Source organism: Gossypium hirsutum, chromosome D09 (assembly GCF_007990345.1).
Source record: "Gossypium hirsutum isolate 1008001.06 chromosome D09, Gossypium_hirsutum_v2.1, whole genome shotgun sequence".
In the NCBI taxonomy this organism is placed as follows: Eukaryota; Viridiplantae; Streptophyta; class Magnoliopsida; order Malvales; family Malvaceae; genus Gossypium; species Gossypium hirsutum.
In genome coordinates, this window is record NC_053445.1 from 50,340,167 (window position 1) to 50,412,255 (window position 72,089).

General features: G+C 31.3%; 6 protein-coding genes and 1 non-coding gene across 8 annotated transcripts; 5 read left to right on the forward strand and 2 right to left on the reverse strand.

The window, feature by feature from the left end:
• The first annotated feature begins 7,121 nt into the window (after positions 1-7,121).
• Positions 7,122-7,912, forward strand: LOC121220784 (ubiquinone biosynthesis monooxygenase COQ6, mitochondrial). The gene is made up of 2 exons (XM_041100253.1): positions 7,122-7,734; positions 7,818-7,912. The coding sequence occupies exons 1-2, from the start codon at positions 7,122-7,124 to the stop codon at positions 7,910-7,912; spliced, it is 708 nt and encodes a 235-aa protein (XP_040956187.1).
• An 877-nt stretch (positions 7,913-8,789) lies between these two features.
• Positions 8,790-15,459, reverse strand: LOC107892443 (uncharacterized protein sll0005). The gene is made up of 13 exons (XR_005918311.1): positions 15,117-15,459; positions 14,210-14,359; positions 13,748-13,918; positions 13,407-13,550; positions 12,725-12,830; positions 12,437-12,585; positions 12,183-12,308; positions 11,855-11,998; positions 11,037-11,124; positions 10,425-10,797; positions 9,702-10,024; positions 9,255-9,483; positions 8,790-9,133 (listed from the first exon to the last, which is right to left on the reverse strand). It is a non-coding gene; the product is annotated as an uncharacterized protein sll0005 (transcript).
• A 5,757-nt stretch (positions 15,460-21,216) lies between these two features.
• LOC107942322 (vesicle-associated membrane protein 721) lies at positions 21,217-24,231 on the reverse strand. The gene is made up of 5 exons (XM_041101255.1): positions 23,843-24,231; positions 22,331-22,472; positions 22,128-22,248; positions 21,878-21,940; positions 21,217-21,677 (listed from the first exon to the last, which is right to left on the reverse strand). The coding sequence occupies exons 1-5, from the start codon at positions 24,030-24,032 to the stop codon at positions 21,534-21,536; spliced, it is 660 nt and encodes a 219-aa protein (XP_040957189.1). The 5' UTR covers positions 24,033-24,231; the 3' UTR covers positions 21,217-21,533.
• A 1,113-nt stretch (positions 24,232-25,344) lies between these two features.
• LOC121220991 (cellulose synthase-like protein D1) lies at positions 25,345-28,875 on the forward strand. The gene is made up of 3 exons (XM_041101254.1): positions 25,345-26,775; positions 26,859-27,234; positions 27,377-28,875. Exons 1-3 carry the CDS (start codon positions 25,483-25,485, stop codon positions 28,726-28,728), a joined length of 3,021 nt encoding a protein of 1,006 aa, XP_040957188.1. The 5' UTR covers positions 25,345-25,482; the 3' UTR covers positions 28,729-28,875.
• A 23,011-nt stretch (positions 28,876-51,886) lies between these two features.
• Positions 51,887-53,310, forward strand: LOC107892827 (putative F-box protein PP2-B12). Of its 2 annotated transcripts, none has more exons than XM_016817867.2 (3): positions 51,887-52,304; positions 52,408-52,526; positions 52,614-53,310. In XM_016817867.2, exons 1-3 carry the CDS (start codon positions 52,041-52,043, stop codon positions 53,119-53,121), a joined length of 891 nt encoding a protein of 296 aa, XP_016673356.1. In that variant the 5' UTR covers positions 51,887-52,040; the 3' UTR covers positions 53,122-53,310. The 2 variants fall into 2 exon arrangements, with proteins under 2 accessions (XP_016673356.1, XP_016673357.1); XM_016817868.2 differs by having other exon boundaries at positions 51,888-52,304; positions 52,713-53,305.
• Positions 53,311-56,499: 3,189 nt separating this feature from the next.
• On the forward strand, positions 56,500-57,939 carry LOC121220992 (putative F-box protein PP2-B12). Its single transcript, XM_041101256.1, has 3 exons — positions 56,500-56,843; positions 57,123-57,253; positions 57,365-57,939. Exons 1-3 carry the CDS (start codon positions 56,592-56,594, stop codon positions 57,798-57,800), a joined length of 819 nt encoding a protein of 272 aa, XP_040957190.1. The 5' UTR covers positions 56,500-56,591; the 3' UTR covers positions 57,801-57,939.
• Positions 57,940-69,031: 11,092 nt separating this feature from the next.
• Positions 69,032-71,223, forward strand: LOC107890574 (putative F-box protein PP2-B12). The gene is made up of 2 exons (XM_041101257.1): positions 69,032-69,540; positions 70,662-71,223. Exons 1-2 carry the CDS (start codon positions 69,275-69,277, stop codon positions 70,936-70,938), a joined length of 543 nt encoding a protein of 180 aa, XP_040957191.1. The 5' UTR covers positions 69,032-69,274; the 3' UTR covers positions 70,939-71,223.
• The last annotated feature ends 866 nt before the right edge of the window (positions 71,224-72,089 follow it).

The window sequence follows — 72,089 nt, forward strand, 5'->3', positions numbered from 1 at the left end:
CCATGATGCTTTTTTTCCTTTTTTGCTGTAGAGGGTGTGCATTTTGCCATGATTCTGGTAATGACCAAGTTTTCAATTAACTTTGCCTTTTGGGTCCTACACGTTAAAGATCTGCAAATCCATGATATGTCAGTGTACCATTACCTTTCTGGAGTGTCAACAGTCCAGGTTTTTATAAAGTTTTGGATTTAAATTTGTTGATGAAAAAAAAAACACATAGGAGAGCTTGTAATTCCCGTTAGGAGATGACTTAGTTTGACTTTAGATTTAGTTAAAGCCCAATATGACTAATAGACATAGGAAAATTTTGAGCAAATTTATTTCACATGCATTTGCTCAGATTATGAAGAATTTATTGATTGATTGGATTTTTTATGCATAAGGAGTTTTGAATGATTTATCTTTTTTTGGTAGGTAGTGATTCTCTCGTATATTTTTAACACATTCTCATTATTTTCATTATGAAAGTGCATAAAATTTTAATACACATATTTTGAATTAAAAAATGAATATCGAAATGATATAGCATTCTTTAAGAATAATATCTCTTACTAATCCGCATATATGTTAATAACTTGAATACAAAGTTTTTAATGAATAATGAACACAGCACTAAAAGAAAAGGAAGAATATATATTCACCCAGTTGTGCAAATTATGACATATTGGTTTGTTGTCTTTGAGGGTAGGCATAAGGGAACACTCAATTTAACAACCCCACAACCACCCCCCCCCAAAAAAAAAAACTAGAGGTGGGTGGGGACCTCTTCTTTTCCCCATGCTTCGATTTTGACATTGATTGCACATGAAGGCTTTGTTATGTGGGCATAATTAAGCATCAAACTCATTTCTTTCATGCATTCCTCCTTATAACAATTAACAATCATTTGGGTCATGTTAACTCCAACGCGTCATACATACATTATTATATGAACTATTAATTGATATACACTGAGATGTGGAGAATTGGACTTCGATTCATTTGGCTAACATGATAGGCACTAACGTGCAAGATTCATGTATGTATATGTATACAATTTTTCTATCCAACATTATATCTAAGATCATTGCGAAGATCATGTTGAGGAGGACTTTTTACCTACAAGGGAATGTTGCTTATTGAATGACACAAACGCAAGACCTCCTAACCCCTTCCAGCTCCCCTCATCTGACACACTTCAATAGAACATGTCAGAATATTGAAATGGTGATTACTCCATATTACAAGCAAAGTGAAATTTATTGTAAACAAGTTGGGATTCATCACACAAGTATCTTAAATAACAGGCCTTTTACCTTGGCTCAAACTCTCGAAATGTGCAATATCTTTTCCATGAGTCTGGCCAACTTATTTCCTCCTTCAGTCTTATTAACTCACCCTCGTCCATATTATCATTGCTGCTGCTGTAGTTGTTTTCTTCAGATTACTCTTGGAGTTGGGTTTGGTTCATGTGGGAGACATTAGTTCCCCAGCATTGCTGATTTGTCGATGGCTTACTGTATTCATATGATTGTTATTATACCAGCTGCTTCTTCCATGACCATCTTTAATGTTCTTTCCCAACTAGTCTCTTCTTGATGTTGCTACTGCGCTGCTTCTATTGGCTATAATTCTTCTTCTTTGCTACTCGGATTCCTCCCTGCGAGCGGCACATAGCCAGGAGTGCAAGCCCTAATCCCAACAAAGCTTGTGTATATATTTGCTTCTTACTTGTTGATCACCATGAAAACCTAAACCCTAAATGTTAGCCGGCCCGAGCGAGCTTATACATATACATATGTATTTGCTTCTTTCTTATTGATCATACCATGAGACCATGAAAAGTGGTTGGTTTTATGTCTCTTTGATCTAAGAATGCCAAATAAGAATGGTGAGGAACAACTTAAGCTATAAATATAGAAGGCATACATATGATGTATTAGTGTAACTTTGCTTTACATAGAAGATAGTGGGATAGGAATAACAAGATGTGGCCGATTTTTTTTTTTATTTTTAATTTAATATTTTTTTCTTTGGTAGGTGTAGAGAATGTGATTGTGGAGATTTAACTCTAGACCTTAATGTTAATATAGAGCCTAAACTACTTTGAATTTTGAATGATTATAGAGTTAAGTTTTCTTATAAAATATTTTTCACAAAATTATTCATTACTCATTTTCTTTTACCTTTGAATTTATAAGTAAATTCATTAATCATTCATTCATTTTACACATTCAAAATATATTGATAGTTAAACATAATAATTAAATAATTTTCTATCCATTTAAGTTTTTGATAGGGTTAAATTATAAGGTTTAAATTTAAATTATTTTCGTATTCAGGTCTGAATTTTTTTTTGTTGAAGTTAACTCTTGCACTTGGAAATTATTCCCTCACATTGGATTCAATTTTTTTGTCCAAGTTAGTTCTTAAACTTGACAATTGTTCCTGCATTAGGGTTTTTTTTTTCAAGTTGGTCTCTGATATTTCATTGAAAACGTTAAAGTTCCTGCCCAGTATAAAAGCAATTAACAAGTTCAGAACGCAATATAAAAACAATTGCTAATTAAAAGATAGACCAAAAAATTAAACCCAATGTAATAATATTACCAAATTTAGATCCTTTAATCTTTTTGAAATAATCGATTACACAATTTTATTGAAAGAAAAACAGGTGCAATTATGTTATGATATAACAGCTCTCCCACTTGTTTTCTTTTGCTTTTTGCCATCAGCACTCATTAGTGAGGAAAATGGGGTGAGAGAGAAAAAAAGAAGAAAGAAAGATAGGAGTGGTCATCACCCCACACCCAACCTTTTGACTGTTTGTGTGGGGTGGAATATGTATCATTGTTTCGTTGTAGTTTAAGTTTGAGATAGGCATCTAATCTTTCATTCTATATATATATATTATATGCTTTCTCGTTTTGTTTTTTTGCTTTATTCATGGCACGAGAGCCTGCAATCAATAAGTAGTAAAGAGATAAAATAATAATAGTTTTAAGAACATTATTATAGAAGAACAAAAAAAAAAGCAGCAAGGACATGATATTAATGGGTTTGTTTACAATCACTCTATTCGTTCTTCTATAGAGTTTAGGCTTAGGAAATTGCAACACCAAAGCATCGCCCACGAAGCAATAGTTTAGTGAGAGATGGTAGGATTAGGAGGTTTGATTGATGTGTTTATAACTCTTTTATTTTTAATTATTTATTTGTTATAAAAGGTTGTTTGAATACATCCACGATGTAAATTTTGCATTTTTATATATATATTAATAATAATAGTAAGGTGAATTGATTAGGTAATTAGAGTTTTTTTATTAAAATAAGTTATTAATTTTTTTTATATTTTTCTTAATTATTTATTATACTAAATTATCTCCTATCAATTTTTAGAGGGGCAAGTAAACACCCCTCACAAAAGGATTTTGGCTAAAGATAGAATAGAAATCTACCCCTTTCTATCGTATTAACGTCCGAATTCCTCCATTCACCAATAATCACTTACACATTTTCATTTTGGTATAATAATTGATTGGGTGATGTAATCAAACAAATGAAGTTTTAAAATTTTTAAATTAGAAGGATAAATTTCACATAATTAAAGCATCATGTGATGAACTTTGTTGATAAACGTAATAATAATTAACTTTTTTAAGCATACTGACAAAAGGTATGATTATATTATAAACAATTATTAACGTTTTCTCAAGTTCTCATGATAAGTTTCGCACGACTAAAAGTATTGTATAATAAACTTTGCCAACAAGTGCTCATGGTAACCACAAACTTTTTCAAACATACCTTGACAAAAGGTATGATTATTATTAAAAAAATTGATGTTTCCCCCTGTAGGGATAAACATTGCTTAGCATACTTTGTTGGGAACAACTCACAATTAGTCTTACTAGTAGTAGCAGTTTACGGTCGAACTTGGTCTTTTTAAGCACACTCTAGCAAAATGCAATCAATATATTAAAAATTTATCAACATTTTATCAAGTTTCATAAGGATAAATATTACACAAATTAATAGCTCTCTAAGTATTGAGCATACACCTTCTCAAGTGTAGCTAAATATTGAGCTTACACCTTCTTAAGTATAACTTTCTAAATTTTGAGTTTACACATTCTCAAGTATAAAAATTTAGTTTACATCTTATATATAACTTTTACGTTTCAAACTTATACCTTCTCAAGTACAACTCACTAAATTATAAACTTTCACTATATTAGTACAACTACCTTCCAGACACTTGATGTTTTGAGCTCGCATTTCTTCAAGTACAACTTCCTATCAAACACTTAGCGCAAACTCCTCAATCATGCATTGCCAGGAACATTGAACCTTCAGAACATAAAACCTCTCTACATCAAATTTTCATATAAAAACTTTTTAGCTTTTAAGCAACAAACATTTTTAGACACATATCACATTCTTATCTATTTAGCCACTTTTATGAAGTTAAAACATCGAAATGTAATGTTAAGTGAAACTCCTAGCCACCGTACAACTCTCAATCCAATCGAGTGAATCATCTTAAAACATATCTTTTTTGGTAGTCAAAAACTCCGAACATCTTTTACAACATAAAAGTTAAATAAATAAATAATAAAACATTTCACAGACAACTCAAGTTCTTAATAAGGTAAAAAGATCACAACTAAAGCTCCTAGACCGGCCCAGGAAAATCGGAACGGTCGGCCCGTTAGACAGTAACGAATTGTTGGGTCTAGAGCTGGCTTTTTAACACTTTCCACATCGTACTTGGAGAGGGAGATTTGAGCTAAGCAGCGAGTCGGGAGGGAGACAGAGTCGAGTCGACTCGAGTGAAGCTACTCGCTGTTTCAATCAACTTTCAAATCTTTTGAAGCCAAACTAATCCATCAGGTCGGTTCTTGAATCATCATTTTCAAATCCGTGTTAATGATTGTGTTTACTTTTTGTTGATTGCTTAGAAAAGTAAGGAAAATAAATGGAAGAGAAAGGATAAATGAATGACTAATTTTGGTCTGACTTTGAAAAAAAATACAAAATCTGCAATTTAATTCAGTATAAAGACTTTCTTTTTCTTGCATGTCCTAAAGGAGATAGATTTTTGTATCATTTAAAAAAGAAAAAGATCTACAAGTTCAAGCAGCATTTCAACAATGATAAGGTGCGAATCCTTTCTGGACTTTCTTTTGTAAATTAGATATTTTTCGGTGCTTATTTAGCTTTATGAAGGATTATCTGCTGTAATCAATAGGATTTTTGCAACAAAAGCTGGTCAAATGTTTATAGATTGAGAATCTTGGAGGCACTTTTAATGATCTGCCCACTATATCTAGGCCAAAATGCGGAAAGCCTGAAAAATATTTTTTTTATGTTTAATTATTTTGCTTCCTGTGTTTCTGGTTTTTAATTATGTTTTACTGTTTTTTTGATTTAAATATAGCTAATTGTTCTTTTATGGTTCTTTTAGGTTTTTTCCTCCTTTTAATTTGTTTTATAATTAGTTATATAATTGGTGTAAAATATTGGATAAGTTTTTTTTTTTTAACATGTTAGGAGAATGAAGCTAGAACAATATGACATTGCAATTGTTGAGGTGGCATGGTTGGCCTGGCCCTCGCCTTGTTCCTTAGGTAGCTAAATTATTTTGTAATTTCGCCCGTCTTCTTATTTATGCAATTTATATTGTCTATAGATATGGTTCATCAATTTTGCAAATGTGTAGCATTCATCCATAGGCATCACGATTGTGATAACACATAGATGCTAGTGACACTTATAAACATGTATAATTACAACTTGTAATCTTACGAGCATTTATTGAATGATGAAATGTTTTAGTTTTTGTACTATCATGTTAATTTGCAGCTAGTAGACCGTTAACAAGACACTTGAATGTTGCATCATCGGATAGCAATCCAGCTTTGGGGGAAAACAACTTCATTAAGAAAGAAGACCTCCCTGACCCAAGGGTCAGTACAATTACCCTGCGACTATATCTTTCTTAAAGGTAACTAACAGACTGTATTAGACAACTTTAATCCTTATGTTGTTGTGACCATTTTGGGAAATCAAAATGTTGTATGCTAGATCTTCAAAATATTGAAAATGTAATTTAAAGTGAATTAATATTGTTTGTTTATAAAAAACTATAAGATTATATGTTAGCCATGTTTTCAAGAAACTGATTGTTTTAGACTATCATATATCTTTAGACCTCATTGTAAGGTAAGCAGCTAGAAAGGGAAAATGTTTGCTAATTGATTATAGCATTGTTTGACTAGTTGATTTCCTTGATTTCCCATGTTGTTTTCATTTTATTTGCCTCAGTAAAGTAGCATATATTCAGATATTGTGCTTGGCAATTTGTGAGCAGCATCACATGCCTACTTTGATAAATGCAGGTGCTGCTTTATATTTATCTTTTGCAATATGTCTTTTTTTTATGCCATCTTATTCATTGTCTTTGTTGAAATAAGAACTGTGTCCTAGTTCCTTGGACAGCAGTTCATTAAAAAAAATGTAACAGTTATACTAATATTATATACTTTAATGCATACAATGTATGCAAAATACTCTAATGCCTATAGGTATTTTATTTCCTCTATTGGTTTTGATACAAATAGGCTTGGAAATAGTGCTACTTAGTTCTCTGCTGTCACGTGTGCAGGTATTGATTGTCATAAAACCTTAGCTTAATTTTCTCACTTGAAGTCTTTTTCTTATCATTTATCCTTTGACAGTTATTTGGTCCTCATATTCTGCTTCAAAGACAAAAATTGTCCACTTTATATTGAATTTTTTGTAGGACATTCCACTAGTAATATTGTAAAAAAGTCATGTTTTACGTTCACAATTGAACCTAGTAAATTAAATATTTTCAGGAAACAGATTTGCGAAGAAATATCCCATCAGATTGAATTCAATGCTATACTACAAATTCTCATCCTCGGAATTGACAGACATATCGATGACAGCATTGTTTACTCATGGGCTTTAGCAAATTAGAACTGAGGATGCAATAGCCTATCGTGAATTGTGGTATTGAATTTGCACCTGATATTATTTGCGTTTGAATATAATAGATGTTTGAAATATTTCAGATGGCATTTTTCATTCATAAATTTTTTATTGGTGCAAGTTACATGAGATTTATCTCAGGTAGGAGCAGATGGGGCAAATCACGAGTTAGAGAGTTAGCAGGATTCAGAACAACGGGATGGAACTACTCACAGAATGCCATCATATGTACAGTTGAACATGATGTAGAAAACCATTGTGCATGGCAGAGGTTTCTACCTTCTGGTCCGCTTGCTCTTCTGCCAATAGGTGATAAGTTTAGCAATATCGTTTGGACTATGAGCCCGAAAGAGTCATCAGAGTTTAAATCAATAACCGAAGATAACTTTCTGGAAGCTGTAAATCGTGCTCTGGATTATGGTTATGGTCCTCATCCTACACCAAGCATATTGGGTAGTTCAGACTTATTTTCTTGGCTCAAAGGAGGTATCTCCAAGTCTGCTAATGATTGCTTTGAAATCCCACCAAAAGTAATCAAATTGGCCTCTGAAAGAATGGCTTTCCCATTATCCTTGAGGCATGCCAACGACTATGCGTCAAAGCGCGTTGCTCTAATTGGCGATGCAGCTCACACTGTACATCCTTTGGCAGGCCAAGGAGTTAATTTGGGTTTTGGAGATGCATCTACTCTTTCCAGTGTCATTTCTGAGGGCATTGCAGTAGAGCGGACATCGGGAGGTACGTATAAAACAAACCATTGCCCTCTTTCTTTCAAGAAAGAATCGTGGATCCTTAAATTGCGGTGTTTTAAACTGTTTCAGGTATCACTACTGAAGAAATACGAAGCAGATCGAAAACCAGCGAATGTGATGATGATGGCAGTACTGGATGGTTTTCAAAAGGCATACTCAGTTGATTTTGGTCCACTAAACATTTTAAGAGCTGCTGCATTTCATGGGGCTCACCATATTTCACCACTTAAAAGAGCATCATCTCGTATGCGTCGGGGAGATGAGATTGCCACTATTTGCCTAAAGAAGACCGTCATCAAAATAATCACTGATAAATTAGGTTAAGAGTGTTTTTTTCCTTGTACAGGAGTAAATTGTTTTCAGCAAAGCTTTTACGAATAATTGTAAAATTTTAACTTTGATATGAGACGAATTGCATTAAACAGCTCGGTTATTGAACAAGTAGAATTCAAATATATTTTGATTTAAGTAGTTTTTGCAAAAATATAAAATTTCATTTGTATTAAAGAATTATAAGATGAACTTGATTTTGTTTGTTAGATAAAAAAGAGATTATGTTGGTGGTGATTCGATCTATCATCTATCCCTCCTTGTTCACACATTTGAACAAAATTTTATGACTAGCTATTTACCGGAAAATCAATTATTATTTGATTTGGTCGAGGTAAATTCTTTGTTTATCTTTAAACATTTTGATCTTCCCTAAAAATTAATGGTAAATCTATAATTTACCTCCCGTAAATGAATAAAATTATATAGAATCCTTGAAAATTTTAAAAACCATGTGTATTCGTATTCCTTGGTTTAAATAAATAAACATGTTATCGATTAACAATAACTTGAAACAAAGAAAGATGAATAATTATAGCATAAATAAATGGGATAAAGAATAGTCAAACCGCATTTTAAACATTGTATTATAGCTTGCTGGACATTTAAAATATGAAATAAAAATCTTTTGACAAACAGAAATTATACTGTTCATGAACCATGTCTCATTAGCAGTCTATTGATTTGGATGAAACCAAAAACCCTAAAACATGAAACTTGAAATAGGATTCGTATTTGACATTTAAGGTGAACCAGGGTCTCATACAAATATCCATAAACCAAAATTTTGGGTATTTATGTTGCTGTATTCCATATCTAAATCTCAAAGACATATAATTATTATATTCCATTTTATATAATATCAAGATCTGCTATACAAGCATATACACAATTGAAGAGACTAGTTACGTTAAAAATGCTTACAAAAATGTATCCCGGATTAAACGTGCTAACACACGAGACGATAACCGGCTAATCAACTCGGGAAGAACCCTGGCAGATATGCCTGGCAACACTGGAAGCAACTCCTGGATAACCTGAGCAACATTTACACCCTGTCGATGTTTAACAAAATGACACGCAATTAATGTGACATGAAGAATGTATAATAATCGCTAAAAGAGAGATAAGTTTCGTAAATGGTTTCGATTTGTTAAAACTGCAAACTTTGAGTACCTGACTTGACGTCGTTGATATTGAACTTCCCGCTGTTAAGAATTCGAGAATTTTTTGGACATTATTCAGTATAACTCTGTCTTCCTCGGTTATTGAAGGCAAAAGTCCTGCTGGTTTGAAGGGTCCAACTGTTGGAACCAAGCTAAACACTGGGGCAGCATTTCTTACTCCCAACACTGACATTATTTGAACCAACTGTTCCTGCTAGTGCATCAATGCCCTTCACAATCTGCTTAGTAAACCAGAAACATTAGTTCAATATTTAAGCCACTCACACCAAAATGTCATGAAGAATCGATGCTCAAAAGGTAAAGCAATTACATATCCACAGACCAAAAGAGAAACAAGAAGGAACTAGGTAAAGTAACACAAGCGTGCAACTTTCTCAAAGAAAATGATTATAACCAAACATTTTTTTTCCCTTCTGAATATAAGATCAGAAATTACCTCATCAAGAAGAAATTCTCGGAAAAAACTTCCCTTCTCAGACAGTAGAAATCCTAAGGCTGCTCTTGTTTGAACAGGTTGCTTTGATTGAGATTCACTTGGTAGAAATCTAGGGAAGGAAATATCTGCTTGCCTTTGTAGAAGACCTAGTTCAGCCATATCCCCATTCAAATTCTCCCCACCTCCACTTTTTGCTGCAGTTATGAAATTCTCAAAGGCTTGCATCACATCAATGAATCTTTCAGCATCAAAAACACCTGATTTCCCGTATATTGTATAACGCAAAGCATTCCTTAGCCGCGGGATTCATCAGTGAGCAGTCTCTGACAATAGAAAATAATACAAGGAAATGGTAAACGTTATGGTCAGAAAAACATTGACCACTTAGGAAGACAAAGCACAACAGCAATGATACAAATGTTTGTGCACTCTTTCATCTTGATCCTATACTTTGGTGATTGGTTGGCCACATGGATCCTTAGACAACCTTAAGAATTGTACTTAAGACAATAACATTGATTTGTTACATCAAAAGAAACATGGTATCCTAGAAGCACTCTTCGGCTATCATAATTTAATAAAATAAAACTAATGAATCAAGCAGTTGACTATTTAGTCATCAGAAATTCAAAATAACAATAGTCAGTGCATATTTCACATCATCCTTACACTTATAAATCAATTTATTTTCAAAAGAGAATTAGCAAAACAGAATATTCATACCTGTGCAATATAAGGATAGGCCTCATCCACGATAGCAAAATCAGGATTCCCCACTAAAGCTATTCCTTCCAACACCCCAATTGCCCTAATTATAAGAGCAAAATAAGGAGGTATCCTAAATGGATAATCAAATGTTATCTGCGCCAAATCTGATGCCAGGTCCTGAAAGTTGATGTTTTTGCACCCCCACCCTCAAGTGCTTGATCAAAAACCTTTGCCAGAACGGGCAAGATTGGCTCTAAATTAACCCCCTCAGGAATGAAATCAAGTTTAACAAAATCCTTAACTATTTCTGGATAGTCCCGGTGTATAAGATGAGCAATTGCTTCAATCATTCCATACTTCTGGTCATCAGTTAATTTTGTCACTAAACCTGTTACAACATAAGTAAACTTTAAACTCTATAAAAATAAAGCCTAGATCAACAAGGTATTATCATAGTAAAATTTAGCATTTGTAACCAAAATCAACATGATATCAATAGTTTGCAAAGAGAAATACTAGATGATTATTGGAGGACAACCACATATCAATCTCTCAACAAAGAAGTAACTCAATCTATGTGATGCCATTAAACATGTTGACAAAAAATCTTTAAGCATAAATTCTTACCAAAGTCGAGTATGGCTAGCTTTCCATCAGGAGTACGGATCAAATTCCCAGGATGTGGGTCAGCATGGAAAAACCCGGTATCAAGCAACTGAAATCAAAATGGGTAAGCCACACAGATTAGATAATAAACTTAGGAGTTTGTCTGATGTAGAACACTGAAATTTATACCACTGTTTAGTAGCAACTATAAGTACACAAAAAACTGATAAGTGCAGAAAGGAAGATGAAGACATATTTGAGTAATGGTTATTGATGCTAATGCAGAAACATTGCCAATATTAACATTTATGAAACACAGACAACTACCCTTGCCATTTGATATTCAGCTTCAGGACATTCAAACAGAAAAGGAAAGTTAAAACCAGCCTTCTTTTTCATATATATATATACACACACACACACACACACGAGAGGTTCCTTCTCTTATCTCAATATAACTTGCTAAACGAAAGTGAATATTAGAACTACAATTAGAGTGCAACAAGTTCCTAAATGCACAGGATAGGATTAAACGTCTAAGGAATTGGCTAGTGTTTTTGAAATTAAAGCAGGAATAAACAACAATACTACCACTCTGAGAAAATGAAACTGTTGCCATCATCTCTCACATTTATCCTCCTTATCATCAATAAGTTGAAGCATCAATGTTTGACTGGCTAAGGCAACAAATACAATTTTAAAGCTAATTAACCAAGAAAACTGACAAATAAGTAACATAGATGCACCCAGGAAAGACTGACAAGAAAACCAAGTTTCTTACTTGACCCATGTGTCCCCTAGACATAAACTAGGATGACAAGAATAACGTAGTATATTACCTGCTTTAGGTAGCATATCACTCCAACATTGACCAATTCACCAACATCACTTTCTGTACTTTGTGATAGCTTCTCTCCTTCGATCCACTCTGTAGTAAGAACCTTCCTTGATGTGTATTTCTGATAAGTCCTTGGTATAACAACCTGAAAACAAAAATAGTCAGTCTATTGATTTCACTAAATATTCTTAAGAAACTAACTAAAAAGAACAACTTGAAGAAATAACTTCTTTTAGTCAGAATTACATAATCAGACTAGTATCTCCAAAATCAGGAGCCACTTCAGCAGACATTAGAAAGTAATGTGTTCAAAAAAAAACCATACTAACCTGTGGAAGGTCCTTACGCATCATTTCAGAAAAGCGTTGTCCATTTTCACCCTCATTAACATAATCTAGCTCCTCAAAGAATCGTGCAGCCCATTCATCAACCAATCCAACCACATCTATGGAGATCTGGAATGGTAAGGGAAAGCAAGCAATGCATGGAAAAGTATCAATATTACAGCTACAGAATATAGAGGCCTCTTTATAAGAAGGAAAAAGTTTAGTAAAAGCTAAACGTAAACAGATACATTATATACCTGAGGAAACTTTCGGAGCGCCAAACCCAAGTTTCTTATGATGAACAAATCAACAGTCACTGTCTCAAGAACAAAAGGCCTCTGCACTTTGACAGCAACCAGATCTCCATTCTCTTTCAAGCGTCCTTTATACACTTGTCCAAGAGATGCTGTCCATAGGTATCCACACATTGTTTGAAGTATTTATAGTTGGAATAGCACGTAAAAACTAGTAAAATTATCTCTATAAAATAAATAAAGAAGTACGTATATATGTACACATGCAACATATATTCAAGCTGAGATTACCAGCAGCTATTGGCGAAGAGGAAAGTTCAGAGTAGATTTCTTGCCATGGCTGACCAAGTTCCTCTTCAATAAGAGCCATTGCTATGTCATCTGGAAATGAAGGAACCTTTGCATATGAGCAAAGAAAAGTCGGTTATAATAATATACTTACCATACCCCCCTTAAAGAAGTAATATACTAATGCTAACTAGCAATATCCAAGTTACGGAAGGTTGTCAGCATTTTTGGAGGAAAAAATAACCTTTCAAATTAAAATCCCGTATCATGTGATAATTGAGAGACATTTCAATTTCCTAAAATCAATTGGTCTGCAAACTGATATGGTATTGGAACCAAAAACAAACAAACAAACAAACAAATAAATAAATAAATTGCATCTCACATTTGAATTCTATCAAAAAGGGTAGACAATATGGAACAACAAGTCTGCCATCTAATAGAGGTATTTCTGAGATTGAAGACTAGAGAGGAGTTCATCCCAAACAACAATATCTAAAAACAGTCATCAAAACTAAGTGGTGGACTTGTATCACATTATCCATCTCACCTATAATGGTTCTAAATGTAAGAACTAAAACTCTCTACTCCTAATAATTTATTTTTTGGAAAACGTTTGAGCCATAGAAGAAGAAGAAGATAAGAACTGATTCAATATGAAGAAATGCCAAAGTGATAATTCTACCTTATCACAAAGCTTTTGCAGCTCCATCATTGCAACAGGAGAAAGTATATCTGGTCGAATGCTCAATGCTTGCCCAAGCTTTATATATGCAGGGCCCAAAGAGGTAACAATTTCCCTTAATTCAATAGCTCTAGCCACTTCATTCTGTTAATAAAACAGAAACAAATTTGAACATGAAAATTTATGCGTGCATTTAGACGCTAACAAAGACACAAACAGCAAGGGAGGCTCAAAAACTTTAACAAAAGGTAGAATCATTTATAAAAATAATGTCACTTAGTAGGATATTTAGAAATTAGAAGCTAACAGGAAAAGAAGGTGATAGAGAATTGTGTGTTCACCTCTTTGACCTTCTTGTTTACCACATCCATAGCCAAGCGTGAGAGGAAACCCCCAGCAACAGATAGTAACTGTATAATACGAGTTGCAACAGCACGAGGTCGTTTCCCCCAGTATGCAGAGATGCTGGCCGGATCATATGCCAAAGGTAAGAACTCACTGCTTTCATCAACCTATGTAACGAGAAAATGATTTATGCTTGACCAGCCAAAAATTTAGGCATAGCAAAATAAAGAAATGGCAGACTAGCTAGAAATTGCAAACCCAGTAAATGGTGTCAGCTATAGCATCAGTACACCAGCCCTAATGGCATTAAACTTTTCAAAAGCTTTCAAAACATTTCACTTTCCGAAAATGAAATGAGTTGTCCCCTGTACTAAAACATCAAGCTGAGAGAATAAAAGTAGATTAGCAGTCTAGAATTCAAACATGACAGATATATGCTACAATAACTGCATTTTTACCTCAACCAACCGAAGCTGAATATTGTCATCAGCAAACTGTGAATCCCGTAAATTTTGGCCACGAAGTCCTCTCATTAGTATAGCCAAATCTTCATTTTCTTCCATTTGTGCTCTCACTCTTTTTATTTCCTGTGAAACGTCTCCCATCCTCTGGTAGCTCAATTATCACCAAAGCAAATAAGTAAAAGAACACCAAAACATTGACCAAAAGCAAAATCAGCAATTCAAGAAATTAAAATTTTTATACTCATTAGTAACTAATATATAACATAAACTCTTCCGTGTGCATAATTCAGTAAAAAACCAAACGAACCGACCGACCAAATTAATTTGAGCTAAATTAATTAATATGGATTATGGTATAAACTTTTTAAAAATTTGGTTATCACTTAATTTGAATAGAAATTTAAGAAAATAACAAAATTGTCCAAAAAATATATAAAACGTTATATTTATAATCTTTATTAGATTTATTAAGTTTTATATGTAGAAGTTTTTAACTTATTATGAATGTGCTTTTGTAGGGATACATGTTTAACTGATAAATATGTATTAGATTATTATACTTACTAAAAAGAATTAAAATGTAATTTAATTCATTGATGGTAGAGTTGGATTAATTATCAAAATAATTGTGGTTGACTACCGCTAAACTTTTTATAATTCGGGCGGAATTATTCGTAATAGAAAGTAACAATTCAATTAATTCGATTAACTATGTTTTCCACTGAACCGACCGACCAATAGTTACACAATGGTATTCACGATAAATAAATAATACTTAATTTTTCTTTTCATTTTTCATTGACTGTCTCAGCAACCAGACTAAAGTTGACCACGTCAAATCAAATCTCACCAAAAAAAAACTATTTCCAACAAAAATAAGAATTGATTTTTTATTTTTTACCGTAGAAACTCCATTCACGGACTTTTTAGATGAGGAGGACTTGGAGGAGCCGTTGACGTTGTTGTTTGAAGGAGAGGACTGAGACGGAGTCTTACGAGTGGGTTTAGGGTCGGTTGCTACAGCGAGAACCGGTCTGGTTCGAGTACGAATAGACACTCTGTTAGAGCGCGGGGAAGAGAAACGGACGGGATCGATACCGCAGTAGACGAGCCGCGGCGGCGCTGCTGCGTCCATGGCGGAATCGACGATGGAAACTTGTTACTAGAGAGAGAGGAAGATAGTTCTGATTTCTGAATCTGAGGAATTTCGAGTGGCAACAAGAAAAAGGAGTGCATTTTAACGCTTTTCTTTTTTTTTTTGTTTTTGGTGTTTAGGTGGAACGAATGAGGGCCTGGCCGTCGGAGGAACACGTGGCAAAAGCTGGAGCAAGGAAAGACCATTATTTAATATTTTTTAAAATATTATTATCTCTAAAATATTAACCGTTGGTTTCCCGCGGGCGAGTGTCTAGTGGTGGAATGTGTAAATCGTTTTCTCTTTTTATTATTATTTAATGCCATAATAATTTTTTTGGCCCTCCAACTTTATAAAAAAGTCATTTTAACCCTCTAATTAATTTTTTTGCCTCTTTTAACATTTGAATTTGCATTTTTATCAAATTTACCCAAAATGGATGGAAAAGTTAATATTTGTTAGCTTTGCTAATGTGGCATACATGTAAATTATTGCATGGATGAAATGTCAGCATTTAATTATTTTTTAAAATTTAAAATATTAAAAATATATATTGTTAATAATTTAAAAATAATTTTTATAATTTTTTAAAAAAATTAAGTTTTAAAAATTTAATTAAATACTGACTTATTATCCACATGGCAATGCACGTGTACGCCACATCAAGAAAGTAAAAAATGATAACTTTTTCATCCATTTTATGTAATTTAATAAAAAAAATATAAGTTTAAAAATTATAAAAAATAAAAAATTAAATAGAAAATTAAAATAACTATTTTTAAAGGTAGAAGCGAAGAAAGTTATTATGTCTTAATTAGCAACATTTATATGCACTTAAATATTTGTACTATTACTAAAAAGGTTAATTGATATATTAATAGAGAGTAATGGTACGCACGTTGTACTATTAATAATAAGAGAATTTGAGTTTAATTTTTGGAGATAATATAATTGGAAGGGGTAAATACGAATTTTAAAATAAATAAATTTTAGGACAATACAATAGAAATGGAAGAATTTTTATTTTTTTACAACAATTTATATAAATATAAATATTTTTTGAGGATATGTTATAATTTAATTAATTATTTTGGATTAAATTTTTTAAAGGAAATTTATTAATATTTTTAACTAAAAATCATTTAATTAAGCGGTATCCGTAATTAATAAAAATTATTTTGAGAATTTTTTTTATATTTTAATAAATCTAGAAAAATATATTCACACGATAAGAATATTGAAATCTAAAAATTTAGAAAATATTGATCTCTATTATCTAACTGTTGTCATTTTAATCAAAACTGTAATTAATTTTTATCTTAATTTTAAAAAAAATTGTCACTCGACATCGTAAGCGTGTCCTAGTGTCATGGGTTGCGCATTGGAGCACGCAACCATGACAAACTTGTGCGATCCATTGTATTTGAGGGAGGTCATTTGGCCCAATCAAACTGGTCCGTTGCTTTGAGAAATTAAAAGCCCATCTCCAGAGCCTGATAAATATGGAAGATAATCTTCAAAGATATATGATTCGAGAATATAAGATTATGTAGTCTTAGAGTTTTGATTGTATACAACTTTTAATTATAGCCATTGATGTACTTTAATTTACACCGTTGATTTTAGGGAAGCTCAACTATAAATAGAGACCTCTTTACTCATTGTAATTCATTCAGTTATCAATAAGAATTTTGAGAGTATTCACTCAAGCTTTTCTCTAAGTGTTCTTACTTTTCTGTGGCTTTTGTTCATCTTTCAAAGTTCGTTCTTACTTTGTTCTTCTGCTGTTCTTCGTGGGTGCCTTGAGGAAATTCTGTTGAATCCTTTATCGTTGCGAGTTAGGCTGACTTAAGCGTTTTTAAAGAAAGAAATTGCCTAAGGCTGCACGGATTGCGTGAGAAAACTCTAAGTTCGTGAACACTAGTCTACTATAAAAAAAATTAGGACAATAGATTAATAACTCTTAAAAAAATTGTGAATTAGCAATGAGGTAAAACCGGTAAATTTAAATTAGTTTTACGTATTTCTTTAATTTTTATATGATTATTTTTAAAAAAATTCATTCATCATTCATACTTTATTTACTTTTTACATGTTAAATGTTGGAAATATTTAAAAATGTTTAATTATTTACTTAATGAATAAAACTTTTAATCGTTATATTTAATTATTTAAAATTTTAAAAATTTTCAATTTCTTATAAAAAAGCCAAGATTAATCAACTTGAATTCAAAAAAAAATTAAACTGATGCATTTATCTATTTAAATTTATTTTTATTTGTAATTTTAACTAATTTTTATTTTAATTTCATACCTATTGTATATGTATTGTTATATTATTAATTTCAAACATTACATTTCATTATTATCGTATGTTACTTTTAAATACACACTTGTGTTATAAGTACTTGATTTCCACACTCATACGAGTATGATAAGATTTTTACTAATATTTAAACACTTCATTAATTTAGTGTCACCCTTCACTCGATCACCAACTCAATTATGAAAAATTACAAACCCAAAAATTAAACACGTGTTATTTTAGTAAACCCAAAAACTACAAAATTTAATATTTATAAACTCAATTTCTTTACATCTTACTTTAATAAAAGAAATAACTAATCTCGTAAAGAAGAGTTTACATCATCCCCGTCCATGGGAATTAATAAAAAAATTTAAAATAAAAATCATACGTTTTATATGTATTTTTAAATTTATTTATTTTTTAATTATTAATCACATTTTCTTTTTCAAAATATTATTTAACTTGTTTTTTATAAACACTTTTGAAATTGATGTATGTACATTTTGAGTTAATATTTGATATACTAATAATATGTTATTTTTAATTTTACAGGTAATTTTAGAAAATTATCATGTTTATTTTTTAAAATATTTATTTTTTTAATATTTTATTTTACCCGTATAAAATAGTACAACACTCGTCAATCTATTGATAGTGCACCAAATATTATTCTCTACTTTTTCTTTTTTCTTTTTTTAATTTCCCTTTAAGCAATGAAAGTGCTACGTTTGGTATTATTATTGGCTGAAAGGAAATTTGCTTAGTTTTTATCTCGACCACATATAAAGAAGAGATTTTTGTCTTTGTCCTCCCACTGTTTTGGAATTTAACAATGTCAATAACTTCATCTATTAATTGAATGGTTTCAAAATGAATAATATTTGATGTATTATTGTGTAAAAATCTCATACATCATTAATAAACAATAATATATCATTGTCAAATTAAACAAAAAAAAATCGGAGGATTTGTAAATAAATATTAATAATTTATTTAAACAATTAAATATTAATAGTGACTATTACAAATAAATATTAATAACTTTTAGGGTTTAAAATCTTAAGTTTAAAGATTTAGGGTCTAAAGTTTCGGATTTTGATTTCAAAGTTTTAGCATTTACCTGTAATATATTTAATTTTTTAAAACATAAATAGTGACTATTATAAATAAACGTTAATAACTTTCGGTTTTAATATCTTAAGGTTTAAGGATTTGGGTCTAAGATTTAGGGTTTAAAGCTTAGAGTTTTAGCAGTGATTTATAATAGTCACTATTAATGTTTAACCATGTTTAAATAAAGTTATTAGTATTTATTTATAAGCCCTCCACTATTTATTGTTTAATTAATAATGATATATCATGTTATTATTCACTAACAGTACATAATACTTGTAAAAGTTGTGCATCAATTTTATAAGACTTATAACTTAGTATTAGTATCTTTTCAAAAAAATATAATAATACATTTGCATGTAAATTGATGTTTTTGTTTTTCGAGTACATAAAAGAAGGTAAAAGTTTTTTAAGTCTGTTTAAAAACTTTAAATTCACAATCGAATAAAAAAAAAAAACAACAACACTTCGTAGATAATTATAGACATTTATATTATTTGTGAACTTCGCTTTTATTATTATTTTTAATTAAATTTAATTATTGATTTTTTAAAAAAAGTGAAATTTAATCATTAATTTTTTAAAAAGGTTGAATTGTCATTTTTTAATATAAATACTAACTAAAACGTCAAATTAAATTTAAACAAGTAGTTCGCATGGTAATCATATGCACTTTATGCTATGTTTTTGAATTTTTGTGAACTTTTTAATTTTTTTAATTTTTATTTTAATTTTTAAAATATTTTTATAAATTGTAAAATATTTGTTTACATAACATATAAGACAAATAGTGATATATCAATATAAATTATTGGACTACCACGCCAACATTATTAAAAAAATTAGCGTTTTAATTATTATTTTAATTAAGAAAAGTGGTTTGATTCTTTTTGAGATATTAATCATCCAAATTACCTCAACTAAATTAATCATTATACAAAAAAAACAACATTATTAGAATTTGTAACATGTTTTAGTCTATGAAGCTGATAAAAGATATTTAATCATTATATTTAAGCTTCCATATTGGTTGTTAGTAGAGATATAATTAAAGTTTTATTTAAGTTTATCATCCGTCTTCCATAGTGCTAATGCTTCCCTAGAATAATGTTCTACCACCCAAATAAAGGTCTATCACAGCTCCCTTGAAGGTTCATAGTGCTAATGCTTCTTTAGAATAATGTTCTAATCACCCAAATAAAAGCCTATCACAGTTCCCTGGAAGGTTTGGATTCAGGTGAGTTTTATAAGTGAAAAATCTTTAGCCACTAGACCAATTAAGGGAGTTCATCCTTCCATAATGATGCACCCTTGTTTTCATGATCCCTTTATATCCTTATTCTATCCGAAAATATTTTTTAAACTTAAAATTAGACATAGTATAGTTTTACTTTGAATTTAATTGAAAAGAAAATGTATAGTAGATGTCAAGCACGTTTATAAACCAAATTTCATTTGGTACGTTAGGTCTTACTTCTACTTTTTTTTTTCCAAGTATTTATATTTGACATTTGCATCATAGTCATACTTAGATATGAACACAAGGCATATAAAATCTTTAATTACATGAACAAATTTCAAATACAGAGAGTCAAACCTGGCTAAATTTAGTTGTTGATAAAATGAGCTAAGTGGTCCTGTCAAGCAATGAGCTAACCAAAAACACTCCAGTTGGGATGATTAAATTTTCTGCTTAATTTTCTTTATATATGACCATGCCTCTTTTTTAAGAAGTAATCATATCTTGGACAGAAACTAAGACATTATAAAACCCCTCGCTTGTTTTTCACAAAACTAAATCATATTATTCAAGAGTTTTAGTTGATCACTTCTAGAAATTTCCAAGTATTTGTGATTGAATATGTGTAATACTATATGTATCAAACCACCAAATAGTTGAGAAGGTTCATTCATTGTTCATATGAACAAGTCAAATCTGTTGATTCTTCTGGAAGTTGAATTTCCTTTGTTATTTTATAGCATTAAACTAATTAGTATGGGAATACATACATAAGAGGGCTTGTGCCACATTTTTCCTTTGCTTCTCATCAAATCCTAGTCTAGACAGAAAAACACGGAATTTGACAATGTTTGATTTGAAAAACTAAGAATCATCTAAATGCTTTCTCATTAGGTTAAACGACCCAACCACCAAATAGAATTCGATTCATTTTTATAGTAGAAAAAAAAAAGAAAAAGCTTCTCACCAAACCATACCAATCGTTTCAAAGTGCCTTAAAACCCTTTCCATATCATAATCAGCAATTTAAGTGACCTACTTGTTCCCTAATAAATTATCCTCAAATATGTGACCTATATTTCTTCAACTCCTTCAAGATGATGGATCAAATATAACAAGAACTAAAGAAAGATAGATCAATAACCGGTATAATGTATTTGGAAGATATTTGAAAGATCATATCCTGAGTATGCATTGAACATGAATGTCGAACATGGTAAGATCCATAAGAAAAAAAATAGCAAGTCAAAACAACCAAGTCAATAACATTTCAAAAGAAAGGGGGGGGGGAGGGATATGCAGGCATCCAAGTATTTCTCCATTACAACATGAGAGAAGAAATCCTTCAATGGAACTATAACCTATACAATCAACCAAGATACAAAGTCTCCCTCTATCCTACTATATGGCAAGCGAAGGGAGAAATATGCGACCTAAAACAACAAAGTAAAACAAACCAATCTATCGAGACTCCAGTCAGCAAGGCAGCAAAAAGCAGAACAAGGGAAATCCAAGACAGATTTTAACAATTGAAGCCATGGCAGACAGACAGCACAATGATAAGAATCAAGGCAATCAGGATACCCAGAACGATCAATTTTATCTTCATATTCTGAAGCCACATCTTTCTTCTCATCTTTGTTCCCTGCTGCCTAAAATCTTGGGCCTGTAATTCAATTTTAAATTAAATGCACCTATACATCAGCATATGAGGTATAAAGAAACCATTCCATACAAAATATTTACAATAGAAACTTAGATTGAGAAAAATTATAATAATTTCTAGACTTGATGAGGAAACAACTTCACCAAAGCACAAAGCAGTTGTTTCAGTTACCCAAAAAATGTAGACTGAATAGGACTAACCTGTGAGCGAAGGTTCTCAGTTTTATCCACCAGCAACTCAATCTTCTCACCACGGTCAAGGACCTGGTCAAAGAAAAGCGTTACTAACAAAAAAGAACAACACACCACATGCAATATATCTAAAGTTTCATTCTGTTTTGTATGCCATGCCAGGCAAGTTGCAAGTACGAAAAGCTGGCTACGCATCTTGCCATGTATTAACCCTCAAAACTACATGTGAACAGTGATAGAGTTAGCAGCAGCCTATTACCTTCTCGATGTTTTCCATCATAACACCCTTGACTTCAGAAACCTGAGCCTTCACTTTAGCAAGTTTGCTGATTTCTTCAGGATGGTCCACACAGTACTGCATATGCTCCTTCAATTTGGACCTATTATGTATAAAGTGCTAAGCATGTTTCCAGAAAATAAAAATAAATAAATCTATGAGAAGATACATAGAGAGCTAGATACCCAAATTCTCTATTCAGACTTTTGGCCGTAGCAGTTGCAGCCTTTCCTCCACCATATCTCTTGTTGAAGTCTTCCTTAACTCTTTCCAGAAATGCAATTGGAACTTGCCTGCCAGCAGATTCAACAGCAACTACACAGTAGGCTGCAGCACCAAAAGCATTTCATAAACTGAATATATGAATTATGAAATTACAAGTTATTAAAAATTCATCGATGATTCTTTTCCTACTGAAGCCAAGTTCAACAAAATCATACCAGAAGTCGGCATGTAGAACTATAATTAAAACCATTTAGGAAAGGAAAGAATCCCTCCCTTCCTCTGAAATAAGGAAATTGATTATGCATGTAATCAACGGCTTCAAAATTAATATACACACTCTTGTTAGTACATTCACCCAAGTAGCAGCTAAAAGAAAGCAGCCAGCTGTAATGTATAAATGAGCACAACATGGATATGCCCCATCGACAGGTATGATTCTTTGATTGAAAAGATGATCATGACAGCGGACACTAATTTTAGATGTCTTAAAAGGAGTTCCATTTTTTTTCCTTGTTTGTTACCGGTTATCTCTTCGCAAGATCCCTTTGCTTCCCAGCATTTTTCTTTACTTTCTATATATTAAGCATTCATTTCGTACTACCAGCTTAGCACCCAGATGCAGAGCACATGCGCATTCATATAGATAAAATTAAACCTACGTCAGACCAGAACGCTTCTTGCAATTTGCAAATTATGCGAACCTATAAATGAGGTTACAATAACCAGATGATGTTTTAGACTCATCTAATTAATGCACCCAGACCGCATATTACATTAATTTGCCTATCCCAAAAAAGGAAAATGGAAGACATCACCCTCTAAAGAAGAATATTACAACATCCGTCATTAACATAACAGTTCAGATTCTTAATTATGTTTCATACATCCAAACAAAACATCATTGCGTACCTAAACATTTATATAAGAACACATTATTATCCCCGAGTCACACCAAGAAAACCTTCTCTGTAAGGGTGAATAATGAATACATTTAATGGCTTCAAGTAATCTATCTTTGCTTCGTTTTATTTATTCACACTAGTTACACGAGTATATGCACATGTCAAAATGAGATAAAATCAAGGAAATCAACGTAAAAAGAAGTCGCAAAAATGAATCCATACGTCTTTTTCCATACAATCAACAGCTCAAATTAAGTCCCTTCCCCCCTCTCTTCCCCTTGGTAAAGCCAAACAGAACGTAGTACAAAACTAAGAAATGAAAGCAAATCCATGCAAAAAGACCTTGCAAATCAAAACAAAGCCTAGATCCAACATACGGCAATACCAATCAACACATAGAGAAAAGCCAAATCAAAACTAAACAACAAAACAGATCGCACGCTGATTATCATATTTGAAATCATTAACCAAACAATCCGATTTTTAAAGAACAAAAAAAGTCAACTAACTTCAAAAAAAAAAAGATCAAGATCGCAAATCGCAACCAAACAAAAAAAATAAGTTTCTTACTGAATCCATCTTCAACGAGGTAATTGAAGGTATGGCCATCGCAGGTATAGGTGAACTTGTTGTTAGAAGCAGGGAGTTTCTGGAGACATTGAGCGGCGATACCGGTGAAATTACCGGTGAACTCGGTGTACTCGGCGAGTATCACAGTTCCACGCGCCACGAAGCTGTAGATCAAAGACTGTTGCCCCATCTCTCAAAACCCTAACCCTCAAGCAAAGATTCAAATCCGCAAAGGTTGAAAAATCAGTGAGAGATGACTTCGGAGGGTCGATGGGATCCGAGAAGATATAGAAAAATGAAGAAATGCTGGATTTTATGCATACATATATATACACACACACACGTAGGAAAATTTGTTTGTACGTATTAAATCTAGGAATTTTGAATTTGATTACTGTCACGCGGTTTTTATTTTTTATTTTAATTTTAAAATGGTTAATATACTATTTTGGTACCTATATTTGGCTATATTGTCCAATTTGGTACTTGAATTTTGTGTCTCAATTTGGTACCTGAGTTTGGATTCATTGGTCAATTTGGTACCTGAGTTTTTTCTAATTGATACTTGAGTTGAGTTATTCTTTGTCCCATACAAACAACTTAGTTTGACTTTAATGTTCAATTTGATACTTGAATTATTTTTTATCCTAATTAAGTACCTATGTTTAGAGCACACGTGTTAGTCAAATTGAACATTGAAGTCAAACTTAGATACTAAATTAGGACAAAAAATTCAAATACCAAATTAAACATTAAAACCAAATATAAGTACCAAATGATCTATTAGACTTTTTAAATTTCTTTCTCTTCGTTATTTGTTCAAACAAACAGCTGTATAATGATAATTTACATTTTATGAATAAAATAAAATAAATAGAAATATTTATAAATTTATACAAAATATGATATTAAAAGATTTATATGTCAAAAAAAAGCCTTTAAAAATGTAAAAATTCAATTAGGTCTCTATAGTCCCTTTGTTGATTAAAATAATCAATTAAATTAGTTTATTAACGGAATATTTGACACACCAATCAGACGATGACATGTGACAACTTATGGTTTAATCTAATATTTTCTCATAAAAATATTTAAAAAATTAGAAAAAAAATTAGTAAAAATCATTAAAATTAATTTTTTTATAAAATTACTATATATTAAAAATATTAAAATTATATGAAATTATGAAAATAATTATGAAAATAATAAATACTAATTTATATTATAAAAAATATAAAATTTTAACATCAAAATTATTTTTTTCTTTTTAAATGTCTTTTAATTGGTGGTCAATAAATGAAGAATAATTTTGAATTTAAGTAGAAATAAAAAAATAGAAGGCCAAGCTTAAACAAAGGGAGTGAAAATCTCTACACCATTCACTAAATAAAAGGAAATTAACACAAAAACAAAAACCATAGTTTTAAACCATTCAACAAGTCAACGAAGGTTCAACCCTTTAATTTCTTCGACCAAGAACTACAAATAAACATGGTTTAAAACGTTAATCCCAATTTTGAATCCAACATTAATAAACTTTTTTATTTAAAAAAAAGTGCATTTTGCACAGTAGAACACAATAAAAAAATTGCTTTGTTTAGCTGGTTAAAAGCTAACCAAAGCAACTATCAACATCAACAATGGCGACATCCAAACCAAAGAAAACGAATACAGCCCAATCATCATCTCAGGGAGTAAAATTTGCTCGTAGGACAGCGAGTGGCCGGATTGTGAACTTATCCAGGGATGATGATATGGATGTCACCGGCAATCAATCGGGCCAAAATGATTACATCAATTACACTGTGATGATGCCACCTACGCCTGATAACCAACCCTCTACGGACTCTCATAGTGGGGTTGGGTCGAAAGAAGATAAAAGGATGTCGGTAATGAAGTCTGCAAATAATAAGTCAATGTTGTTAAGGAGCCAAACAGGGGATTTTGATCATAGTCGTTGGTTGTATGAGTCCAAAGCCAAGTATGGGATTGGGAATGCGTATTGGCAAGAGGATGATCAATTTGGAGTAGATGGTGGTGTATCAATGTCGGATTTTATGGATAAGCCATGGAAGCCATTGACGAGGAAGGTTCCGGTTAAGTCTGGCATTCTTAGTCCTTACAGGTTCTTGATATTGATACGTTTGGTGGTTCTGTTCTTTTTCCTTGCCTGGCGTTGGAGGAATCCCAACCCGGATGCAATGTGGCTATGGGGTATGTCATGTGTGTGCGAGTCATGGTTTGCGTTTTCTTGGCTATTAGACAGTCTTCCTAAGCTCAACCCTATTAATCGAGCCACTGACCTTGCTGTCCTCAATGAAAAGTTCGAACAGGTTTCTCCGTCAAACCCGACTGGTCGGTCGGACTTGCCGGGTGTAGATGTCTTTGTCTCTACGGCTGACCCTGAAAAGGAACCTCCCCTTGTCACTGCCAACACCATTTTATCCATCATGGCTGCTAATTATCCTGTGGAAAAACTCTCTGCCTATATTTCAGACGATGGTGGTGCCATTCTCACGTTTGAGGCCATGGCTGAGGCAATTCGTTTTGCCGAGGTGTGGGTGCCATTTTGTCGAAAACATGACATTGAGCCTAGGAATCCAGACAGCTATTTCAACTTGAAAACCGATCCAACCAAGAACAAGAAACGGCCTGATTTTGTTAAGGACAGGCGTTGGATCAAAAGGGAGTATGATGAGTTCAAGGTAAGGATCAATGGTCTCCCTGAGACGATACGTAAAAGATGTGATATGTACAACTCTAGGGAGGCAATAAAGGAGAAAAGTCTTGCCAAAGAGAAGAACGGTGGGACACTGCCACCGGATTTCCAAGTGGAGAAGGCCACTTGGATGGCCGACGGCACCCACTGGCCTGGGACATGGCTCAATCCAATTGCTGACCATTCCAAGGGAGACCATGCTGGAATCTTGCAGGTATTTTTCTTTTCGAATTTTTCAATCAAACTAATGGAACCCATTTTGTTTTAAAGATGATTGAATTATGGAATGTGTGGTAGGTGATGAGTAAATTCCCAGAACCTGATCCAGTGATGGGTCAGCCCGATGAGAAAAGGTTAGACTTCACAGGGATTGACATAAGGATACCAATGTTCTCTTATGTTTCAAGGGAGAAACGTCCAGGTTTTGACCATAACAAGAAGGCTGGCGCCATGAATGGAATGGTTAGAGCTTCAGCGATATTGTCCAATGGACCTTTTATACTCAATTTGGATTGTGACCATTACATCTATAATTCTATGGCCATCAAAGAAGGGATGTGCTTCATGATGGACCGTGGCGGTGATCGTATTTGCTATATTCAGTTCCCACAACGGTTTGAAGGGATTGACCCTTCAGATCGATACGCTAATCATAACACTGTCTTCTTTGATGGTATTATTTCAAATATTCAAACATACCGACTCTTACTCCAACTTGAAAACTGAATTCAGTTCACCCCTACTCCTACTAACCCCAATTTATAATTGTAATTAAACCAAGTTCTGACATTGACCATATTTTTGGGTGACAACAGGAAGTATGAGAGCACTTGATGGACTTCAAGGGCCAGTGTATGTAGGAACGGGGTGTATGTTCCGACGTTACGCACTGTATGGGTTCCACCCACCAAGGGCAAACGAGTATACAGGTGTGTTTGGGCAGAATAAGTCACCAGCTGATACTATTCCAGGAAAGCCAGCACTATCAGGAGAAGATGATGCACAGCCCCTAAATGTGCACCCTGACTTGGATCTTCCAAGGAAATTTGGTAATTCAACCATGTTCAATGAAAGCATAGCCGTGGCTGAGTACCAAGGACGTCCCCTTGCTGATCACATGTCGGTGAAGAACGGTCGACCTCCAGGTGCATTACTGATTCCACGCCAACCACTGGATGCACAAATGGTGGCTGAGGCAGTGGCTGTCATTTCCTGTTGGTATGAGGATAACACGGATTGGGGTGACAAAGTAGGTTGGATTTACGGATCCGTGACGGAGGATGTGGTGACGGGATATAGGATGCACAACCGTGGGTGGCGATCGGTGTATTGTGTGACCAAGCGTGATGCATTTAGAGGAACTGCACCAATCAACTTGACGGACAGGCTTCACCAAGTGCTGAGATGGGCCACTGGTTCAGTCGAAATCTTTTACTCTAAAAACAACCCCTTGTTCGCAACTCGACGACTCAAGTTCCTACAACGCATTGCCTATCTCAACGTTGGATTCTACCCATTTACCTCCATTTTCTTGGTGGTTTATTGCTTCCTCCCAGCTCTTTCACTGTTTTCAGGACAGTTCATTGTGCAAGGCCTCAACGTTGCCTTCCTTCTTTATCTCTTTGTCATCACTATAACCCTTTGCTGTATGTCCCTCCTAGAAGTGAAATGGTCCGGGATCGGCCTCGAGGAATGGTGGCGAAATGAACAATTTTGGGTCATTGGTGGCACAAGTGCTCACTTAGTGGCTGTCATCCAAGGTCTCCTAAAAGTAGTAGCCGGAATTGAGATCTCATTCACATTGACCACCAAATCGGCTAGCGAAGATGAAAACGACATATATGCGGATCTTTACCTTGTGAAATGGACCAGTCTGTTCATAATGCCATTAACCATCATAATCGTTACCCTATTGGCAGTGGTGATAGGGATATCGAGACAAATCTACAGTGTGATACCACAGTGGACACAGCTGTTCGGAGGACTGTTCTTTGCATTTTGGGTATTGTGTCATATGTACCCATTCGCCAAAGGATTGATGGGAAGACGAGGAAGGGTACCCACCATCATCTATGTTTGGGCTGGGCTTTTGGCAATTTGCATATCTTTGCTTTGGGTCACACTCAATCCACCTGGTGATCAACCTGGTGATGCAGTTGTATTGTAAAAATACCATCAGAAACCAACCTTACGCATTTCTCACTTCTTCATCCCCTTCCAATTTTTTTTTATTTTTTTATTATATTCATTATTTGTATTTGTTAATAATGTAACAATAAGGCTCCGATTGAAATTTATTTTCTTTTATTTTGAGAAAGTTCTTTAATTTCCATTTTTAAAAACCAAATTTTAATTTTTCAACCCTACATTTTTTTAGTATTTTAATTTTGTAAAATGAAAATATTTTTTTAAAAAAACCAATCACACATTTAGTGCTTTTCCATGTTATGATTTTAATAGATGTGGTTGTTAGGAAAGTTACTTTACAATCTTTGGTTCACTAATAATAACTTACGAATTTACCCTAATAAAATAAAATAAAATATTCATATATTTAAATTTTATCATAAAATTTATTCTTAAAAAATATTTAGATTAAATATTTAATATAAAATTTTAATTGATATTTTTACATTATTTTTTGAAAGCCGTTATGTAACATAATTTACTATGGATATTAAAAAAAAACATAATTCGCTAATATAATACTTAATTGCTTTGAAATTTGATTGATCATTGTCTCATGTATTCTACTTCTAAACGGGCCATCAATCATTTGATTATTCTTAAACACCATTCCATTAGAATTTTCAATCATATATAACAAATCATAATTCAAAGGTAAATCATATAAAAAGGTTATGATCAAATCAATCTTTGATCTAATCCTAAACTTTAATTTTTTTCTTTCTTTTGCTCATAAAGATTCATAATACTATAATGAAATTGAATTTTAAATTAATATATCGAAAAGAAAAGAGAAAAAACGATAGAAATAAATATAATATCAAAGAAAAAACTTACTTTCGAAAAATATGTTTAGTAGCAGAGAAAATCAAATAGGAAGGTCTTCTTCTTTTTTTACATTTATTAATAGACTAATATCCTAAACTAATATAAAATAAGGTTAATTTAGTCTTGATATTTTTTTAAACTTTTCAATCTACATGTGAAAATAACTTTCTCACATTTTATCATGGAATCACATTGTCATGTTGATGGGAAAATAACTTCCAATGGAAAGTTAGATTTAAAGGAAAATAAATAAAATTTGACATACCAAACATTGAAATCACTTTTCAACTAATTAAATTTTCAAGAAAATAGTTATTTTCCATCGTACCAAATGCTACCTAAACCCTTGAAAAATAGTGGACTTTTCATACAAGTCTATAGTTATTATTAGTATTAGAATCTATCAATGGTGAAATTGATGTTAAAATAATCACTAAAAGATTTCATATCAGAATAATTACTTTATTATATAAGTCAATGTTTTCCACTATTCTACACCGACTAGAAAAATTAACCAAGCATATGCATATTACTTATTTCATTTATAGTCAAAACCACTTCAATACATAACTTTATAAAAGAGAAAAAAAATTGTTCTTGAGGATACGATGAAGCCTAATGATTGTTTATGTTTTGCACCGACAGAAACAGTCCATTGAGCATTGAGCGAAGCATGACAAACATACCAATTTCTATAAAGAATTCTTTACAGACCAAGCTAGGAATATAAATGATGATGAGAGAATACAAAAAAAAAAAGTTTGTTTTTATATTTTTGAGTGTGTCGTACAAATGAAATTTTACTCCTATTTACAGGAGATCTTATGAAGAGACATAATTATTTAATGAATAATCACATCTTTTAACAATAAATATAATTATTCAATAGATATCTACTTCAATAATTATTATTCTTTATTAATAATTAAGTGACATAATTCTTGGTAAACAATAGACATAGCTCATCACTATAGATAGTGACAATCTCTTAATTAATAATCAAGAGCTTTTTAATTAAACTATTAAACATTATAAATATTTTAAAAATACTTCCATTTTTGTGTATTTTATCTGCAAAATTAAAAGCTTTGGAAAAAAAATGGTACATGTTGGGAGCAAAAGCACTTTCGATTATACAGAGAAGTCTTGGATATCTCTACAACAGTCTACGTCTGCTATATATATTTTATTTTTAAATATTTTTCCAATGATGTATGAAAGCATACATATGATTTAAAATGCTTTCCAACCAAGAATTTAGTTTAAAAAAATGAGTTTGAAATGTGAAAAAGGTATATTTTTAAAATAATAAAAGTTTGATATGTGAATTTAATAAATTCATTTCATCCAAATGTAAATGTTTAAATGTCAAAAGTACGGTGATAGACAGCGAAAAATTATTTTTGACTTCAAAAGCATGACAAAGTTATTTAGGATATTAATGTTATTGACCAAAACTTTATCTCCCGACTCAAACAATGCAATATACACGGAGAACCGTAGGTTTTCATGTTAATGTCGCTTTAAGGAAAGTAGAGATGGTGTCGTTAGATCTTTCAAGAGGTGAGCTTCAAGAGATGGGTGGATGGAGGTTGAAACGGGTGAGTTTTCGAATCAATGCCGAGATGATGGTAACGTGGAGTTTAGTCTTAGGGAGGTTCACTCAAACAAAGCCTTATTATTGAAGGAATTGAGCTGAGGCCTAAACATATTTGTAGGTAGGCTTTTGATTATTGTAGATTGTATTGATATTGGATAAAGTTATTTACACAATTTAACTTAGTGTGCTTTTAGATGAACAGTATAATCTTTTACTTCATAATTACAGTAATTAATTTCATTATTATTGTTGTTTTTAATCACACCAAAACACACCTTAACTCAAATGAAGTTGAAAAAAATATGGTAAAATTTAACTTACTTTAAACGTCATTCCCCTATTTTGGTTTAGAATATACTAGTCAAAGAGATCTTGTCTCTTGTCGGCTAGTTGACAGGCTTAAAATATGGCTTTCTTTTAGCCAATGATGTATTTCATTTCTACAAGCAAATAAGAAAAAAGGAAGATTGAGGCAATATACATAAAGCCTTTAAAAATGGTGTAGATTAATTATGTAATGGCCTGAATTTTCAGTGGTGTCGGAATAGTGATTCGAGATCACTAAATTTGACAAATGAGTAGAAAATATTATTAATTTAGTGAGTATAAATTAAATGTGAAGTTAGGAAAATTTTTGAAATAGTGAATAGTGTACTAGGAATAAATATTAAAATAATTAGAATAAAAAATGAGGTATCGAAACCTCAAACTCATAAATCGAGCCATAAATATTTTTAGAAACATTTATAGAGTGCCATTGAGTTGGTATTAAAGTTTCGTTAGAAAATTCTAACGTTTGGGTGGTCAATTAATTAAAAAGAACTAAACTGAAAGTAATGTAAAATTTGTTAAAAGTGATTAAATAACTTGAGTGGTAAATAAGGAGGGACTTAAGGCACAAATATGCCAATATGGAATAGTTGAGATGTCATAAGAGAAGAAAAATCAGAAAAAGTGATGTAATAAGGGCAAAATTGGAAATTTTGTAAAAATTAACAAATAAAAATCTTAATTAAAAGAGTTTCTAGGCAATTCTTCATATTTCTCAGCAAAAAAACGCCATTGAAGGGTCCCTCCAAGCTGATTTTTCATATATTTGAATCATGTAAGTTTAATTCTTGATTATTTCTTCTAATTTTTATGATTTTGATACTTTTAGAATTAGGTCCAACTAATTATTTCATTAGTTTTTGATTTCATGGCTGATTTTTAGAGTTACCATTGATGAGTGCTGAATTTTTATGATGAATGAACATGGGATTAAAGCTTTAATTTTATTATATGATGATTTGATTAAGTAATTTTGATAGAAATTGATTTTAGGGACCTAATTGTGAAAAAGTTTGGAATTATGGTTTGATGTTGCATTTTTGAATATCAAAGGCTATATAGTAGTCTAAAATAGTTGGAAAAGGTGTTAATTGAGAAAAAATAGATCAATTGAGAGGTTAATTGAGTAGGGACCAAATTGTAAAAACTATAAAGTTTGGGGTAAAAGTGTAATTTCGAAAATTAAAGGGGTATAAATTGTGAAATGAACTAGAATTGAATTAGATGCTGATGAATGAATAAATTTGTATTTTAGATCAAGAACCCGAAGATAAACGAAGAGAGGAGAAAATTACCGATTAGTCACTAAACTTCCGTAACTTTTCCAAAGTAGTCAGGTAAGTTCATATGGCTGAAATTTAACGATTAAATGTTAATTTCATGAATTATATAGTGTACGATGATATATATTTGTTGATGGATTGAAAATAAAATAACAATGTGAAAACCGAATAAATGATCAAATTGAGCGGAACGTCAGATTTGAGTACTTCTGATCAGTGACAAGTGATAAGTGGTAGCTTTAGCTACACTTATCTGATCAGTGACAAGTGACAAGTGACAAGTGATAAGTGGTAAGTGGTAGCTTTAGCTAGACTTATCTGATCAGTGACAAGTGACAAGTGACAAGTGATAAGTGATAAGTGGTAGCTTAGCTACACTTATCTGATCAGTGACGAGATAAATGATAAGTGATTCCATGTAAGACCATAGCTGGGCTATGACATCGGTATGTGTTATGTGATTATGTGTAAGACCATAGTTGGACTATGACATCGAGGAAATGAAGTACTCAATTCCGTAAGACGTTCACTAATTTGATAAAGTCGGTAAGTGTTACATAGACTCATATTCAAGTGGTAGATTTATCGTAGTTGTTGAAATTGAGCTCAATTAAATGATTTCATCTATTGGATATTGTGTATGGCAGGAAGTGTAGTGAATAATAAGATGTGAATTATTATGATTAGTTCGGTAAGGTTTATCTTAAATGCCTATGAACTTACTAAGCTTTCTATAAGCTTACTTGTGTGTGTTTATTGTTTCTTGTAGATTGACATATAAATACGTTCGAAGGATCGGATCTACATCAAGAATCACACTATCCAGATTTACTCCGGTAGATTTTGTTAAACAACTTTTTGATTTATATGGCATGTATAGGGAATTGAAGTAAAAAGCAATAGTATGAATGATTAAGAATGCAAAGTAAATCTGAATGTGATGGTTGTGTTAGACAATGAAATATACATGTTTTTAGCTTGGAATGGTTGATTGGTTGAACTTTATTAGTATTTAAATGAATTAGTTGAAATACTGAAATTGGTTGTAATTTGAAATTTGCAGGGAAGGTTAAATAATTATAAAGGGGTTATATTGATTTTTTTTAAAAATAATAATAATAATAAATTTTCAATGGAACAGTTTCTGGACAGCAGCATTGTTGTAACTTTGAAAAATCACCAAAAATGATGGAAATTGAATTGTAAGCTGAGTGAGATATGAAATTAAAGCTTAATGAGTCTAATTTCATATGAAAGAAATAGAGTAAGCAAAAGAGTTATATATTTTTAGATATTTGAATTTTAGTGAGACAGGGTAAGAAAGTTTTTTGAAGTCCCCTGTTCTGACTTTAGAAATTCATTAAAAATTTTACAGAAGGAAATATGAGTTATAATTTATATTTTTAGAGTCCTTAATGAGTTTATTTTAAGTAGAAATAAGTGGAAGCACCATATGAAGTCTGTACAATGAGATAATTGAATTTTAGTGACGAGAGATCAGGATAGTCGATCAGTGAAACAGGGGAGAATTTAAGTAATAAACTGTATTAATTGGCTGAACCAAAAATTCTGAAAATTTTATGATAGAAATATATATGAGTCTAGTTTCAGGGAAAATTTATGGATCTAAATTTCAAGTTTCGTAGCTTGAGTTATAATTAATTTAGTGACTGCTACGCAGGTGGACAGCCTTATTATGAACAGTGAAATAACTTTTAAAAGTAAATTTTTATGCCCCGAACTTTTAAGTTAAGTCAAGTAACGCCTCATGCTCGACTCCGGAAACGGTCTCGGGTAAGGGGTGTTACAAATTAGGTCTCATTTTAAATATTAGAAAAAAAATATTTTCATAATAATAGAAAAATCATTCAAATCTTTCATTTTGACTGAAAAAAATAAGTTGTGATCTATCAATGGAGTAATTATTTCTTTTAAGAATTTATCTAGGTTGAATTAATTATTGTATCAAAAGAATAATTTTTTTATTTAACATAATTTATGTTATTCATTTTATAATTGAAGGCGTGTGATGGGTTATTTGGGATTAAATTCATGTTCGATGACATAATAGTTTTGCCTCTTAAGCCAAGAGATAATTCGCAATAATAATATTAGTTGTTGCTTTTAAATGGATGATATAAACGTTTAATCAATACTTCGACAATGAATAATAAGATGTCAGTTAAAACGTGGTATAAATCTTTATACTTTTTACATTTAAAATTTAATTCTTCTTCTATTTGAGAATTAAAAATAAAAAAAAAAGTATAAAAATCTGAAAATATTTTACCTCTAACAACTCTATGGATTTGAGGTGTTATCATAAATGTTAAATTTTAATAGTTCACAACTTAATTTATACTATTAATTTTAAAATGTTACATCAGTAAATTTAACAAAAAAACTTTAATAATGTTAACAATTAAACCCGAAAATTAAAAAATTTGAATTTCAAATATACAAAGAGTATAAGAATTCACAGCACAACATATATTAATGTTATTGAGAATTAATTGAGGGTTTAACAATGACTATAAAACCATATTTTGGACCTTGATGATGAAAAATTCAAACTTAATAAGGAAAGATTGAAGCTAATAATATATTTTATTAATGCAGATTAAGACTATAATATATTTTATAGTATAAATTAAGCTAATAATATATTGTTTCAACATGCTAATAATATACATTATCAAGCTAATAATAGTTATTTAATGTTTTTTTTATAACAATATATAAGAGCCAATAACATTTATAATTTATTTTTTTTCAAAATTTGCAACTGATATAAAATTAAATTAGTAGTAATGTTGACTCAAATATATAAAATTTGAAAATTAATTGAATATGATCGTTTTAGTGTTACAATTGATAAATATTGAACTCATCTAGAATTGAATGTTACTAAATTTATTTGAAATTTTATTTATTTGTTCATTTTATTATTATGTTAATTTGACTAAAGAAAATCACGTGAAACCAAGCCATGATTTATTACCCTTAAGGTAAACTCGCTTTCTAGTCCCTCTAATATTGCTGGCATAGTTATATTATTATTATTATTATGTTAATTCGGGATTCGTATTATAATAGGCATAATCACGATTTTCAAAATATTCATATCTATAAAACATTCTTAATTAATTTTTAAAATTACAAGACAATATCTTTAAATTAACTTGGTTAATGATTCTTTTGTCAATTAATCCCTGAATTATTTATAAAAGTAATTTTTTACTTTTATAATTAATAGGGGATTGTTTTAAATGGAAGCATAAGATTATTCACATTTAATTTTTTACCCATAAGAAATGTAAATTTTTTACTTGAAAATTTTGCTTTTATGTATATATAGATTTGATTACTTGAAATGTTTATTATAAGATTTTTATTCTTTGTGGCTGCTGTTGAAGTTGATTATGTTACGGTGACGACGACCATATCTCGTATCATATTTTACAAGATATCAAATCAATTCCCACTTGTGGAAATATTTTGATATGCCATTTTGATCTTGTTTTGAAAAGATAATCTAGAGAGAAATACTTTCAATTATGGCTGATAAAATACTATCACGACCTTCTACTTCTTCAACTTCTTTGTCAATGTCTAGTATTCCCTTAAAGTCACATTCTACAAAGAAAATCTCTTCTTTGTACGAAATAGACTAACTTAAGGAAGAGGATAAGGTTCAACCTACAGATCTTCCCACTGTAAATCCTTATTCCACTTATAAAAAGGCTTCTTTTTCTCCTATTAGGTTTATAAAAACTCTGATTCATAGTACTTCTAAATAAGTAAAAGAGTATATTCAAGCCTCTAGATTTGATAGTTATCCTATTTCTGCCTCCGCCTCTGAACAATTTGTTACTCTTGAAATTCCATCAGAATTTCCTAGAGAATGGATGCAAGCAGGATACTCTCATATCCATTTTGGGGCAATCTGTATTGCACTAAACTACCACGGTTGAGAAGGCAAGCCTGTTGTAGCAAGAATTGCTCTACTAGATTCTAGATATTTGGAATACCAGCATGCCTGCATTGCTACTATTGAAGCCACCTCAAACTTTGGTCTTGTCATGGTTACTCTTTTTCCAAATTTTACTATGGTACTAGCAGATCCAAAACTGCTCACAGCTCTTAAAATTCAAATTCAGATTGTTGGAGCACCTCAAGTGCCATCTGCAATAGTGGCTACATTGCACTATCAAATTGTCTACAGAGTTCAAGACCATGCTTTCAATCTTTCAAGACATAGTACAGAGACTCTCTTTTAATCACTGTCAACACCAATGATCAACCTCATTGTGTTCATGTTCCTAGACAAATTCCCAAGAATGAACTCATTAAACTTCTTCTAAAAAAATGAGTCACTAGTTATGAACAACTTCATGAACATAGCCAACCCATCCAGTCAACTAAAAGTCAGATTATATCCAAGGGAGATGGAACCACGAAAATAAAATTTGACCATAGCCATCTTCACAGCCCCAAAGGCCCTTCTATTTTTCCCACACAATTGATGATGCAACCCACAGGAAACCCAACGATGGGTCATGATAATGAAGATCCAGAATGTTACTGTGATCTTTGTGAACTTGGTCCAGAAAGAAATCTAGTACAAAGCTTTTCTGCTGATGGAAAACCTTTGTATATCTTTAAAGATGAAAATACTGGACACTGTCCTTGGGCTTTGAATTGTTCATGTGAATTATGTGCTAATGATAGGTTCAGTGCATGGATTGATAATATGGATTATTCAGCTTCAAAACTAGGGAAAAAAATAAGAAAAAATCCACCCACTCAGAATTTCACAGAAGATGGATAGAAGGAGACCCAAATATTAGACCACTTGGTGAAGATAATGGTAAATTTATTTACCTTGTAAATTATTCTGGTAAATTACCATCACCAGTCCAAGAAACTTCGCTTGAGTCTTATAATCCTCCTACTCCACAAAATTTTGCATCTCAAAGGAAACCAACACCTTTTCCTCGACCATGTTACAAAAAGATCAACAAATGGGTTTAAAAAAACCCTTTACCTGAACCAAAACCAATCCTTGTTGTATGTATGTTACAATCTTCTTCAAAAACATCATATGACAAAAAATTTCCACCTCTTGAGGAATTCACTGAAAAGAATTACACTCATGCACCTAATATCCCTTCCAAGATCCAAACTGACATCTCCGGTGCACCTGAAAAATAAGCACTGCAGAAGCCACTCTTAACTGACAGACTGAAAATGCTTTGGCCCAGAATAACACCTTGAAAATAATTGATTCAAAGATCTCAGCTGTTGAAGCCAAAGTTGATGATAATAAAAAATGGTAAAAGACATTATCAGTCTTTTACAAAAAAGATTGGATGCTGTAGCTAAAGAACCAGCTGCCCCAGGACAAGATTTCTTTTCTCATTTAGCGCAAAGAGAAAAAGAAATCCAAAATCTCAAAGAACAGATCAGTGTACTACAAAAAAAGGCAAAACTTCAGTATCACCTCCACAATTAGACACAGTGGAGTTGTTTCCCTCGATTTGTCAGAAAAATACTCTTCCAGCTGAAGGGGTGCGTATCACCTTTCCAAAATTTCCAGAACGGACTAAACCCAACACTTATGAAATATTTTTGGAAATCAAAAAACAAGAAGCTGATAAGAAAAGAAGAAAAAAGCTACTGAAGAAACTGAAGTAGTTGAAAAAGAAGAAGCCCATTAAGAAGAAATTAGACTTGGCAAAAGGCTAGTAATAAACAAATCTCCTCCAAAATCACCTCCACCAAAACAAGCTTCTAAGTCCCTGATGATCCAACAGAACCAGAATCAAAATTCTTTGACAAATTTCTTAAAAGATTGTAAAGAATCAATGATCCCAAAGATTTCAGCATTACAGCTCTAGGAGCAACAATCAAACACTGACACTAATTGGTTTAATTCAAGTTAATCATTAGACCCATCATTAGAAAGTCAATCAAATGAAGAAAGCTTTTCAAAAGTTTTACAAACCCAACCAAAGGTAGAACAATCAGATAATGAAGAAATGGCAGAAGCATCAGAATCATCTTCATCACAATATCGTTCTACACAGAAAACTTCTATTGATAGAACCACCTCTACTCTTGATGATATTCCATAAGAAAAATGGCCAGAAAGAATTCAAGAATTCCATTCCTGTCTTGAGACTCGCAAGCTTACTGAAGAAAGAAATTACAACATCCTTATGGAGTTTGTATCCAGGTTTACTGGAATGTTTCGAGATTGGTGGAATTCAATTAGCCTACTGTAAACTGAAAAATATATAGGATTTTTCCTATATAATTCATCACCTTTTTACTTAAATTTGTTGTTAAAACCAAGTAATTATTTAATAAATTAATAAAATATGCAAAAATATGAAATTAGGACATAGAAATTATTAAATGTGATTTTATACTTTATTATATAGTTTTCATGCATAAAATGGCTTATTTTATATTAATTTGAGCATATTATATTTTTAAGTTATAAAGTAGGCAATGCATGATTAAATTAAATAATAAAATATATATTTATATTTAATAATTCATTTTTAATATTTCATTAATAGATTGGGTTTTAATTAATTAAGTAAATTGATTAATTAAAGTAGTTAAATTATATTATGTGGTCCTCTAAACTATCTACTATTTTTGGACAGGTTTGAGAGTTTTCTTCTAATTTCAAAATTGTCCAAATTGGGGACTAGGTCAACCCAATTTTCGGCTACACATGGATGTCATAAACCATTTTTTGGTTTAATTATACAAAGTCCTTGAAGAGTTAAAGAAATCAAATATTTTCCCGAAGATTTGCTGATAACCGAGTCTTAGTCCTGAGTTGTTGTGGCACTCAAATTGACCAAAAATCAAGGAAAAATCAGCCACCTTTCCTCAATTCATGGCCGGCCACTCTTGGAGGAAGTTTCAAAGGATGGACACTCCTATTTTTAGCAAACTAGCTTCCTTGCCTTACCTTTACCTATAAATAAGAGCTCGTTTCTCACTTTTTCAATCATCCCTTATCCCATCATTTCTCACTCATTCATCATTCTCTCAACTCTTTTAGCTATCTTTCCCCCTCATCATCATTGCATAAGGATTTTAGCAATTAAGCCTCTTAAAGAACCCTTGGTTGGCCACCTTGGAGAGCCATCAGCAAAGGAGCAACGCAAAGAAGCGAAGGAGCCTCGTCAGTCAAAGTCTTGGGTGACAACCAATCTGAATTGGGTTTAATCTTTCTTTTCTTTAAATTTAATTTAAAGATGTTTGCTATGTGTTCTTTGTACTTGTTTACAACAATGATAGCTTAATTTTTTTTAAGCTAGGATGATTATTTTGATTAAATAATATTTATTTGATTCATGCTTATAATGTTTGTGCCTCAATCAATCATGTTTTTAATTAAAATCAAGTCTGTATTTCGTTCATACGTGATTGAAATGCACCTGAATTAGCTGAGCGATCCTAACCAGAAGATGGCTAATGGACGCATAATTGAACTGTGCATGCTCAATTTAGATCCTAACACGATTAAATTGTAGGTTGCATAACAACTCTAACCAAGCTCTGTTATCTGCATAGTTTTTTTTTTATTTTTGTGATTAAATTGTTTCAAACCTAACACGTCCCTGTTACCTCACAAGAATGCTAAGAAACTCTTAGTAAATAAGGATCAGTAAAATGTGTATTTACTAAGTAAAGGATTTCGAAAGGACCTAATATGGTTTCCAAACTCATGAAAGATCGAGTTATCATGGAATGTTTTTTCGAATGTTATTAAGCATGTTGATAATAAATTGAGTTTAATTAAAATAATTGTCCTAGTTTATTTATGTTATAATTGTTGCAAATTGTGTTTAATTTTACTAAAATCTATTTCAATCATATAGTTTGCATACTTAGGATAATTGGCATTAGGGATCATTGAATTTAGTTTAATATATTTTAATCACCACTTCTCAACTATATTGTGTTTTTATTTACCAAATTGTTAATATAATTTTACAAATTAAGTGACTTAGCACAAGTACAATCCCTGTGGAGACGATAACTCGATACTTACTTATTACTTGATAACGACTGTGTACACTTGCACAAACCTAAGCGTTACACCTATAGAATCAAATAAAATTTTTGGTCCTTCAATACCTTGCCCAGCCAATACGAATCATTCACCATCATTTTATGGGCAATCCAGATGATCTTTTAACTCTCAAAAGACGGGAGTTTTACAAAAAAAATGTTGCTTATATGGAAAAAGAGATCTAGAAAAGCATTTTAAAATAATGACCAAATTATTTTGTGCCTTAGGTCTCAATTCAAATTTGAAGCCAGTAATTCTTTCATCTCTTTCAGATCATCTTCAAGTTGCAGTCAATCAAGCTCTCTAAAGGCAAAATAGAGATATTCTTCAATTGACTGTTGGAGAAATCCAACAAGAAGTTTTTATTGCCTTAGGAGACATTTGCAATAGGAGAAAAGTATTCAAAGATTATCTCCATAGTGACAAAAGAATTGATCGTGCATGTGATGAATCCTATCTAAAATACAAGTATCCTAAAGACAAGTCTTGTATCTGTCATTCTAAAAAAAATAAACATTTTAGAAAATATTCTTTTTCAAAGAACACAACTTCTTCAAAATGGAAAAGGAAGAAGAAGCCACAATAGAGGTATCTTAGGAGGAAGCGAGAATCAACAAAGTCTGATCGCTATGACATTTACAAGCAAAAGGGGCATTATTCAAAAGACTGTCCAAAAAATAAGAAGTGGGAAAAAGAGATTGTACAACTGATTCAACAATCAGGAATAAAGATAAAAAAAAGATGATATAGAGTCTATTTGTTCCATTGAAGATGAACCCTCAGAAAGGATTATTTGTGCTATTCCTGCATATCCTGATGAAACTCTAGATTCAGAATCAGATTATTCAGATGTTCATATGCTACAAGCTCAAGCTCAAAAGGACCATGGCAACATGATACCAGTTCCCCATATTCCTGTTAAAATCTATTTAGACAAATATAGTAAGCCCATTACTATAATTGCATTTATAGATACTGAAGCAGCTGAAACCATTATGAACCCAGATGTTTTACCTATAGATTGGTGGAAGCCACATGTCAAGTATTTTAATTCTGTTGTAGATCATCCTTTTGCTACCCACTTGATTAGTAAGCCCATTACTATTCAGTTCTTTCCAGGTTGTTGTGTTAGACTACAGTGTTGGGTTCACAACTCCCAGGAAAAGATATTGTAGTAGGTTTTGACCTCTACACAAAAGCCCAACACTTAAGAATCCTTCCTGATTGAGTATGTTTCAAAAATCTATTTCAACCTTTTGTCTCCATACCCAAACTTTTCTCTATCCAGTCAGAAAAAATCCTCCAAATTGTCTAAGAACTAAAAGAAAAATCTTATGCAGACTCTCATTCAGAATTCCTGCTCAAATGTCCAAATCCTTTACGGAAATATTTTGAATTCTTTATTACCCTTCCATTTAAAAAAATGAAGACATAAACCCGACAAAAGCTAGTCACATGGGTATGAATCCAAATAATTTATTATTAGCAGAACAAGAATGCAAAGAGCTTCAACAACAAGATCTGATTGAGCCATCAAATTCTCAATGGGCATGCGAAGCTTTCTATGTAAATAAAATATCTAAGCAAATCAGAGGAAAGTTAAGATTGGTTATTAATTACCAACCTCTTAACCATTTCCTCCAATATGACAAATTTCCATTGCCCAACAAAAATTCTCTTTTTCCCAGTCTGGCTAAAGCAAGAGTATTATCAAAATTTGACCTTAAAGCAGGCTATTGGCAATTGGGAATCCACCCGGATGATAGAACTAAAACAAGATTTTGTATTCCAAACAAGCACTTCCAGTGGAAAATCATGCCATTTGGATTAAAAACTGCTTCTTCATTATTTCAAAAGGCGATGATAAAGATTTTCCAACCTCTCATGGAAAATACCTTAGTCTATATTGATGACATCCTACTTTACAGTCTAAGTGAAGAATCTCATTTTTGGCTTCTAGAAAGGTTTAAATTTCTCATTTTCAAACATGGGATAATGCTCTCAGAAAAGAAGATGCAAATCAATAAACCAAAAATTGAATTTCTAGGAATAACGCTGAAAGACGGACAATACTCTCCAGGACCACATATTGCACAAGAACTTCTTAAGTTCCCAGATGAAAACCTATCTAAAAAACAGGTCCAACAAATCTTAGGGATTGTTAATTATCTTAGAGACTTTATTCCTAAAGTTTCTAAGTATATTAACCCCTTAAGAAAGATGCTTAACATGGAACCTCCAACATGGTCATCCCCTCAAACAAGAGTTGTACAACGCCTGAAAGAGATGTTGTAGAATTTGCCTCCACTCCAAATTCCATCTGATGGAAAATGAATTCTACAGACAGGTGTAAGTGACAAATATTGGAGTGCAATATTATTTGAAGAAAAACAAGAAAAAAGATACCTTTGTAGATTCAAAAGTGGAAGATTTTTTGAAGCTGGAATCTATTACCATTCCACTTTCAAGAAAATTTTGGCAGTTAAAAAAGGTATCTCAAAGTTTGAATTTCATCTTGTAGGGTATCATTTCCTTGTTGAAATGGACATGTATTTTTTCCCTCAAATGCTCATGTTTAAACAAAATACAGTCGCACACCCTCAGCTCCTTAGGTGGATTGAATGGTTTTCCAAATTCTCTTTTGATACTAAACATATCAAAGGAAAATACAACATTCTTGCTGATTTCCTTTCCAGGCCAAAGACTGAAATTTTTGCTTTAAAAAAGAACCTTATCTAGTTAGCCCAAGCCTATAATGATGTATAGGCCATTTTTATCATCTTTAGCTTTACATACTTATTACCCAATCACCCCTAACCTCAACCCAGAATTTCCACCAGAAGTCATGAACTTTGTTTATCAAAAAACCTTCAATCAAAAGGCCAAAGAGATGATGTTTGAATATCAATTTCAAGTCTTTAAGAATTTTGGAGGTCTTATTCTCAAACTTTGGGGTGTACATCCAAAATATCCATTTATACACCCAATAAGGTTTGAATTTGTTGAACAACCAGAAGAACTAAAATGATTTTTATGGTATATCACTCATCTCTACCATATTGCCATTCAGTTCTTTGTTCCTGATCTTCTTTACTATTTGACAAAAGTTGTCCGAGGAAACATTGAATCTGAACATCAGAATTTCTTTACTTTTCTAAGTTGGTTCCATCCTTTACCATAATGGTTGAACATGATAAATCAGCCTTACTATGAAAAATTAAGGTTATATATGATAATTATCTTTTACAAACCATAATATTTTATGCAATGTGGAAGATCAACTGAACTGGGGTCTTTTCCTACTGTTTGGATTCACAGAGTTTTCCCTGATGATATCCGAAATTCTGACAGCCATTATAGAAATATTCAGAAACTCCTTTGCCAGCTTAACAAGGTCATTCCGTTTGAAATATGGCCTCCTCCAAATGTCACTGCTCTATGGGATACGTGGCCAGTTCAGCATAAACCTTATCATGAAGAAATTTTAAAGGCCATCCAAGAATATCATGAGAATATTCCAGATCCAACAAAATGGTCTCAAGATTATCCTTGGTATTACAGCCAAATCAATTTTATAAGATAAGGATTTAAGATTCTCAGCCACAACATGAAGATAAGGATGAATATTTTGATCCTGATGCACATTATGATGCTATCCAACTGGAAATCTACCAGAAAAAGCAAGAAAAGTAGGACCGTATCATTGATCTTAATCTCACATCAGATGAGTCCACCGACTATGATTAAAGAAGGAAATCTTACTTTTACTGTTTGCTTTCAATAAAGATGTCTTGTACTATTTGCTTTATGTAAAATATCTATATTATAATCTTGTCTAGAGGTGCTCATGGGTCGGGCGGCCCGGCCCAGCCCGACGGCCCGCCCGAAATATGGGAGGGTTTGGGTAAAAATATAGGCCCGAAATATGGGCTTGGGTAAAAAAAGAGGCCCGATTAAAAATGGGCCGGGCCTCGGGCACCACTTTTTTAGCCCGGGCCCGGCCCGGCCCGAATATAATAAATATTTTTTATTTTTTATTTTTTTAATTTTAAAATACTTTTAAAATACTTTTTTTAAATTTTTTTTAATTTTAAAATATTTTTAAAATACTTTTTTAATTTTAAAATACTTTTTTTAATTTTTGTTTTAATTTTTAAAATAAATTTTTGGTATTTATTTAAAAAATGGGCCAGGCCGAGCCGAATTTTTTTTGGGCCCGGCCCGACCCGACCCATGAGCACCTCTAATCTTATCTGTTTGTATGACTATTTGAGAGGTCTCTCCACCTATATAAGGAGAGTTATATCTTCTTATGAGGGCAGATCAAGTTAGATCAATAAAATATTAGTGTGTTTTCTATCTATGGCTTTCTAAATTCCCTATTTTCTCCCTAGATTTCCTTCTATACAAGATTGAGCTTATGAGTTAACTATGAGTTCATATAGAGCATGCTTTGTGCTTACCATATACATGAATCTTGCACATCAAAAATATTAAACTCTGATCAAAGGTATCAATACTGTTGAGGATCAAGGAAGTTTCTTGATTTAAAGGGTTGTAGCTAAAAGGCAGTGCCAGTTTAAATGAACAAGAAGATAATGGTCTATGATTTTGGCATAACATACCTGCTACAATTCTTAAGTCTTGAATCTCGTACATTTTTTAAAATATGATTAAATATTTTAAATATTTTGTTTAAATATTTGTGGACACTATCCTCGTACCGATCACTACCTAGCACATTTTGATTTTTTTAAGGATATATATACATATACATATACATATACATATACATAGGTTGATGGTGATGATATTAGTTTTTAATGAGATAATGGAGAAATATATGTTTGATAGTGATAAACATAAAAAAAAGCATTAAAGATATTAAAATAAAATATGATGAAAATATTAAACTTCTATTATATGAATTATGAAACAAATTATTGAGAAATTAATATATCATGTAAACATAAAGGAAATATAATTAAAAAAATACACAAAATGAAAAGGATAAATTTTATATGTGTATAATAAGGAGGAGAGTAAGGGTAAGTTGTGGTGTTGAGGAGGTCAATTTGCCTAAAGAGGTAGAGAGCTGAAAAATAAACATAAGGACAGACTGATTGCTGGTAACAAGGATGATTGTGCAGAGTAACTTTATAGTCTCAAAAGTTTATCTCTTCTTCATTGTTGAGAAGGTATTTATAGGAGAGGTCTTTGGATCCGCTAGTGTGACGTGGTAGGTTGTTATTAAGAAGGTTGTCATCATGCAATACGTGAAAGACGTGCACCATAGGACCCATTTTGCCAAACCTTCAATTAATGTGTGGTTGTTATGTTCAGGTGGATTTCAATTGCCTTGTGAGTGTGTTTACACTTGAGAAGTGTTTGCACCTAAAAGCGAGTGTTTGTTTCATCTTAGAAGGGTAAAGGGGCTTACCAAGACAATGACATGTACAATGTTTCAATCATATAATCTCCTTTTATATATTATAATAGATTTTTTTTGTTCATTTGATTATTATGTTAAATCGACTAATGAAAAATGTTGAGGGGATTTTATCTTTTCGATTAAGTTTTAATTTGATTGTCATTGATATTATTGTCAGTGCAAGAGAATGTGAATTTGTACCTGATGAGATGTGTTTATCCTCCTATTTAAAAATTGGGAGGGATTACGAATAGCTATAAATAGTGTGTAAAAAAAATGTGAAACCAAGCCACAAATTTTAGTGTTAAAGTAAATTTACTTTCTAGTCCCTGTAGTATTGTTGGCATAATTATATTATAATCACAATTTTCAAACATATATTTATATCTATACAAGGTAAATATTAAAATTATATATGAATTTTGATCCAATGTGTATTACCATACATGAATTTTGATTTTGTGCAGTTTTATACATGAAATTTTAATTCGATTAATTTTTCACAAATCACTAATAACATCATCGAATTAGCATATTTTAATTATCTGAGTCCATTAATTCACCTTTTCATAACTATTTGACCCATTTAATTAATAGAAATAAATTTTTGTAGCTTTTACAATTTAGTCCTTTTTAATTAATTAACTATCTACACATAAAAATTTCTTAACGAAACTTTAATACAACTTTAATAACACTCTATAAATAGTTAATAAAATATTTATGACTCAATTTATAAAAACGAGGTCTCGATACCTCATTTCTTAAAACTACTTGATTTTAGGGTCATACCACTTACACCTAATTATTCATTAAAATAACATAATTTGCCAATTCAAAATTTATTTTAATACTATAATTGACTAGTAAACATTAAATAATAATATTTACATGCTCGCTTGTCGGACTTGTGGCCCTAAAACTACTATTTCCGACACCACTGGAAAACGAGCTGTTACATAAATCTAATTGCAACGATCTCAAAAACGTAAAATTCATGAAAAACAGAATATAAACTCACTTACATGCAAGGGAAAATTAGCAAACCAAAGCTTCTTCTTCTCCCAACAATGGCATTCTGTTCTCCAGCCAAAAATATAACCAAAATGATGTCCAATTTCTTTTATTTCCTTTTGTTTTGATTTCAACTTGTCATTCCTTATATTTTTAATCCATTTTCAATTATCTACCGTCCACTAACTATTGAAATAGCTTATTTGTCATATTAACTCATCCTATTTTACTTAATCACCCAATTAGCACTAAAACTCTAATAGCAATTGACTATTGCATTTTTTTATGATTTAGTCATTTTTATTTAATTGACTATTCAAACGTCAAAATTTCTAAACTAAAATTTAATACAATACTAATGACCTCGTAAATATTAAAAAATTAATATTTTTGGACTCACACGTTAGAATTGTGGTTCTAAAATCACTATTTTCAATACCACTAAAAACGGGCTGTTACACTCTTCTTGTCGTGATGTCACCACTGCTCCTATCTCAAAATATTGTCGCCTTGTCCTGACATCGTCCCTTACTTGTCGCACGTCTATCTCCAATAAGTACCTGCAAAACGTCCGATAAATGTGAGACACACTCCACATATGAAAATCATATATATATAAATGTTTAATAAATAAATATTAATTAATAATAAAATTTTATTCCATGTATATATTTTACCGAAATTTTTTTAAAAAAATTTGAAAGTGAAACTAATATAAAAATTGGTAATAACGTTTGCTCAAATATAAAGAGTTTGAAAATTAATTGACTTAATTAGGGAAATACTTTCAGCAAGTTATTGGTCATACTTGATAAATATTGAATTCATCTAGAATTAAATGTTACCAAATTTACTTGAAATTTTTGCTCTATATATATGTGTGATTAGATTACATCAGTAGCATTGTTTATTATAAGTCTTTGTGGCTGCTGTTAAAGTTTATCATTTTAAGGAGACGACGGCCATATCTCATCATCATATTTTTCACGACATCCAATCAATTTCCACTTGTGGACACTTGCCATGTATATATATATGTCCTCCTACCATCACAAACTACCACATTTTGACTTTTTCAAGGATATATTGGTTGTCGGTGATGACATTAGTTTTAGTGAGATAATGGAGAAATATAGGCTTTTTACAAAATTAATTAAAAAAATAAATATTTATAACAATGACTCAATTTCAAAAATAATGATAATAATGATCTAAAATGAACAGGGAAGGGTGGTGTTACCACCCAATGGCTTGCACCCAAGTCAATCATTCCCCCATCGTTGGCTGCGGATTATTAAGGGATTAAAAAAAAGGTAAATTACACCAACAGTCACTCAACTTTAGGATAGCTGACAAAACAGTCCTATTGGTTTCATTTCAGTTACTCAACTTTAAAAAAATGACAAAATAGTCACTAACGTCATAAAAAAATGACAAAACAGTCACTGATTAACAGCTTTCGTTAAGACACTGGCAAGATTGCTGATGTGGCAAGTTAACTAGCTGATGTTGCCAGTTAACTTGCCACATTGGTGAAGCAGCTGATGGGTCAAGGTTTGGGGTGGGTTTAGGGAAAAAAATCTAAAAGGTTAGGTTGGTTTAGGGCAAACAACAGAAATTGGTTGTGATTAAGGGGAGGAGAAAAAGAAAATCTGAAGAGCTTGATTCTCAGCAATGAAGCACTGAAGCACATGACTTAGTCGTCTACATTCTCCTTCTAAATACCTACTCTTCATCTCAAAATCCTTGACATACATCTTCTTCCTCCCCCTTGATCTCACAACGGCATCTCTGTTTCTCAACTACCTGAAGAAGAAACCATTCATATCCATCAATTGCAGTAATACCATTTATTATCTTCAATTTTGGGTATTTGCAAAATACTTGGGTTTGTATGAAAATTGGGAAGATCAATCAAGCTTTAAAAGTAAAACTAGATTGAGATTGAGTTCCTCAGGTAAGCCATTACACCTCTACCTCAAATTAGACATGCAACTAACAAAATTGAAACAAAATGAAGTCTCAAAGAACAATAAACAAAGGCTGATAAATTGGGAATATCAATTTATACCTTTTCTGTTTCTTAGCAATGAGATCGTCTTTATCGACGTCAGTGTGGGTCTAGCTCTGTTTGTGCAAATCACCACCCTCGACGCTAACCATATCGCCGCTGCTACAAGGAGGTGACCAATAAATTGGCCAAGAAATCATCATCGGGGACAAGTTGAGTCTCAACCATATGATCAAAATTATTATCCTCCATCAAAACCTTCTCGATCTCCCCGATCCACGAAGACATTGCCATTTCTTCATCAGGATTCTGGGTCAAACAAGGTTAAGAAGGAGGTTTCGTTACGTGTTCCAGTTCATTATCTAAGATATCCCTGAAATCGGGTAAGTCAGTCTCGAGCAAAAGGGTATCCTAATTGATATTTCCTCCATAAAAACCCAAAGATTTATGAAAGGGGAAATTGAAATTGATTTCCTCCATGAAAATCCAAAGATTTATGAAAAGGGAAATTGAAGTTTAATAGGATTTACAGAGGAGGGAACATGTTTTTCATCTGTTTTATCTCCAAGCATCTCCATTTTTCTCTTCTCCTTCTTCTTCTTCTTCTTCTTCTTCTTCTTCTTCTTCTTCTTCTTCTTCTTCTTCTTCTTCTTCTTCTTCTCTTATTATTCTACTGTATAAACCCTAAATTACTACTGATATGGCTATTTAAATTGATGCTAACCGACCAGCTAGACGGTTAATGACACCAAGCAAGCTGTCATCTGCCACATCACTTTACCGTTACGTCTGTAATGGAAAATGGCAAAAAGGGATGTTTTGTCACTTTTTAAAAGTTGAGTGACTGAAATGAAACCAGTGTTATTGTTTTGTCAGCTACCTCAAAGTTGAGTGACTATTGGTGTAATTTACCCTAAAAAAAATTTTGGGTACCGATATTGCAATGACTGTATTTTTTTGAAATATCTTTAAAAAATATGGATATTCCATAATTTAAAAAATATATCATTTTAATAGGTGTCATATTGAAGTGGTCAGCACCAGTTTAATTTTTTTTTAAATTAATTTTTTATTTTTTTGTACCAACTTTGAAGTAATCAACACTAGTTCAAAATTAAGAAAAAGAAATTCGACCTAGGAGAAAAATAGCTGCACTTTGATAATATCAGTTAACACGAGAGAGGTGAACGATGACTAACTTAAAGTGAAAGCGACGGCTAGGACAATGAAATCTTTCCTTCCCTTTCCCTTCGCTCTCCCATCCGTTTCCACACCCAACATTTTAAGATTTATATATAAACAAAGCCGCACGTCAATATAAGAGCCAATAACATCTACAATGTTTCAACGTAATCTTCTTTTATTATATATTGTAAAAGATTTTATTTTTGTTCATTTTATTATCATGTTAATTCGACTAAAGAAAAACGTTAGAGGAAATTTTATCTTTTCTATCGAGTTTTAGTTTGATTAGTATCAATATTATTGTCAGTATAAAAGAATATAAATTCGAACGTGATGAAACGTATTTATCCTCTTATTTAAGAATTGATGAGGGGTTATGAGTAGTTATAGATAGTGTATAAAAAAACATGTGAAACCAAGCCATGATTTTTTATAGTTAAGGTAAATTTGCTTTCTAGTCCTGTAGTATTGTTTGCATAGTTATCTTATAATCACGATTTTCAAACATATATTCATATCTATAGAGGGTAAACATCAAAATTATATATGAATTTTGGTCCAATGTGTATTACCATACATGAATTTTGAGTTTGTGTGATTTTATACATGAAATTTTAATTCAATTCATTTTCCACAAATCAGTAACAACATCATTGAATTAACATCATTTTTAACATGCGTGTTTTAATTATTTTTTTATATTATGATGATGTGACATATTTATATTGCATTGAAGCTAATTGATCATATCAAATAAGATTTGTATTTGATACACAATTAATAAATCATATTAAGACACATGATTCATAAATTAATTAATAATTTTAAAAATAATTAAAAATAAATATAATTATTATAGGATTAACATAATTTTTAGCTTCTGAACTTAACAATTAAGCCTACTTTGGTACTTTGGTATTTGAACTTGGCAATTAAATCCATTTTAGTCTTTGAACTTAGATTTCATTAAAATTTAACGATATGATCAATTTGTTCTTGAAACATGAATGTATTGACCAATCAAACTGATTAATTAGAATAATATATATTTAAAGTAATCAACCATTTATTCTATTATTAGAACACTGAATGTTTTTCAATCTCAGAATGTCAAGCCATCAAATTTTTATAATTTTTAAGTTTAAATACCAAAATGGATAAAAGAAATTGTATAAATACGAAAGCAAACCTAATTATGAAGCTAAAAGATCTCATTGTTATATTTTAAAATACTGTTTTTAAACCGGATAAAATGACCGCAACTAAGTTCTGGTCAAGAGGGCGAAAGATTGAAGCATCGTTGTATATCATTAAGATTAACTTTTTCCAAATCTTATAATTTATTTTGACGAAGACAACATGTATTAATAAAAAGAAAAAAGAGACCATAAACCACTGGTATAGATGGAAACTACGAAGAGAACAATGGGCATTACCACCATTGACAGGCGTTTTAGCTTCTAATTATTAAAGTTTGGAAAGTGGTTATGAATAATTCAAGACAAAAGAATGGAAATTACAAGCATATTACCAGAAGAGTGCCTGTGTCTGATCATATCCTTGACTTCGCCGGAAGATGCATGTCGATCGGCCATGATCTCTCACGCTTTCAGATCGGTAGCAAACCGTGATGAAGTGTGGGAAAAGTTTCTGCCGTCTGATTATAGATCAATCATTTCAGGATCATCATCATCATCATTGCTTTCGCTGGGAAAGAAGGATGTATATTTCCATCTCTGTTTTCATCCCATTCTCATTCAAAATGGTACCAAGGTAAAACCCAAAGCTCATTCCTTAATCTCCATCGGTTTTATTCGATTTAAAGAGGTGTGTTTTACTTCATCTGCGAAACTAATGTTGCTTGTTAAAACAACAGAGCTTTCAGTTGGAGAAAAAGAGTGGGAAAAAATGCTATATGACGGGGGCAAGAGCACTTTCAATTATACCGGAAGGTACACCTGCTCACTGGATTTGGACATCTCTACAAGAGTCTAGGTTTGTATATTTTCTTTTTAATATGTAACGGCGGCCACTGTGTTTTAACTGCAAAAGCTAAAATGTTTTACTCATTTAACATTACAGTGACGGTGAAAAACCTACTTTTGACTTCAAAAGGATGACAAAGAGAATGGAATTGATGATATTCCCTTTGTTTACTTCTTGTTTTGAATTCTTTAATAGGTTCCCTGAAACTGCTGAGCTCAAACAAGTATGGTGGCTCAATATGAGGGGAGAGATTGAGACCAAAATTTTATCTTCCGACACAAACTATGCAGTATACTTTGTGTTTAAGCTTAGAAAAGAGCATACAACCGGGTTTACGCAGAGAACTGTAGGTTTGCATGTCCATGTGGACAAAATCGGTTTAAGAGAAGTGCGGATGGTGTCGTTAGACCCTTTAAGAGATGAGCCTCGATATATTCGAGAGAGAGGAGATGGGTGGATGGAGATTGAAATGGGTGCTTTTTTTAAGAATTGTGGGGACGATGGAAGCGTGGAGTTCAGTGTTTGGGAGGCTCACACAAATTACGTTAAGCAAGGTCTCATTATTGAAGGAATTGAGTTGAGGCCTAAAGATAGTGGTAGTTAGGTGTACATTGATTTACTCAAACTAGGAAAATCCTATTGTAGTTGAAAATGATCAGCAACGAGTTACAGCCTTTAAAATTTGTATAAATTAATTATGTGTGCCGCTTGAATGATTTTCATTTCGAGTGTTATAAAGTATTTTCTATGGCCATATATTCCTTTTCATTGTTAATATATATATTATTTGATTTTTTTTAATAATTAAAAGTGTGTGATTAAATTGTTTGGGGAAGACAAAAAGTTATTCACCATAATCATGTTTGTTGTTGATATAAATGATAAATCTGGATGATCTGTTCCCCACATGTTAAAAATTTATGCTAAAATATACTTTTACTTTTATTTTAAAAATTTAGAATGCATTTTATTGAAAAATGAAAATTAGTGAACAAAATATGTTTAATTTATAATTTTGAACACAAAATTAAAAATATGCAAATATTAGAATAAAAAAACTTGTTTCCATTATTTTCAACCAGAAATTTGGAAAAAGTTGACAATAATGAGGATTTTTTAAGTTTCATTTATGCATTAAATTTACCCTGATTCCAATCCTTTTAGAAACAATTTTTTTTATTTTTTTATAGCTTTTAAAAAATTATATTTAATTACATTTTATTTTTCTATTGTTATACATTTTTAATAAATTTTGCTTTACTTTAATATTTTTTCATTTCTGTTAGTGAAAAATACATACTAAACGTGTTTTCACTAAAGGTGATCATGGTTGGGCCGTAATAAAATTTTAGGTCCGTTTTATAGGCTTGGGCCCTGTTTGGCCAAAAAAATGGGCCTAAAATTTTTCTCAAGTCTAGCCTGGATAAAAAAATAAAATTCGAGTCCGGCCCAATCGTATTAATTTTTTATATAAAAATAAATTTTAAAAATAAAATACATCAAATACACTAAAAACATTAAAATAAATGTTTACCAACAAATTGAAAATAAATTAAAAAAAAGCCTTTTATACTTAAATAACAAGCAAATTAACAATAACAATGACAAAATGCCTCTAAAATAATAGCAAAATTAACAATAAAATAAGAGTTATACAGTACCTAAACAATAACAATAAAATAGTAACAATATAATAGTGAAATGGTGGCAAAATAATGGAAAAATAACAACAGTTTTTTTTTTATTTTTTGCAAATTCAGGTCGGGTCAGGTCAAAAAATGCTTACCCAAGGCTTGGCCCATTTTAGAAGGCGGGCCTTATTTTTTTGCCCAAGCCCATTTTTCAAGCCTGTATTTTTTACCTAAACCCTCCCACTTTTCGAGCGAGCCTTCGAGTCGAGTCGAGTGGTCTGACCCATGATTAGGTCTACTTTTCATTACTTTCATTATTGAAAACAAATTCCTATTTTTATCTAGCAAACATATCTTCCAATTCTTAAAAATAGAAAATAATTTTTTTTTTGAAAATTAAAAATGAAAATAGCGAATGTTATCTGAAACCAAACTCTTTTTTACTTTTAGATTTAAAAATACAAGTCCAAATGTTAACATTATTAGTTTTTTTGTTAAATTTAATTTTATTACAATGTCATTTCTTTTGTTAAACGACTACCAAATGAGTAGTTTTTTTATTTCAAAATGTCACACCATTAAATTTAACAAAAGCGTGTTAATGGTGTTAACAATTGGATATGAAAAGTAGTGGGATTAAATTTTTGAAAATAAATGTAGAGTAATTAAATTTCAAATATATGAACTTAAAGCACATTTAACCAAAAATTAATAATGTCTTATCCTTGACTTAATAATTTTCATTTTGATTATTGAAAGGTTAAAATATACTATATGTTTACTTTTCATATTTCAAAAGTTAGGTCCAATTGTTAATATCGTTAAATTTTTTCTGTTCAATTTAATGGGGTCACATTTTGAAATAAAAAAAAAACTTGGTAGCTATGTAACTAAAAAAATGATGTTATTGTAAACCTAAATTTGATAAAAGAATTTTAACTGTGTTAATAATGAGACTTACATTTTTAAATATGAAAAATAAAGGAGCTAAATTATTGAAATAAAAATAAGAAGGCTAAATTTCAAATAAACAAAGAATATAAATACTTATAAAATATTTTAACTATATTGAAAAATAATGACAATGACTATATAACAATAATTTATACATTGATGATTCAGATTTGAAACTTAATAAGGAAGGATTAAAGAAGACTAAGACAGGTTGAATATTTTTCTCAAACGAAATTACAAGGATATTATGAGAAGTATGTGAATTAGCTTTGGCTAAATGCTAGTATCTTTCAATTTGAATTTTAAAAAATAGTGGTGAATTATTAAAATGTAATATTGATGATAATTTTTTAAATTTATCGACTTGTTTGAATTTAAAACTCTTAAAACATTTTTAAATTACAACCATATTTTCATTAAAATATTAGAAATATTGGTAAATCGTAAATTTTTTGAATAAAAAAATTTGAAGGTTTTTTCTAGAAGCTCATACCAAAAATTTTCCCGAAGAGTGCCTGTATCTAATCGTATGATTGACTTTGCCTACATATGCATGTCGATCAGCCTTGGCTTCTCACGCTCTGAGATCAATTTCAGACTTTGATGCGGCGTGGGAAAAGTTTCTTTCATCTAATTTTACATCAGTCATTTTAGGTTTAAAGGGTGAATTTAGAAAATATCTTAATCGAAATTGAATTATAAATTTTAAGAAAGTCAAATTATAATTTCATCATGTATTAGTTTATAATTTTTTTTAAATTAAATAAAATTTCTTTTCATTTTAAGAATCAAAATATAATTTTACTATAAAATAAATTTATAATTTAATAATTTTTAAAAGAGCTAAAATGTAATTTTTTATTTTTATTTTTTAGGGGTCAAGCCCCTGCCTGTTCCTTTTACATTTACTTCCGAGAGAGTACTTAAATTAAGAAGATTAATCACTACCACTTGATTTCAACTAAAAATATATATCTTATATGAATTTTAATATGCTAATAATATTTATTTATTATTTTTCTAACGTGGTTTAATTATTTTTTTCATATTATAATTGTGTCACATATTCACGGTGCATTCAATAATCATACCAAAATATGTTTTTTATTTGACACTCAAATAATAAATCATATTAAGACACGATAAATTAATTAATAATTTTAAAATTAAATAAAAATAAAATATAATTATTATATTTTGAAGGATTTAAAATATTATGTTAAATTATTATAAAAATAAAATTATGTTAAACGGGATAAAATGACCGCAACCAAAATGAATTACGGGCATTTTACTTGGTCAATGGGAACAACGAAGGATTGAAGCTGATATTTTGTCACCAAGACTTGAGTCAAATTAAGAATTATTTTAAGGGAAGTTTATTTTTGTGGGGACTTGTATTAATAAAACAAAAAATTAGGACAAGAGAAACCTTATACCACTGTTATAGTTTGAATTTTCCCATGGTAGGAAACTACCAAGAAAATAAATGGAAATTACAAGGATATTGCCAGGAGATTGCCTGTGTTTGATCATATCGTTGACTTCGCCCGCAGATGCATGTCGGTCGGCCATGGTTTCTCATGCTTTTAGATCGGTTGCAGACAGTGATGCTGTGTGGGAAAAGTTTCTACCGTCCGATTATAGATCAATCATGTCATCATCATTGCTTTCACTGGGAAAGAAGGATGTATATTTCCATATGTGTTTTCATCCCATTCTCATTCAAAATGGTACCATGGTAATCCCCAAACCTTACATAATATCATTGTAGTTAATTACTAGCAAACTATGTCTATGCATATGTGAACTACAAGGGTACTTCGGATTCTTGCTTTGAACTTGAGCTGGTTTGGTTCAAATTTAAATTAAATTAATTATTCTTCTTCTTTAAAGTTAATTACAAAAAATATGGAAATAATTTGCATGGTATGATACAAAGTGGTTGTGTTGTTATTTTAGGTCCATTTTTGTGTATTAATTTGTAACATTAAGGTTGCTGTTGTTGTTGTTTAAACAGAGCTTTCAGTTGGAGAAAGAGAGTGGGAAAAAATGCTATATGTTGGGGGCAAAAGCACTTTCAATGATATGGTTATTGAGAGATACATTTATGCCTTTCCCTTGGATTTCCACATCTCTACCAGGGCTAAGGTTAGCTCCATTTTTTTTTATTAAATGATGTAATAATGTTAAGTCAAGATATAAATAATAATCACTACGTGATGTTATGATTGTTATTTACTTCATGAATTCCCTTTGCAGTGACAGGTTTCCTGAAGTTGCTAACATCAACCTAGTGTGGTGGATCGAGGTGAAGGGAAAGATTGAGACCAGAAATTTATCTCCCAACACAAACTATGTAATATACCTTGTGTTTAAGCTTAGGGATAGGCATACAATTGAGTTTAAGCATAGAACCGTAGGTTTGCATGTCAATGACGATAGAGTCGCTTCATGGGAATTACGAAGGGTGTTGATAGACCCGTATCGATGCGAGGCCCTATATATTCGAGATAGAGGAGATGGGTGGATGGAGGTTGAAATGGGTCAGTTTTTGAATGAATGTGGTGATGATGGAACTTTGGAGTTTAGTCTTAGAGAGACAGACACAAGTAATTTCCATAACCGAGGCATCATTGTTGAAGGAATTGAGCTTAGGCCTAAAGATATTAGTAGTTTGGTAGACGTTCGACAATAGTGTGCCCATAATTTAGATTGTGTTTTCCTTTTTTAGTTAGGTTGAAAATACTAATTATTATATAAATGGATATTAGTAGTTATATTGTATCTGTAATATATGTAAAACGAGTTTGGAAAAAATTTTAAATTGACAAAAATATCTTTTATTTTTCATTGTATTACTAAATTTATATTTAAAAATAATTATAATAATTAATTTAAGATTATTAGCTAAAAAATTAAAATAAAATAGAAGTTTTGATAATTGTGCATTTAAAATAATAATAATTTAATAGAAATTTTGATAATTACACATTTAAAAATAAATAGAATTTAAATTACAATTATTAATTTTAAAAATTGTGCTAATTTTAAAATAAAATTATTACTTGAATAGTACTCTAAGCATAAAATATAGTGAAAAAGGTTGTGAATTTTTTTTTTAAATTGTGCTAATTTTATTGATGTAAAATAGAGTTATTATTTGAATAGAATTCTAAGCATATTAATTATAACTTAATTAATATTAGGGTTAATTAGTTATCATTTTGAATAATGTTAGTTTACATTAATTTCATAAAATAAAACTATATTGTATGTCTAAAAGATTAAAATGCTTTAATTATTATTTAAAAAATTTAATTATAATATTTGAATTGATAAATTAATATATTTTAATTATATTCAATAATTGAAACAAAAAATAATATCTTATGTTAATTATTGCAATTAAAAAATATTTAAAAAAATAATTAAATATTAAACACGTAAAACCATATAAAAGGCATGTGACATTAAAAGCTAATTTTTTTCTAAAGGGGAGGAATTGATAAAATATCAATCTTAGAAAAAATTATGAAAATGTGACAAACTATATGAATTTTATACGGATATAAATAAAATAATTTCTCTATTTTTACGAATTAGATGAGCATTGTTATAAAAAAAATGTTTGACATAGAAGAAATGGGTATTTAAAAGTTGGTGCAAAAACGTGATTTAAGAAATTTCAAGTATTTATATTTGTTTTTGAGAAATTGTAAATGTAAAAAACAAACTGTGAAACTCAATACTATCAAGAAATACTATTGAGAGTTGGTGGACATTAGTATGCCTATAATTGTGGGACTTTGCCCCGGTCCTAAAGACTAATCAACTAAAATAAGTGTATAATTTGTCTGCAACAAATACGCAATACCACATACTCACCCAACTATAACTTCATTCAAGCTTAGTTATAAAGTGAATAACTTGTTTATACCAAATATGCACTAAAATAAATTCTTCACAATGTACAAGTTAAAGAGCTTTTAATCTAATGCATGAATAATAACCAAGCTGTAGCACCCCTAACCCTTATCCATCGCCGGAACAGGGTTACGAAGCATTACCAGGCTTTTCCGATCAAATACGAATATTTTATATCATTTAACATACGTATCAGAAACTAATCATAATCACTCATATTGCCCCTTATATGAGCCCTCGAGGCCCAAAATACACGTTAGAAATGAATTGGGACTAAACCGAAAACTCAGAGAATTTTTCGCAAAATTTCAAAAATTTCCTTAGGTGCAAGAGACACACACTCGTGTCGCCAAGCCGTGTGGCTCACACGACCAAGAGACACGCCCGTGTCTTAGGCCGTCTGGGCATTTGATGTGAGGCACACGGTCATGCCCCAGCCGTGTCTAGGGGTGTGCAAAATTCGGGTAAAATTGAAAAAATTCGGTTAACCAACCGAATTTTTTCGATCGAGGGTCAATTAATTATTGTAATATCCCGAAAATTACTATTGTAATACCCCGAAAATTACTACAATAAGAAAGTAGGTATCCTTGATATAGTAAAATAAAGAAATAAAGTGACAAAAAGGGAAATTTTGAGTTATGGCAACATTGGGAAGTATATTATGATATATTAATTCAAGAAACGATTAAATCGCAAAAGTGATGAAAGTTTTGTTGATTAAGAGTAAATACTCAAAATTTGAGGGGCTAAAGTATAAATATGAAAAAGTTGAAGGACTAATGGTGAAAATATTTTAAGGGTGGAATAATCTAGAAACTAAGGAAAATGGATGAATTAGGACCAAATTGAAAAGGTGAAGACTTTTGAGGGACTAAATCGTAATTTTACCAAATTAAGTTATGACTCAAGGATGGAATTTTTAAAGAGTATAAAGGGCAAAATGGTTAATTAGAAGAGAGAGAAATCTAGAAGGCAATGATGATGTTGGAGATATTTTAGATTTAATAAATAAATAAATATTAGTTTATTAATATTTTAATTTGATTTTTAAAAATTATTTTATTATTTTATTATTATTTTATTTAGTATATATATAAGAAAAGGAAGATGAAGAATCACCATCCCACCATTTTTTCCCATGTACCAATGTGAGAAGAAGAGAGAAAGAAAGAAAGTTTTGCTTTCTTTACAATTTGGTCCTTTCACCAAAAATTCACCATTTTCACCTAGAAATCAAAAGAATTTCCATATCCATCAAGAGAGAAAGATAACAAGGAGACTATGGGGAGCTAGAATATCAAGTTAGATTCAAGAAAGAGAAACTAGAGGAGAGAGAAAATCAAGTTAAAGGTTGAAACTAATAGGACAAGGTAAGAACATTAAGATTTCAATATACTTTTAAGTTTGATATTATTGAAAAAGTATGGAAATGATGTTATAGTAGAGTTTTCTTAAATAAGGTCCTATGTTCTTGATATAATAGTGAAGGGAAATAAGAGAAAGTGATGGGAAATATTATAGAAAAAAAGAATAAGGGAGTTTTAAACTTAGTAATCAACATATTGCATTAAAACAGTTTTGGACAGCAGCAATAGTCTAACATTGAAAAATCACCAAAAATTGTCAAATTATAAGATGAATAAAATATGAAATTAAAGCTTAATGAGTCTAGTTTCTCATAGAACAAACGGTGTAAGCAATGGAGTTGTAAATCATAAGATATAATAAATTTTGTGAGACAATGTCAGAATGATTTCGGATTCCCCTGTTTTGACTTTGGAAAATCATGAGATATGTTTAAATCCTTAATGAGTCTATTTTCAATAGAAACAAACGGTAACATCATCCAAATCTTGTGCGAGGAGATAATTAATTTTTAGTGAAGAAGGGTCGAAACTGTCAAACAGCAGAATAGGGATGACTTTAAAGAATAAACTGCACTTATTGGCCAAACCATAAATTCTGAAAGTTTTATGGTAAGAAAAATGTGAGTCTAGTTTCATAGAAATTAAGCGGATCTTAATTCGGAGTTCCGTAGCTCAAGAAATAAATAATTTAGTGACTATGACTCAAGTGGACAGTTTTGAATGAACATATAAATAAATAGTAAAATTATAGATAATGTTACAAATAAGCATGTTATATACATTAAGGATGTGGAATGGAGAGGAAGAGGAGGAAAATATATAATTATTCAACTAGCATGAGTTTTCATTAAAAATGGCTAATTTGCATGTTTTAGGTTCAGGGACTAAATTGAATAAAAGTAAAATTTGTAAAAATGTCAAAAACTGACCAAATTGCATGAAATGAATTGTTTTATTATTTAAATTAATAAATTGAAAGAAATATTAATTTAGATCAAGATTGGGTGGAAATTCGAGGAAAATAAAAAATTACCAAACTGTCCCTAAATTTTGGTATTTCTGTAATTTAGCCTGGTAAGTTCGTATGAACTATATTATGTATAATTTTAATTAAAGTGAATGTTATTTGGTGATGAATATTATATAAATATGTGTTTTATTATTGGAATTGAATTATTATTGGTAATATGTATAATTATTAGATGTATTGAAATTATTTATCGGAAGCTCGATTGGGTTGGAAGCTTGTCGGAGATATATCACACTATCCATTGGTTCTATCAGTAATTTTGGATGATTTGATTCTGGTTATAATGGCATGAATAAATTAAATTGGCCAACGTTAGCTCATTAATGTTTTGATTTTGATTGGTTATAAATATGAATGCTTGTTGAAATGAAATATTTGTAAATTAATTTGTAAACTCCGGTAATGCTCTATAACCCTATTCTGGCGATGGATATAGATTAGGGTGTTACAATTATTTTTTGATTTTTTGGTTAACGGTTAATTCGGTTCGAAACCAGTCGGTTAACGGTGACTTAAGACCACACGGTCGTGTGCTCTAGCCGTGTGGAAATGCCTACGTTTTATGGGGGTCAAAATGCCCGTGTGGAGGGAGGCACACAGCCATGTGGCTGAGGCACACGCCCGTGTGAGCCAGGGACATGGCCGTGTGAACAGGTCGTGTAACTCTTTGTCCATTTATGGTAAAATAGAGTACAGGGTAGACACGGCCATGTGAGAGTCTCACACGCCCGTGTGGGATCTCTAAATTCCCAAATTAGCCACACGATCGTGTGGCACCAGATCACTAAATCCTTAATTCCCAAACACACACGTCCGTGTGCCCAGAGGACACGGCTAGACCTGTCCATGGGCCGGGCGGCTCGGCCCGGCCCGACGGCCCGCCTGAAATATGGGAGGGTTCGGGTAAAAATATAGGCCCGAAATATGGGCTTGGGCAAAAAAACGAGGCCCATTTAAAAAACGGGCAGTGCCCACTTTTTTGGCCCGGGCCCGGCCCGGCCCGAATATAATAAATATATTTTTATTTTTATTTTTTAATTTTAATTTTAAAATGCTTTTAAAATAATTTTTTTAAAATTTTTTTATTTTTAAAATATTTTTTTAATGTTTATTTTAAAAATGGGCCGGGCCGAGCCAGGCTCGGGCTTATGATAGTTTTCTCGGGCCGGGCCTGGGAAAAATTTCAGGCCCATATTTTGGGCCGAGCCAGGCCCGGGTCTAGGAGGCTGTGTAACAACCCGGTTTTGACTCTAATCGGACATAGTGGTTTCGGGACCACAAGTCCGAGTCAAAAAAAATATTTTAATATTATTTTGTGTGTTTATTATGTGTGAATTTAATTGTGTGAAATTTTCGTGTTTTAATTTTGTCGTTTGAGTGTCCGATTAAATAAAAGGATTAAATCGCTTAAAATAAAATTTAGGGGTTAAATCTAAAAGTACCTAATTGTTGTTGTCTTTTTAAAATGGGGGATTTATGATGCAATTAGACTAAAACATAGATAGTGGGTGGCAAAGGACTAATATAACCTTATTATATATGTTTTGTTTATTAATTATTAAAGGTTATTTTAGTAACTAAAATAAATGATAATATATGCTAAAAATAATAATAAAGCCATTTCTATCATCTTTTCTAGCCCAATTTGAACAAAAGAAAAAAAGGAAGAAAGCTAGCTAGGTTCGGCCATTGTTGTGTTTAAATTTAAGGTTAGTTCTTTGTTCGGTTTTTGATAATTTTTACGTTTTTGAGATCGTTGCTTCGAATACTTCAAAACCCATGTATTAATTTTGTGAATTGTTGATGATTTTGAAATGTGCCATTGATGAATGTTTGAGTTTTGTGATGTTAGTTGATGAAATATGAAATATATGTGTTAGATTAACATGTTTTGTCTTTGAATTTTTAGTGAATTTGAGTAATTAGAGTTAAATTGTGAAAATAAATTTTTGAGGGACTAAAATATGAAATAAATGCAATGTGTGGACTTGTATGAGAACCATGAATATTCGGCTCTTGTGTGGTATGGGCAAATTTTGTGTATTTTGTGTTTTGTGCAAAAAAGACTAAATTGCAAAAAGTGCAAAATGTTAGGGGCAAAATGGTGATTTTCCCATTTATGTATTTTTGAACTTAATTGAATGTTTTGATGAATAAAAAGGTTAAATTTGATTATGTTTAGATCAAGAAACGAAGAAAACGAATTTGGATCGGGGAAAACGAAAGTAATCAAATAGTCGATCGTGTCCGCTGATATCTGAGGTAAGTCTGTTAGCAAAAATTCATGTTATCAAATCAATATATATATAAGTATATTTATTTTATAATTAATGAGTTATAATTACAAGTATACAATTTATGTTAGTTGATGTGTGAATTTCATATTTATAGAGCATTACCGGAGTTTACAAATTAATTTTCAGACATTACATTTCATCAAGCATTCATATTTATAACCAATCAAAATCAGAACATTTATAAGTTAACATTAACCAATTTAACTATACAAGTCATTATAACTAAAATCAAATCATCCAAAATTACTGATAGAACCAATAGATAATGTGATATATCTCCCACAAGCTTTCAACCCAAATCGAGCTTCCGATAATCATTTCAAAACATCTAATAATTATGCATATTACTAATAATAATTCAATTTCAACAATAAAACACACACATATATATAATGTTCATTACCAAATAGCATTCAGTTCAATTAAAATTATACAAAATATAGTTCATACGAACTGATCAGGCTAAATTGCAGAAATACCAAAATTCAGGGACATTTTAGAAAATTTCTATTTTTCTCGAATTTCCACCCAATCTTGATCTAAATTAATATTTCATTCAATTAAGTAATTTAAATAATAAAACAATTCATTTCATGCAATTTGGTCACTTTTTGACATTTTTACAAATTTACCCTTAAAGTTTCACATTTGTTCAATTTAGTCCCTGAACCTAAAACATGTAAATTGGCCATTTTTAATGAAAATTCATGCTAGTTGAGTAATCATATATTTTCCTCCTCCTCCTCTCCATTCCACATCCTTAATATATATAACATGCTTATATGTAGTATAATCTATAATTTCACATTTATTTATATTCATTCAAAGCTGTCCACTTGAGTCATAGTCACTAAATTATTTATATCTTAAGATACAGAACTCCAAATTGAGATCCGTAAATTTTATATGAAACTAGACTCACATATCTTCTTACCATAAAATTTTCAGAATTTTTGTTTTAGCCAATAAGTACAGTTTATTCTCTAATATAATCCCTGTTCTGCTGTCTGACAGTTCCGACCCTTCTTCACTAAAATTTAATTATCTCTTCATACAGAATGCAAATGATGTTGCCGTTTGTTTGTATTGAAAATAGACTCTTTAAGGATTTAAAAATATAAATTTAAGACTCTAATTATTTTTCCCCAATTTTTGATGATTTTCCAAAGTCAGAACAGGGGAACACGAAATTACTCTGACCTCATCTCACAAAACCTATTTTATCTCATAATTTACAATTCCATTGCTTACACCGTTTCTTCTATGAGAACTAGACTCAATAAGCTTTAATTTAATATTTTTTTCATCCTCTAATTCAATTTATACGATTTTTGGTAGATTTTCAAAGTCAGACTACTGCTGCTGTTTTAAAACTATTTTAGTGTAAAATGTTGATTACTAAGTCTATAACACTCTTATTTTCCTTCTCTACACTATTTCTCAACACTTTCTCTTATTTTCTCTTCACTAACATATCAAGAACATATAACCTTATATAATAAAACCCAACATTAATATCAATCTCATACTTTTTCAATAATATCAAACTCAAAAATATATTGAAATCATGTTCTTACCTTGCTTAATTGACTTCAATCTTTAACTTGATTTTCTCTCTCCTCCAGCCCCTATTTCTTGAATCTAACTTGATATTCTAGCTCCCCATAGTCTCCTTGTCAATTTTATCTCTTGGTGGCTATGGGAATTCCTTTGATTTCTAAGTGAAAATGGTGGATTTTTGGTGAAAGGGCCACATTGTAAAGAAAACAAAGCTTTCTTTCTTCCCCTCTTCTTCTCACGTTAATGCATGCAAAAATGGGGGGAATGGCTGGCTTTTCATCCTTCTTTCCACACATATATATACTAAATAAATTAATAATAATAAAATAATATCATTTAAAAAAATCAAATTAAAATATTAATAAACTAATATTTATTTATTAATCTAAAATATATCCAACATCATCATTATCTTCTAGATTTCTCTCTCTTCTAATTGACCATTTTGCCCCTAATGATCTTTTAAAATTCCATCCTTGAGTCACCACTTAATTTGGTAAAATTGTGATTTAGTCCCTCAAACTTCTTCACCTTTTTCAATTTGGTCCCAATCCATCCATTTTTCTTAGTTTCTAGATTATTCCACCCTTAAAATATTTACACCATTGGTCCTTCAACTTTTCCATATTTACACTTTAACCCCTTAACTTTTGAGTATTTACTCTTGGATAACAAAACTTTTCTCACTTTTGCGATTTAATCCTTTCTTGTATTAATATGTTATAATATACTTCCCAATATTGCCATAACTCAAAATTACCCCTTTTTAGTACTTTATTTTCTTATTTTACTATATCAGAGATATTATCTTACTTTCCTTACTGTAGAAATTTTCAGGGTATTACACATGGCATGTCCCAGCCTGTGTCCATGCCCGTGTAACTCTCTGACTTTGGTCATGCGGCTAAGCCACACGCCCATGTGCTAGGCCATGTGAGCATACTAATTTATGAAATTAAGGTTCAGGGGTCACATAGCCAAGCCACATGCCCGTGTGCTAGGCCGTGTGAAAATACCTAGACATTCTGTTTCTTAATTTTAAGGATGCAGGGGACACACGACCAGACCACATGCCCATGTGCCCTGCCGTGTGTCACACACGACTAAGACACACACCCATGTCTCTGCCTGTGTGGACGAAATTAGGCCATTTTAAGGCAACATTTCTCACCCATTCTTGATTTCAACCTAAAGACCTCAAATTTCATACTCATAGGCCATAACAAGACCTTCAATACAACCAATTCTTAGCTTTAAAAATGTCATACAATCAATTCACACATTTGATTACTTACAACAACCATATTTTACCAATTTATTCACCAATATGCCTATAATTTATCCATCAATTAACCACACCTAAACATACATCAAGCATGATAAAACTACACATATATATTTAAGTTGTTTATGTGAACAAAACATCATTTATAACATTTATACAAGCTAACTTTGATCAAATACACACCAACCCTATACATGCCATATAAACCATAATGTACGTTTCAAAGACTATCGAAATGAGTTGGATAGTGTGACCTGTTGTGCTGATCCAATCTCCCGACTTGACGATAATCTGCAAAGACATTAAACAATACAAATAAGCTTAATGAAGCTTAGTAAGTTCGATAGGTTAAACATAAATCTTACCGAACCTACTATAACAAATCAATTAAGTAAATCATTCAATGTACACTTCCTGCCAATCACAACCCCAATTGATGAATACACTTATTTCAGATCAATTCCAACATTAAATAACAAATCTTCCAATTCCAATTATATAAGTCACTTACCAAATCGAAGAACGGCTTACGAATAAGAGTACATCATTTTCAGAAGCCCGAAGGCTGAGCAGAAGCTCATGAGAGCTAAACAGAAACCCGTAAAGGTTAAACGGAAGCTCGTAAGAGCTGAACGGAAACCCATAAGGGTTAAACAGAAGCTCAAAATAGCTGAACGGAAACTCATATGAGTTAAACAGAAGCTCATGAAAGCTAAACGAAAAGTAAACACGAAATTTCGCAACAAATGCTGAACCTCGGTTAACTTGGGTAATTTGACACATTTTCCTCCAATACCGTCAATTCGCCGAATGTCGAATGTACTCAAATCCCACGTTCCATTCGTTTCGAACATTCAATTTAATTTCATAACTTTAACAATATTTCATTTTCAACAATAGATATGAATAAATACATAATATCATTCATCAATCTAATATATATATTAAAGTTTAACTATACGAACTTACCTGGATTAAATCGTAAGATTTACAGAAGTTCAAAGACTATTTTGCTAATTTTCTTTTTTCAATAATATCTACGAGCTCTTGATCTAAAATATAAATTATAAAATTACTCATTTATTAGCATATATTCCAATTCCAATTCACTTCACAATTAATACCCCTCAATTTTTTGAAATTATACAATTACCTTAACTTTTACAAATTTTGCAATTTAATCCCTTAATTAATTAGTCCACTAAATGAACTAATCTTTCTCAATTGATAATTTATCTAAATATTCTAGGCTATCATACAGCCCTTAATAAACAGAAATTAATAGCAAACCCTAGTATTTAACCTTTTTACAATTTGGTCCTAAAATCTATATCTATCAAAATCACCTTATAAAATCATTATACAACAAAATTAAAGCTCCAAATCCATGTTATTTCATCAAAAAAATCCAGTATTCATCAATGGCATCTTTCAAATTTTCCAATAAAATCAAAAACTAATAAAATAGTTATTGGACCTAATTGTAAAAGTCTTAAAATATAAAAATTTCAAAAAAAAGACAAGAATTGAACTTACTTGAAGCAAAAATATGAACCGGCATTTTTGGACTAAAGATTGATGAAGAATTGACTAGAAACTCTTTTAATTTCTAATTTGTTTTCACTAAATTTACAATTTTGCCATTAATTTTCATTAATTTATTATTTTTTAACACCTATGTCGCCTCAGCCATTACCTTTAGGATTATTTACTCTTTAAATCCTCCCTATTTACCATTTAAGTCATTTAATCACTATTTCTTTAATTAGTAAGTTTTGAAATTTTTTCAATTTAGTAATTTTTAATTAATTAACTATCAAAACATTAAAATTTTCTAACGAAACTTTAATACCACCTTAATGACACTCCGTAAATATTTTATCGATTTATAGAAATGAGGTCTCAATACCTCATTTTCTAAACCACTTGACCTAATAAATCCTTATAAAACACAAATTACTAATACAAAAATCTTTCTAAAATCACATTTGACTTGTAAATACTAAAGCTTAAAATTTGCGAGCTTACTTGTCAGATTTGGCGGTCTTGAACCACATTTCCCTACACCACTGAAAATCGAGTTGTTACAGTAGATAATAAATTTGCGAACACACACATAAAATGTTGATTTCCACAGTGTCAAAACAAGAATTCACAAATAAATTAGAAAGATGCGGAACCCACACCTGATTCGCGATCAATGACGTTCAGACACTGACTCGACGACAAGGAAGCGAAGCTCTCCAAAATCCACAAGCAAAACCGTTTTCAAAAAAAAATAAAGAAGAACAAAAGAAAAGAAACAATGAAAGGGGAAGAAGAGAACATCTAGAAAAAAAATGAAAAAATAAAAATAAAAATAAATAGTTATATCTTTTAACTTAAAACAAAACTGATACTTAACAAAAACAAAAAGAAATTAAAAATATTTTTCCAAAACACACAGAATTAAGGCTCAAACTCAAAACCTTAAGATACACTAACACTCCTTCAACCACCATACCAGCAGGCTTGTTCTATTACTTAAATATGCAACTAAACACAATAGCACAACTTTCTCTCTGAACCTAACCACAAAACTCAAAACCATTATTGAAATAGGAAAACTTAACAAAGAAGGATTGAAATGAAAGTCGGGCGAAGCAGTCCAAGTCTTTTTTAAACACCCCTCCCCTTACTTATTTTCCCATCGAAGAAAATAAAATGGATATTACAAGGATATTGCCTGAAGAGTGCCTGTGTTTGATCATATCGTTGACTTCGCCTGTAGATGCATGTGGATCGGCTATGGTTTCTCACGCTTTGAGATCGGTTGCAGACTGTGATGCAGTGTGGGAAAAGTTTCTGCCGTCTGATTACAAGTCCATCATATCGGGATCATCGTCGTCGTCGTTGCTTTCGCCGGGGAAAAGAAGGATCTATATTTTCATCTTTGTTTCCATCCCATTCTCATTCAAAATGGTACCATGGTAATCGCCAAAGCTCACTCTTTAATCTCTTTCGACTTTTGTTCTTATAAAGCTTCACATCATGTAGTTAAATGCTAGTAAACGATGTATATGTATATGTATATGTATATGTGAGCTGCAGGGGGTACTTTACTTTGGATTCTTGAGTTCTAGATGATCAAAATGCTTTTAACTTGAGTTCTATGTTTATTGCGTTTGGGAAATCAAAAATGTTTTTCATAGCAGAAGCAATGAATTTTGGGGTCAAATCTTTTGTGAAAAAGTGTTTTTCTGTCGAAACCTTAAAGTCTTTTTATGTTTTGAAAGTAAAAATTATTATTAACTATTTAAAAGTATATAAAAAATTAATTTAATTTAATCAATTGAGTTTTAATACGATTGGCCTGCACAGTTTTGTCAATACAAAAGGACGTGAGTTTAAATGTGCCGAAACACATTATAAAAAAACAAATATGATCAAAACGGATAATAAGATTATTCAAAAAAATTTAAATTAATTTATAATTTATATATTATTATATTAAATTATATTCTAACCTTCAACCATACTTTTTGGCAGAAATAGAAAACACTAAAACTTAATAAATTGTTTTTTTCACGACATTTTTCAATTATATTTTTCAAAAGCATTTTTCAACAGCAACGACAATAGAAAACAAACTTTAATACTCTATTAAATAATGTGATGTTAAAGTTAAATTATTTAAATAAGTGTCATGACATACTAAGTAATGTTTTGCACGTTCATGCTCTCTTAGCATTAATACTCCAGGTTTGACATAATACATCCGCATTCAATATAGTCCCTGACATTAAAAAATGTGGTGAAAATTTTTTGGTTTCCAAAACATTTTAGTGTACGCATTTGGAAAATTTTATACATTTATATCTAAAAATAATAAAACCAGTCTAAAAACCAAAAACACTATATGTCATAATCCACAATATTTTACTGGTTTAACATTGGTTGTGCTATGAGTAACATTACCTTACTAGTTGTGCCAACTGCAATGCTAAATAAAGCTTTAGAGCATGGTATTTTTTTACATTGATGTTATGTTATTTACTTTCATCTTCATGAAATTCTCTTTGTTTTGTTCTTATCTCGAATGTTTTAATAGGTTCTCAGAAGTTGCCGAGCTCAAACTTGTGTGGTGGCTCGAGGTGAAGGGGATGATTGACATCAGAATCTTATCTTACAATACAAACTATGCAGCATACCTTGTGTTTAAGCTTAGAAACAAGCGTACAATTGAGTTTAGGCATAGAGCCGTTGGCTTGCATATCAATGTCGGCGGAATCACCTCATGGGAAGTGCGGAGGGTGTCGTTAGACCCTTCACAAAATGGGACCCAACATGTTCGAGAGAGAGAAGATGGGTGGGTGGATGGAGGTTGAAATGGGCGAGTTTTTTAATGAATTTGGTGATGATGGAACTGTACAGCTTAGTCTTAGGGAGATTGATACAAGTTACTATAAGCAAGGCCTCATTATTGAAGGAATTGAGCTACGGCCTAAAGATACTGGTAGCTAGGTAGACTTTGGATTAGGGTTTGGTAAGCTCTACGGCCTAAAGATACTGGTAGCTAGGTAAACTCTAAATTAGGGTTTGGTAAGCTCACCCTATTTGAAGTGATTCACAATTTCATCTAACTCGTATGAATGATATTTTAAAATTTTCAAGCTGTGTGTTGATTCAAAATTATGTATTTTTCAAATATTTTTTTTATTTTTTAGTTTTATCGAGCAATAGATAGAAAGAAAATTTTCTACCAAGTACATATATACAACGAAAAATTATAGTTTTCATCTTTTTATTTTTTTATCTATTTAATTTTTCTTCTTTTCAATTTTATTTTCACTCCACTAAATAAAGCCTAAAAAACGGATTTGAACAATAAAGTTCTAATAATTATTGATTGATTTGTTCAATAGTTCATCATTGACATTAACTATGTGCTTTGGATATCATTGAATCAAATCAACAAATACATTAATCAAAAGCCATTAAAATGTGCTTGTAACAATCTGTGAAAGCTAAACTAAAGGTGGGTTTGAATGGGCGATTGGGTGCGGTGCGTTTAGCTTACTTTTTGTCTCACGCTACAGTATTACTACGGTATCTAATCTCACCGCCACCACTGTTTTTACACTAACCGCTGGTAAACGCACCGCCCATCCAAACTCACCTTAATAGACATAATAATATAAAAAAAAGTAGAGGAAAAGAATAGAGATGAAAGTGGACATGGCATATTGCTTGAGAGAGTGTTTTATCTCGATTGGATCCTGTCATCGACATCGCCAACTGATGCTTGACGATCGTTGATCGAGTCTCCGATCTTTAGGTTTATAGAACGGACAATTTAAGTGAATTCATATTATTTTCAATAACATTATATAAGTTTTTGACATGTTCGAATATTTATTCATTATGTTTATGTCATTGAGCAATAATGTATTTTAATTCATCAGGTTTTTTATCAAGTAATTGTATTTCATTTGTATGTACATCACCACGATGAAATTGGCTGCTTAATTACTAAGGA

Coding starts and splice junctions, on each gene's coding strand:
- LOC107942322 (XM_041101255.1), bottom strand. CDS start 24,032: ATGGGGCAACAGTCTTTGATCTACAGCTTCGTGGCGCGTGGAACTGTG. Junction 22,473..23,842: donor CCTCGTTGAAGATGGATTCA/GTAAGAAACTTA, acceptor TTGGTGCTGCAG/CCTACTGTGTAGTTGCTGTT. Junction 21,941..22,127: donor TGATGGAAAACATCGAGAAG/GTAATAGGCTGC, acceptor TTCTTTGACCAG/GTCCTTGACCGTGGTGAGAA.
- LOC107892827 (XM_016817867.2), top strand. CDS start 52,041: ATGGAAATTACAAGCATATTACCAGAAGAGTGCCTGTGTCTGATCATA. Junction 52,305..52,407: donor TCATTCAAAATGGTACCAAG/GTAAAACCCAAA, acceptor TTAAAACAACAG/AGCTTTCAGTTGGAGAAAAA. Junction 52,527..52,613: donor ACATCTCTACAAGAGTCTAG/GTTTGTATATTT, acceptor TTAACATTACAG/TGACGGTGAAAAACCTACTT.
- LOC107890574 (XM_041101257.1), top strand. CDS start 69,275: ATGGATATTACAAGGATATTGCCTGAAGAGTGCCTGTGTTTGATCATA. Junction 69,541..70,661: donor TCATTCAAAATGGTACCATG/GTAATCGCCAAA, acceptor ATGTTTTAATAG/GTTCTCAGAAGTTGCCGAGC.
- LOC121220784 (XM_041100253.1), top strand. CDS start 7,122: ATGAGATTTATCTCAGGTAGGAGCAGATGGGGCAAATCACGAGTTAGA. Junction 7,735..7,817: donor AGTAGAGCGGACATCGGGAG/GTACGTATAAAA, acceptor AAACTGTTTCAG/GTATCACTACTGAAGAAATA.
- LOC121220991 (XM_041101254.1), top strand. CDS start 25,483: ATGGCGACATCCAAACCAAAGAAAACGAATACAGCCCAATCATCATCT. Junction 26,776..26,858: donor ACCATGCTGGAATCTTGCAG/GTATTTTTCTTT, acceptor AATGTGTGGTAG/GTGATGAGTAAATTCCCAGA. Junction 27,235..27,376: donor TAACACTGTCTTCTTTGATG/GTATTATTTCAA, acceptor GGGTGACAACAG/GAAGTATGAGAGCACTTGAT.
- LOC121220992 (XM_041101256.1), top strand. CDS start 56,592: ATGGAAATTACAAGGATATTGCCAGGAGATTGCCTGTGTTTGATCATA. Junction 56,844..57,122: donor TCATTCAAAATGGTACCATG/GTAATCCCCAAA, acceptor TTGTTTAAACAG/AGCTTTCAGTTGGAGAAAGA. Junction 57,254..57,364: donor ACATCTCTACCAGGGCTAAG/GTTAGCTCCATT, acceptor TTCCCTTTGCAG/TGACAGGTTTCCTGAAGTTG.